Genomic DNA, 72,089 nt, shown 5'->3' with positions numbered 1-72,089 from the left:
TGGGTAGGATGCAAAGAAGGACCGCATCCCATCCCAATCTGCTGACCTGTAGTGCCACACTCGGCGGCAGCCCACGAAACGAGGTCGTGAGTAACGCGCAACCGGCACTGTACTTCGGACGAGACAGTGGTCCGACGAGCCCAGAGGGGGTTCGACGATAACCTGGTAGCCATCCGGATGGGAAGTCAGCAGAAGGTCCAACAGGGAAGGTGTATGATCCTCCACGTCTGGTATTCGCGTTGGCGAGGGGACTAGTTGTGTCAAATCATATGCTAAAGCGAAGTCGAGAACAGATCTACCCGCATGATCGGTAGTGCGCGATCCAAGCCATTCGGCATGGTGGGCATTAAAATCGCCAAGAATAACGATCTCTGCGGATGGGATCTGCTGCAGTACGGAATCTGTAGCCATTTGGACGTGCTCAACCAGTCGGTCGGTTTCGGCATTACCGCTATGGGACCTATAAAGGCAAGCGTAGATTCGCGGATGGTCGTCACAATCTACACGCAGCCAGATAATTGATAGGTCCTGTCCTTCAAGGCTGCCGAGGCGTCGAGAGCAGATATCATCTCTGACGTAAACGCACACCCCAGCTCGTGGTACAAAGGAATGTTCCAATTTATACCCGGGGTAGGAAAGAAAAGTCGTATCGGCAGGAGAAGATATCTGAGTCTCGGTAAGAAAGAGCAAGGCCGGCTTCGCCGTCTCAAGGTGAAAGTGGACGGCGTTCAAGTTCGAGTTGAGTCCCCTTATGTTGCAGAAGTCCACAGTGAGGGTGGTAGGGGTTGCCTTATGATGCCTGCTCCGCTTGCCCCGAACAGTGGCGAGCGCAAAATTGCCCCCCCCAGAATTCGGAGGGCAGCCTGGGCATCCCTGCTCAGGTGGTGTATGTCCTGAGCATGGATGCCCAGAGAGGGATTCTCCACCGCAGTCGCTGATGGTACCCTCCTGGGGTAATGTAACCAAATTCTGCACAACCATCATGTTTAAGGGGGGGGGGGGTATCGGGCCTCCGGGACTCTCACATACCAGACGAAACGCGGTAACATAGCTACCACTTCACGCCGATTTTAAGTGAGAGAGTGGTACTTCCCCGGGCGTGCCGGCCCATTCGGCTGCAACCCGAAGGTATGCAGTGTGGCACTACCACTTATAAAATCTGTTAGGAAATAAGGAATTTGGTAATTACGCTTCTATTTATGAGAAAAAGACACTTTATACAGCGATTTTGAGAAACACATCAAAAAGTGTAAAATTTTACATAAAATAATTGTGTAGAAATTCCCCTTTTTTGATTTTACAAAAATAGCAATCGGTGATAAGGAATTTGTTTATGAGTAAAAGACAATATTTTTAAATACATTTATTGATTACTAATAACAATTATACAGCCGAGCATATAATATAGATAACTAAAACTACTTTACCTATTAAGTGCATTTTACTTGCTTCTCGTCTTAATAAAGTTAAAAGCTATTAATATAAATGTACTTACGTTGAATATACAGTTGAGAAAAGCAGGTGACCTATTAAAATGGAAAAAAAAATATTTTCAATGCTTAGAAGGGTTTCAATTGCCAGTTTATTGAGTAAACTACTTCTGTTTTGTAATCAAAAGCTACTGAATATTTAATAGGGACTTGCTAACTGTGCAGGAAATATTATAGTGCATTAATGTGTGTGCAATGTTCATAGTTCAACGGGATAGCAATCCGATACGACCGGAAAAGACTGGAGCGTATCACTATCGATTTTTTATTTCCAACACGGAAACGAATTTGTAGGGAGTTTCTAGGTTTTTTTTATTTTTATTGGAAATCCTCAGTGTCATCACCCCTATGATACGATTAGATTCTTATAAGTATAATTAAACACAGCTTATAAAATTGTCAATTTACAAAATAAATAAATTAATAAAGAAGATTAGAAAACTTCCATCTGTGTATAAGATATTCATGCAATTTGTTACTGAGCCGAGATTGCCCGGTGGTAAGAACGGCGAATGGTGAATGCGTTCACACGCAGACGAGCAACACTGGATTTCCATGTCGTTGATTCCTGTTTATAATTGATCTCGTGCTTGGCGGTGAAGGAAAACATCATGCAGGTTGCATGTACATATATAATTTCAATGACACTCTGTCGTGTGTATCCACTGGAGCAGCGTAGTGGAATAAGCTCCAAACGATTTCTTTAAATGAGAAGAGATCTTCGCCAAGTAGTGGGACATATTATACTTATAAATTACTATAAGTTTTTTTTTATCTAAATGATATAAGTGGGCGGACGAGAAAATGGATCATTTAATGGCAAGTAGTCACCACCGGGTATAGATGGTAACTTTTGGCACTGATGGCACTTTAAGAAATATAAACCACTCCTTACATGGCCGATGTGCCACCAACCTTGGGATCTAATATGTTAAACACCTTGTACCTGTAGTTTCACTGGCTCACTCACTCTTCAAATTTAAACTCCACAATAATGAGTACTGCTATTTGACGGTAGAATATATGATGAGTGGGCGGTACCTATCCAGACGGTCTTGCACAAAGTTTGTGTTTTTAATGCAATATCTAAGATAATAATTCACTAAAATGTATGGCTGCGACCTCTTCTGGAAGCTGCAATCTTATAAACTACGCTGTCTTTATTTTTTCAGAAAAAAAAAACTTAAGAAATAAGTGTCTGTAAATCTCATCAAGGTTTTATTTTATTGTTTTCATTTCCGATTTAGTTAGCAAAAGGCGCTAATGATTATATACAAGAAGAATATCACCATAGCACTATACTCGCTTGAATAAATATTTTAAAATGTATGTTACAGTATGTCGATATTTGGTTTTTATATTTACAAGTCTGTCTACAACTTTATCTTTTGTACTTTATTTAAATAGGTTCTTTTAAGGAATTTTTAAATTGTAAAATTTTCAATAGTTCAATTTATTTTTTACGTTCGTCCTCTCTCACACTAAGATATTTTGTAAATAAAAGCGTCTCTCATATTAGTACGGTGATAATTTAGCGTGGAGGCGCGTGCCTTCGTGAGTGATCAGATCTATAAATACTTTACATTTCTGACACGTGTAGCGTATACTTACGCGCTTTGTTTATATATGTTACAAGCACGTTTCAAAATATTTTCATCTTCAGATTTGAATACATAAAAAATCTATTATATTATGTAGGTGGTACACAAGTGAAAACTAGTGATTTTCATTGGCTTACAAGACCTATATATAATACTCATTTAGAGGGTTAAATTTAATGTAAATTTACTGGATGGTATGACTTTGAACAAGGTCGTTTGAGTAAGTACCACCCACTCATCACACATTCTCCTGCCAAAAAGCAGTTATTAGTAGAATTGTGATTCTATTTGACTGGCTGTCAAAGTAAGGGACGTAACATAATCATTAGTTCCCAAATGTCGCTACGTAAAGAATGATTTCTTACGGCGTCCAATTTTTATGTGCGATGGTGAAACCACTTACTATCAGATTGCCCATTATCACGTATGACAATCTATATAATACTATTTAAAAAAAAAAAAAACAAATAAAAATCATATTTACACGTACCGTGGTAAATATATTTAGAAAACTCAGCTTATATTGATTTTAATGCCATTTTTATAGGTCAGGATTACATAATTCATATATTATATCTCTGGTCTCCCTGGTCTCCCTTGGGATATGCCGCCGTGGCCAAAATCGATCAGGACGACATTATTGGGAAACATGATATAATTATTGGGAGACCTAACTACGCAAACAAACACAGTTGCAATTCATATTCCCTTATTCTCATAATCCGATGGGACAGAAAATCCAACACGATCGCAAAGAGTTCAGAACTAAAATCGTTGTTCCTGCGTGCTTTTCGAGGCATTGGAGTGTACACACTCCCAATTTTCAGACTCCGGATTGTTACTAAGAGTTTAACAACCGCAAAACCCAATAACTTTTTTTGAGCTCGAGTTGAGGTCTGTAGCTTTATATATAATTAGACCAATGAGGCAGTCAAATTATTGTATAATCGTATAGTAGTAAGAAGATATTGTCTTAATATTATATACGCATACATAAAGGTCTTTCAAAATGTATTGAATAACATCCATTTTAATATACAAGATTGTCCTCGTCATCTTTTTTAAAAGTTTTAATTAAATATTTGACGATATTTCTTAGCTTTTAAATTGTTTTATAATTAAAATAAATATACTGTGATGATACCCATTTCCTTAAAAAATGCGAGGACGTCTTTATATAATAATTCATAGAAGTGATTCCATTGAAACTACATTATCAAATCAGTAACTTTGCCGAAAAAAAACGATGTTGAATAAGGATAATGTATGTATATAAAGTAAGAATTACAGGTTGTCAACAATATATTTCCTTGAAAAGTCGACATTATAAACTATAAAAATTACTACTAACAGTAGGAAATTGCCTGTTAAATATTCTTATGTACATACACTTTGTAGAGTCTCGCAAATATAGGTCCCTTTATTGATTCAGATCATTATCAAAGTTAATTTTAACTTGAACTTAATCTTAACGTAATCGATGGAACATTCCTTTCAGCCTTTTATTAGTAGAAATCATAAAAGAGGTACGTAGATCTGAAAATAACAGCTAAAACGCTATAAAAGCCTTTCGGAAGAAAAGAACATTATCGTGATAAAGGTTTGAATCTTATTCAAAGATATTATGGCAGAATAAAGGTAGAGATGTTATATAATTTTTTTAATATTAAATAATATAGTATTTAAAATTTATATACAGAAGTTTTTTTTTGATATTTATATTTATTATAATTATAAAATTACACACTAATAAAATTGCACGATAAGTGCATTTTAATAATAATTTTATTGCAGTTATTGTTCATAATAATATTAATAAGGAGTGATATTTAGCGCAAAAATAATTTAGCAATTTTGTTCAGTGCCCTTTAAGCTAAAGGTGAGCTGAAATTTTGTTTGTGATATTGTCTGTAAATAAAATATACAGGCACGTAATCTCGGGGGAAAATCTAAATCTATGACAAAATACACGAAAGACTCCTAACATCATATCACATATTTAGACTGTCAAATAGATATTAAATTACTCAAATGCTACTTTCTTTCTATTTTATTACTGAGAAAATAATACTAATGTTTTAAAAATTAAAAAAAATATATATATTATTTTTTGGATTATTGGAAACATGAAGAGATGCAAAATTGATTTAATTTGGACTTTTGGTTTTGAGTACCTATTAAGTAAATCTTTTGGTGTTCAAGCTTGAGAGCTACTGAGAATTCTCAGTTTGGATTAAGGAAGTTGGTAGGTGTTATGCTCGCGTTTCTCGGAAAACAAGTAAATCCATGAGTCCTGCGTCTGATCTCGACTCGGCGCGTTGGATTACCGTTTGGTTCGACAGCAAAACTTGGAGAGAATATTAGAACTGTTGTTGCCCAAGCTTGTACGCTACATCAATTCCTTATTTGATATTTCATATGTAGCGGAACAGTCTCGTTATGATAGCTTTTTCATTTTCTTTTAATCTTACAATTGTAAATCTTTTTTCTTCTAAATAAAATTGCACAATATTTTTTTCCATATTGCGTAATTAAGCCTCGTACGTGTCATGAGCGCTGATGTCAACATTTGCTGAAGTTTGTAGAAATAAAGTCCTTGAATTAAGTTTTGTTCTTCATAGTTGAACAATAAATAATTCGTATTGTTGTTATACAAGAAAGTGTTGTTGTTTTCGTCTTATCTTTTTATACTATTGCATCACCAACCGTGGGAACTAAGTTATTATGTCCCTTCTGCCTCTCGTTATTACCATACCTATTGCCATTGCCTCACTCACCCTTTAAACAAGAAAAAAAGAGTACTTAGTACTGCTTTTTGGTAGTAGAATATATGATGAGTGGTTGAGTGTATGAATAAAGTAATCAAACACTACTTTGTAACTCCTGGCTGTCAATAAGAATTTCTTGAAAGAAGACCCAACCACTATTTAAGCCTCTATATGGTATTTGAACTCAGGAACACCTCTTAAGACAAACCAAGGAGGGAGGAAATCTCGCATATTTATTTTAATATTTATAATATATAATACTTTTCTGACTGCTTTTATTTTTTTTTTAAGCATTACCATAAAATATAATAAGATTATAAATTTATTATTACAAAAAATAATATTCCAGTATATTCCATAAGAGACAAACAAATGTTTTTTTTTGCTACAATTTTTTTATGTTAAATTTTCGTTAATATTTTGATATATTTATGAAGTTATAAAATAAAGATACTAAAGTTTTCATAGCACGTATAAACTAAGCCTACAAAATTGCTTACAAGAGAAATATTTTTACTAAAGTGAGATATTACTTCTGGTGGAAAATTACGAAGAATTGCGAATAGAAGCATGTTTGAGTAAAAAAAGGTTTTCTTAATAAAATTCTCAGAGTTATAGAGTGTCAGTGCGTTGTTGAGTTAAAGGCATCTTGGATAAATATATACTACAATAACTATCAAATTGATTCACGATTAGTAAAAATATTAAAAATACAAACCTAAAAAAATATAGAGCCGAAATGATAAATCCTTCTTTCTGTCTCTTAAAAAACCTAACATAGGTTTTATAATATAATAGCGAGACTTTTAAAAGTCTATTTATAGTTTTATTCAGAATTCTTTGTAGACCTACATATATATTAATAATAATGTGTTTATGTAACTTTTGTGTCGACAATAAAACGTCATTATTCTATTTAAAGACCTTTATAAAAAGTGAAATGTAAAACCTTATACACCTTATAAATAAACGTTATTAAAAAAAAATCTAATAGACAAATACTGGATAGCTAACTGGCGCTGACGTGTTGACGCAGATGACATTTCTATTTGTTTTTAAACAAAATCAAAATGGTTGCCTCGCTACCATAAACGCGATGCCCCGTTATAGTGCCAGTTACAGACCACTCTTTACATAGACACGCCGTCATATTCAATAAATATGCAAAGTCACGACTCTGTTAAAGTTTTATTTGTATAGATTACAGCAAAATTATACACCAATCATGTTACAATTATAATTAGGTAAATTTCGTTTGTTTGATTTCCGCGACCACGCTAAACTACTAATCTAAATGTTGTGGAACTATAATATTATAGTACAGAATATTTTAAGAACTATAGTATTTTATATCAGCTTAGTCCCGAAACTTTTATGAGATATTTGTTGATGTAGGAGCCCATGATGTCTTTGCAAATGGAATAGCATAACGTAACAGCTGGGCCACTTATATAGCTCAGCTACATTTTAGTTATGCTATATTTTCATGTTTAGTTACGATTTAGCTTGAAAAGCTATTTAAAAATATTAAAATGGTAAGCCGTCGTTATAAACCAAAGAATATTATGAAATATCTATTCAATGCTAAGCCATTAATCGATTTGCTATAACAGAAAATGATTAGTAATATACCGTGTGAATTCCATAGTATAAAATATGATTTCGTAACGGAATTGGCTCGTTCCGTACATTTCAGACACGTTCTGATCTAAATACGTTCTAGCGTTTATGAAGATGATTTGTGTCGCAATGCTGTACAGTTAGAAACGCATCGATTTTATGTGATATCACAAAATTTTGTATAAAATTCAACATGCATTTATATGCATTGACCGTATAAGTCAACCCACGAGAGAAGCCAAAAATCGTATAGTCAGTTGCAAAAGAGCTACAATCAAATTCCTTGTACTATTTATCCCGTTAATTTTAAGTAAGGATTGATATAGTTTATTGGACTAAACATTGTTCTTAACCGAACGTTTACTGTTCAGGTACAATTAATTTGGTGGAATCGATCGACAGTTTTTCAAGTACATCATTTGTACATCATTTGTAATTAAAAAGTTGAGATGTTTGCTCGGGTCTTAAGAGGATTCACTTCTGATTTCAGAGACTCTTACACCCTACTTAATTTGGGTTTACACTTAATTGCAAACTCATAGATTACATGTCTACTAAAAAAAATATCAAACATTCTAATACATTACAATACTTCAAAAAAAGTAAAATAAAATTTAGTTTTTTTGAACGTATATCTTTTAACCCTTTTTATTGTTAATATCTTCCGTTGTGAGTTTCTTAAGGGCGTTTTTGTACTAAGCGCATCCGTCAATACCATCAGCACTTAGCCCCCTAATACTACATGTGGTGGGGGAATGTATGTTCTTATATAATCAGCACTGATACTAAATGTGTAGGTTATTAGATATTGTTGTATCCGTAAATAATGTTCTTCTTCTTTAACAATCTTAAGGAAGCAAAGTTTAAATTTCAAAGGATATTACAAGATGTGTTTACTTACCGTTGCGAAACACAATGTTGGCTTAACACCAAGACTAAAGATGATTTATCATATAGTTTGACACTAAAGTTTCGTTTACGCGTATCTTTTAATACTAATATGTTATGTTAAATTTTAAAGAAGATAAATTGTTGCTCAGAAACATTTTAATTTTTTTTTTTCATTTTAAACAGACTATAATTGTAGATGTTTTAATTTTTGAAAGTTATTTTAATTAATAAGAAGTGAATCGGTACGTCTTTAAGACCTTGTAGAGCGGAGGCCAATTAGGGTATAGAGTAAATTGTTTTTTGAGAGGATTGCTTCTCCTCAGGGATACTTTCTATTGGTAAAACAATTTTAATTGCCAACCCTAAGCGTGGATTAACAGTTAAGAATACGGAGATATTTATTTAACAGTGCGGAATTTAAGCCTGTTTCACAAAGACTTTAGAGATTAGTAATTTAAATTACAAATCAATTATTATCAAGAAAACAATTGTAAAATTTGAAAAATAAACAAACAATATAAAATATAAATTAAATAATTTAATGTAAGAATATATTTAAATTAAAAAATTAATAACCAGCAATTAAACAGCGTAATAGAATAATCTTTTCCTCATAAGTAAAGGACGTTTTAGCCATAGAAATTTACAGGCTTTTACAACTTTTATAATTCTAGTATTAATTCAATGCTGTTAATTTTAGTGATATTGTATAAGACACGAAATTATAAGACATTTTATATGATAAAGTTACGTCAAAAATACAGTCGCTTTTCAAAATAATGGGTAACATTTTTCCTAACTCAAATAACGAAGGGTGATATGAAAATGATTGCATGTGACATATCAGAAAGAACCCTTGAAATAAAGGACTGTTACATTTTTCATTTGCAAATTTAGGTAAAGATAAGAGGCGGGAACGACCCAAAAAGGCACACACAAAGGACGACATAATGAAGGAAACTTTTAGCAGATTTTAATTAAAGGCTAATTTTTAAAGTCGCATGTTTATAAAATCCTTTGTAAGAGCAGTAACGAGTTTTTTTTTAATATTTTTCTTTCCAAAAGTTCGCATACATTTTGTTCATTGATCTTATTTGATGCTTGTAGTATTTAAAAAGAACTTTAATTACATGACGTTTCGCATCAAATAGTTTCATTTGTCACGTGATATTTGTTCAGCCTGAGCTTATCATTAAGCATCGGCTTATAAACAAGTAGTTTAATTATTTATTTAGTTTGACGAAATATATGAAAATTCACCCAATTATTATTTAAAATTGGAGTAAAAAGTTATAGCTTTTAAAATTACTACATAATATAGTCGATTACAACGTATAAAAATATTTATTTGTTAGGTAATCCCATATTAGGCAAATAAAAATATTCTATATATGAGAAGGCTCTTATATACACTTTTGTATCTTATTAGATATAATCTCGAATTAAGGAATATGCCTTGTTTATTTTTTTATTTTTTTTTAAATACACTGGAATCGTGGTCCGATAAACTTATTTATACGTTTTATTAAACATAATTTTTATGTTCTTTAAGTTACAGGATATTAACTGTTGCTTCACAATACGTAATGTTGTAAATGCACGGAATAATATTTTGAGACAAAATGTGTGCATAATATTAGTACGAGGAATAAACACAAACTAATTATTCCTATTACTCGACTGCATCTATACAGGTCAGTAACTCTTTTGTGGGGCAATGCATTACAACAGGCACCCAGAAAGCGTGAAAAATGTCTATGAAGCCAAATAAAAAAACGGTACATATATAGGAACTTTTGCGTGCAAGTTTATTTACAATCGGTGAGTTCGTGATTGATAGCACATCTTGGGATCGAAACGATCGCCTCCTTATTCGTCCTGTTTTTTTTTTGTTAAATTGAATATATATTTAAACAATTCCGAAACGGTAGTAGCTTTTAATTTTACAATCAATAAGAAAGTGTCTATTTTTATTTTATTCGATCTGTTTCGTACTATATTTTAAGGCATCTAAAAATATTTTCTCTTTTTCTTTATATGCTTACTTTTAAAAAACGCCAAAACTAGGTCAGAGATGTGATTTCAAATATATTTACTTATAATTTAGAAAAATGTTTCGTCCAATAGACTTATTAACACAATATGATAATATCTCAGTTTACTTAAAATCAGGTGTAGCAACTTGTATCACTAAGGATGGCTCGTGCGACATTAGGACGGATGCAACCTCGAATGAGAGATATTCTTCATAGTAGAGCTTTGTTGAAATCCGTCAGGCTGAATACCACCCACTTATCACATGTTTTGCCGACGAACAGCAATACTAATTACTTTTAATACCCGTTGTGTGTAAAATGGAAAAAAATACTTATGGCGCCAATAAATGTGTGGTGGTTAACACTGTCCATAAGATGGCACATTTACCCGTTTAACCTATCTATTTTATATATAAAATGTGTCCAAATTATTTATGCAACAACAAAAATTGCAACTATTCTCGATATCCATTAGCAGCCAGTCTGGACCGCCAAAAAATCACCATTCGTCGTATGTCCACGATTTGAGAACATTCCGATAGCCGCCACAGCTAGTATCGGAATACTTGGCGTTGATATTTCGAGCCTCGTTCAGTTCCGCGGTCAATTGGAAGGCAAAGCCAAATTGGCATCAAAAAAGCTCGGTGTGCTCAGCAAGGCAAGACAATATTTCACGTCGGCCCATCGCCTAAGACTGTACAAGGCGCAAATTCGGCCTCACATGGAGTACTCTCACCTCTGTGCTCCCCAGTACCAGCTCCTTCCATTTGATCGTATCCAACGTAGAGCAGCTCGAATTATCCACGATCAAGCTCTCTCTGATCTGCTCGATCCTTTGGATCTGCGTAGTGATGTTGGATCACTCTGCATCTTTTAACGAATTATCCACGGGGAACGTTCCGAGGAATTGTTTGGATTAATCCCGGCAGTTGAATTTCATCTCGGACATCTCGTTAATATTCTAAATTTCACCCGCACCACCGAGATGTCCGAAAATCCACAACAGCGCGATTTTTAAGGCATTTTCTGCCTCGCACATTTTTCGCCAGCGGTTTTTCCGAACCGATACGACTTGGGAATCTTCAAGAAAAGAGCGTACTTATTCCTTAAAGGCCGGCAATGCACCTGCAACCCCCCTGGTGTTGCAAATGTCCATGGGCGGTGGTAATCACTTTCCATCAGGTGAGCCTCCTGCTCGTTTGCCCCCTATAATATAAAAAAAATATATATTCTTCACCATTGTTCACAGGCGTTCCACAATTATGGCAGGAGGATGACATTCACCTGGCTACCATGCAGGTACTTACCAAAACAGCCGTGTTCTTTGAGCACCTCAGCTTAAATGTCAGAGTGACGCTACTCGTATTTGGGCCAGCGATTCAGATGGGGCTCGATCGCCTCCGCTATCGTCAGGTCTGCTAAAGGAGACCTCATATGCTTCTCCCATCCATCTCAATCTCCCATTTTTCATGTTTCCTATTGAAATTCAATTCCTTTTTCGTTTTTTTTTATTGTGTCGTGTACTTTGTTATTTTTTATTAGTAAAAAATATTATAATAAATTATTTTATCACTATTAAATAATAATTATTATTAATGCGTGATAATTTTTAAACGCATTGTTTATATATTTTGATATCGTTTAATGGTAATGAAGTTTTAAAAGTTATAAAATATATTATTACAAAAACAAAATGACCTCAATTTGTAGAAACCCGATGAGAATCCGAGAACTCGATTTTCGAAAATAACAATAACTATAATATAAATAATGTGAAGTTAAAATTGTCTTAAAGTAATCCAAAAAACCTCTTTATATAAATCTACGGCTTAATTCACATATATTGCCTGTTTGCTGCTCCACTAAATACGCATCGGCTACCTATTAACTCTGTAAGTTAGAGTTAGACTCCGTAATAATTTAATTCTCAAGTTGATTTTAATAAATACCTTTGTTAATAATTGTTGTAGTGCAAAATTTTACTGAAATTATTAAAGCGCATTTGATAATGAATATGTTTATGTTGTATTTTTGTCATCAGTTCTTTGACGCATTCAAACATCACAACCAACATGTACCTACTCCGTCCTGGGTGTGTAGATCCAGGGTCCTGGATTCAAACCTCGGGTGAAGTCATTAGTTAGTACTAAGTTATTAGAGTTTCGTAAAATGCGCACTATCAGGCCGAAAATTGACAGCCGTTACAGATGTTATTTAGACTTATGTGTTTCGGAAATAATAAGTTATATTTATTAAGGATATAAATATATATATAATTATAAATGAATAACATAATTATGTTCATCATTAAATATAAAAAGCTACTACTTAAAATTGAATTAAAACTTAATAATGTTTATGCTGTCGTTGTATAAAACTGGTTTGGAGTCGCTATCATAATATTACGTACTCAAAACATGCGTCTGAAAACATTTATATATTTATTAACATTAACGTGTGAAAATATAATACATAAACACGTCAAAACAAAACAGCATCGAACTCTAGGGACGACAATGTGTCAAAGTCTTGGCTCCAAATGATCACAATAACTTTGAAACGGGAAGATATAAAAACGAGGATCTTGTATTATATTTTGTTACGTGCTTCTCCATCTATCTATGTAACCTAAGATCTTTGCTGAAATATATGAACAAGCAATTTGAAAGAAATTACTCCAGATTTAAGAAACAAGAAGAACTATATTGTGCCTTGAAAAGTATGACAAGTATCTTATCGGTGAATTGTTATCCTATTAGAATGAGCAATTATAGAGTTCATCTATTCTAAAACACAGTAATATCTGCGTTGATCGGGTCTTATTATGATCAACTGCATTTGCCAATATTACCTCTGACTGAACTTGCGTCTTCACCCACATAGCAAGTGACGAAAATCCACCTAAATCTCCACCATACCGTCTGAAAGAAGTTATTATTATTTTTTTAATAATAATAAGGCATATTTAAATATAAAAGTTAACCCAGATCCGTTTATATATTCTGACGAGATTGAGTAACGAAGTTATAAATATACAAAGTTTTGCATTTTATAATATAAACAGGTTTTATCATATGAATCGAAGAAAAGTTAAAAAAATCGCCTATAAATAATTGTTCACATTTAAATAGTACCAAATGAGCAAAGGTAATAAATAAAACCCGTTGACGTAACACGTAAAACATTTTTATTTACAAAATTTATACACAGTGTTTCGAGCTAAATAATACATATTACACTTACTTTATTATAATCGTTTTAATGGAACTGTTACGCATTTGAAATGTAATATAGATATTTTAAAATGTTAATAAGTTTAGTATTAATCTACAATTATTTCATATAATTTACAATGGCTTATTTACAATTTAATATCATATACACTTAGTAATGTAATGTTTTCAGCAGCTGAGTAGTTATCCCATTACAAGATATTAAACAAACAAAGTTTCACTCGTTACTACGACATTTATTTCAAAGGTCATTCATACCATAATTATCGATATATTTTTTCTTTGAAAACGTAATTCCGTATAATAATATAATGTAAGATATAAAAGATCGGTAGGTCAGTATAACATAACCACATAATGAAATGCCGTACATACATAAGTTGATTAAATGAAAACCATTTTTGATTGAAACTGTTTGAATGTATTAACAATTAATCGTTCATCGAACAAACACTATCTATAATCTAAACAAATGTCTAAACTTGATACAAAATTTCTAGTAAATGGAGAGTTCATTATACACTGTCAACATAGTAATTAATAGCACTGCGTCATAAACGAGTTATGCAATATTGATGACGTTATCAATTACTGTTCTGATTTAATTTCCTCAGTTATTATGTATGCATGTTTCATATTTACATCGTTAATGTAATATATTTCGACAATGTTGCAGGAGAACCACGTTGACAGTTACGTGACTGTCATGCCGTGTACAGTCAGCCGAAAAATGTATACATCATTTTTCGTTGATAATTCAAGTGTCGCATGTTACGTAAATTGTGTATTTGATGATACACGATGATAGATTCAACTAAAATATTAATGTGCTTTTTGAGATAATATTTATAGCGCTTTTGGCTTAGATAAACAATCGTTTGTTTGATAAACATATTCATCAGTTATTTAAAGTAATACTTGATATATTTGAATAGAATATGAGCCAATGTATCAACATTTTTTGATCATTGACAATGATTAAACATTTTTGAAATAAAGCTTTACAGATTATTATATAACTTTTGATGCTGACTGTACAGCAGTGCCTGTGATGAGATTAGTGTCATATATGTCAAAAGTGTAACTACTCTTATACATTTCGTACTATTTCCTTTGCTTAATAGAATTGAAACAATAAAAAAGAATACCTCGGTATATTGGAAATGCTTAAAACATATATTAAATATATTAAACAAAAGTGACTTAGACCGTTTACATTGATTTATATAACTATTTAATAAACCATGTAACTCATAGAAGTTAATCGACATTTAAACAATCTAACATAACATTTCAACAAGATTATGAAGAGAAAAAAGTATAATCATAGAAAAACAAAATATATATAATGCCACAAACATCAACATATAAACGGCTGCTTATGTATATTATTATATACTATTGCTTATATTAAATATACTTTTCTACGTTTATTTTAATGTTATTTTAATCCATACACTCGTCCACAAAGGAGTCAAAAGACATTTAATGCTATTCAAGCAGCACTTTCGACAAAAAACATTTTCAGGATAATAACGAAGCAGGTAAAGGAACATCAAAAATAAAGCTTTTGATCTTCTCCGCTCCCACATTTGACATCCTCTTTGATAATACACTCGAATATTGAAATTGTCGTTTATTCAAATTTGTTCAAAATAAATGGCAATTACGAATACTAGGTAAGTAAAGCGTATTTCCCCTATATTTACATATGATATGAAATATCATTCGCCCATATCTGAATGTTTCTGACAAAAGCGGAGCTTAATTTAGTTTATGTAGACAGATGTATGTATTTTATGTATGTATTCTACTAAAAAATTGACAGTTAAAAATTAATCGTTGCCGATCAGCTGAGTACCTATCCTAGAAACGAAACGATTCAGTTGCCGTCAAGTTGGATCGGAATAATAACGGTTTCATATTCGTAGTATTATAAGGATTAAGATGAAGTTATTTTTTCTGAGGAATAGTCGAGTATAGGTCAGAATATAATCGGGAACGTATTATCACCAATATAATTATGTCAGTAGAATAGGCCGCCTGATGGAATGAAATAAACCGACTTACAAAAAGAATTCACTGAGACTATTCTGATATTTATTCTAATATTAATTTCTTTTCTTGACGATGCATCGTGATTTTTTTTCGTATGGTTAAAATGAATTAAATTATAATATATATACATAAGAATTAAAGTTGATAAATTACCTTAGAAAAAAATATCACTTTTTAAATATTAATACATACACGAAATTATTTACGATTTAATAAACATAAAAACTAAAAGTAGGTTCATGGTTCAATTATTTATTAGTTACATTATAATTAATTTTAAATTACAACATCAATCAGTATTTTAATTCATTCTAAGTTAATCAGACGGTAAATATTATAGTAATTCGTTTTTTTTCATAACTAAGTTAATTTTAAAACTTATAATGCATTTTATGCCTTTACAATTAGGTTTAAATTTGCACGTCATCTAGATATAAGTCGAACAGAATTATCACTAATAGATCGATGTTTGAAAATTTGAAAATTTACGATGGACGTGTACACTAAAACAAAAGTGTCCATGATATTGTCAAGTTTTTGAATTCTTAGAATAAGTATAATTAAAAATATAAGAGTATTGGTTGGCTTGGTTTGGTAAGCGTCGCTTTGCATGGCGGCCGGTCTTTCGCCGTTCAGGACGTGTACAACCACAGACGCAGAATCTGTCAAAATAATTTGTCTTATTATTTCGTTTACATCTAAAATTAATTTACATATTTTAAGGATGAGCTTTTGGATGATCTCTTTGAATGGATACTACCCACTTACCTTTTATTCTGTAGTCAAATAGTTGTAATTTTTATTTTATGTAATTATAAGGACAAGTGGAAAATTTAATTATTACTGTATTAAGTAGTACGGTTGTACCAATGTTTATGTTTGTAAAGGTAGCCACTAACTCACACTATCAAGTGGTCTATAGCACTACCGTTCTAAAATAAATAATACTCGGAGGATAATAATGGTGGTCTACCCACTCATTACATACATCACCAAATATCAATACTGTTAGCGTTGCTGTGTTTCGGTTAGAAGGGCGCGTAAGTGTTAATTACAGACACAAGGAACATAGCATTTTAGTTCCACAGGAACCATTTCTCACAGATTATTGACAGTGGTGACCATTTATCATCAAGTGGCCCATTTGCAAGACTGTCTTCAACAAATAAAATTAGTCCTTAATAGTATGGTGACTGGAACATAAAATAAAATATCATTTAATTCAAAAAAACCGTGGCCGTAGGTACGTTAAAATATATGATGATCTCTATTTAATGTAACGGAGTATAAGATTACATTCCTTCATTTTACTTTATAAAACCTTAATTAAAATATCTGTCTCATCCTTTAAGTGGAGTGATTTCGGAGTGGTTTAACCTCGAAATCTCGATGCAAATTTAAGTACTGAATTGTAATTTACGAGTATTTTGTCTTGCGGCGAAGAGATATTGGGGACGAATTTAAAGTGGAATGAAATATTTAGGTTTAGAATTCAAATGTTATGATTATTGCTAACGTGTGTAATTTATTTTAATTAAATTTTCATTTTTCGTAATTTTATTGAAAAAAAAATAATCTTACCGGAACTGCTTGGGGCGCAAGTATAATTTCCCGAGTCTCTTGGCGACGCTCGCGCGATCAGAAGACGGCTTGTGCGAGTACGCTGCTCAGTTTCCACGCTTATGCCGCCGCGTTGAGCGTAGTTCACGACATTTGCACCGCGATACCAGTATATAAAGCTGTTGATAGAACTGTTTATAAAGTAAAACTTTTTTAATCAAACTGAGAGTAAAACATACATGACAATTTCGTTTTCCGTTGCACAGAATAAAAACTATTAAAATATATTTTTGTTTGTATCCAATTTTAGCCCACTATGTGCATAATTATTCAATTTAAAGTTATAATGTATTAAAGTGTTCAAAATATTTTACCTTGGTGGATCGGGTGCGTGCCTCGCAACGCATGTTAAATTAATATCAGATCCGGCGCGCACAAACAGCTCTGGACCCGACAAGATCTCGGCCTTTGAAACTGCAACCAAAATCCAACATAATGAAAATACCAACTAACATACAAATTAAATATCATCTGGATTCCTATTCGTGTCGCAGAATAAAATCTATGGGAACCACGAGATCAACTATGTTATACATTTATAATAATCATTTGGCATCACCATTGATTAAATTACTTAAAATTTTGTTTCATTACTATTTAATTATGATGACTTGATTGATAAGCTACAAACTTTATCTTAAATACAAGTTGTACAATACTTTGAAATAATAGAATAAAATATAAACATTACTAAAATAACCTAAAAGAAACTAGAACAAACTAACTACAATAATTAAACCTTATCTACTGAACATGAAAATAAATTTTACAATTATTCGTAATGCTATTTAACTCAAATACAAATATTCTATATTGATATTTAAAATGACTACACGTTACGGACTTTGTTTAACAATTAGAAAGGTCGATTAAATAAAACTTTTTTTTTTATGGTAACATTAATATCAAAAAATGATTATTGTCGAAACATACGTTAACAGATCTACGGTTATATTGCCATACTGTGATCTCTGGTTTACTATTCAATGTTGGAAACTTTGCGGCTTATTCTCGGCGCCGATTGTGTGTCTGTGGTTCGGCTGCAACGCAGTTTTAATGTGTACACAGTATTGCAGTTCGGTGACAATGCGGCTGCATCGCCATGTACACGAAGCTTAGCTTAAGTTCGTCTCCATGTTTCAAACTTTACGATGGATAAAGCTTTGAATCGAGAAACAAGATGGAGGAACGACCTTATTTCGAACCTTATATTCAATTCCTAATGTATAATTACTTCATTCATAAAGTTTTGTTATTTGTTTATTTGATTTAGTTTATGATCTAGTATAATTGTAATATAATTTTTAACAAATACAGCGAGCAAAGCATAAGCTTTGTTAAGCTTATAATAACCTAATTTAGTACTTACCTACAACAGTAAGCCAGAAGGACAAACTGATTTTAGGCTCCGTCGATACTTGGCACTCATAGGCACCAGAATCTCTGGGCTGCGCATGCGCCACTCTCAGCGTCCATTCATCGGAACCGTCGGTGTGCAGCGCTGCGAATCGCGCGTCGCTACTATATGTGTGAACACCTACTGTGAGGATGTGAAGATCACGTTTTCGTATCCAGGATACCTGTAAATTTGAATACTATATTATTTATATGAATAAACGAACTTATAGTTTAATATAATAATAGACTTAGTCCAGCGTCTGAAAAACGAACCCTCATGATGTTCATCTAAGTTGACAAACTATTAAACCAACAAGGCAGTTAGAATATTTGCATACAAATTGATTATATAAGCTATATATAGTCGATATTTATGGTTAGAAATCAATAATAATTTCGTAAAAAAATCTTAAATCTTTGAAATTACTTTAAACATTTTGATTTGATCTGAAATCGTGATTTAATAAAGAAAATGTTGCTAGCTCTGTTGCCACTATTTCTGTGATCGCGATCGTTATTTACAGAGTAGCTATTCTCACATATGTTATTAATTTAAATAATTTGTATATTAATAAATCAACATATTACGTTATTTCACTGCCTCATTGGTCTAGTGGCTAAATATCGTATGCTCGCAGTGGTCTTAGATCCCGAGGTTCGGGGTTCAAATGTCAGTGTGGACTGATAAAAAGTTTTTAGATTTTTCTTTTAAATTATTTCAAATGGAAAGCACGTAAAAATCATCGATTCTGTTCAGAAATGTATGGCAGACAACGCACAATCTTATATAACAGTATGTTCTTCTTTGGTGGCCTGCCCCCTTCGGATTGGTCGCTTGGTCAAAATCAGCCAGGAAAATACTCATCATGAGATTATTGCAATCGGTTAAAATTGAATTGAATACCATATTACCAAGTAAACATACTTGTAAACAAAAATGTTTTCAACAACAACTTCGATAGTTTAACGACGGTCGTTATTGATAGAAAAAGTAAGTGTTGCTAAATAAAAAATGAAAAATTGTGTCTTGTCCGCAAAAGGTTATATATAGGTCGATATGATAAGTGAATTTATTATATTAGATAGCAACATCCCGAGGGTATGAAACGATCGCCTCCGGTCCATATATTATGTTGAAAATTATAAATTGCTATGAAATTTACCAAAAAAACTGTTGTCTTTCTTTTTCCGGATCTTCTAAGATCTATTTGTTTAGTTTAACTATCAATGAGTACTATATATCAATGTTTAATAAAGAAAACTCATGTGCATTAAGAATAAAATATATTAAGAAGCGAATTCGTTCAGAGTTATATGGACATGGTTCGTATCTGTTATTATTATCAATAACTAGTTGATGAGGTATGAAAATAATTATATCCAGCTATTAGTTATAATTTGATATAAAATTACCAAACACATAAGTCGTTCTAAATATGTGGTAGTGTCCTATCTAAATAAGAAAAATATGTTTTTCTTGTTTTAATTTGACTTTATAATAAATAAAAATAAAAAAGCCTTTTTATTCCACGCGTAAATCTACAGTTATAATTTTTTTGAATATTTAAGTAAAAAAAAAAATGAAAATGTTTAAATATATAAAAATAAATTTTATTTTATAGGTAAGGTGTTTCTTCTTTGAATTTTTTGTGTTTGCATGGACCTCTCTCAGGGGAACGCATCTTCAAATTTGACTTTATTCTTTATTAATTATTTCAAGCATGATACGGCAATCCCAACGCATCTACAACATTTTTTAAGAAAACCTCAGTTTCGGCAATTATTTATTCATTTGACTAATTTTCATTTTCCTAGAGCATTAAGTCTTTAATTCGATTTTTAAATTTAAATCAATATAACGTAATGACCTAACCGACAATTACATTACAGTATAAGCTAAAAAAATAAATTAAAGATTAACAGTGTATGTATGTCATCATTCATTTTATCGATAAATTTATAATCTTGATATTGAAACAAATAATGTACAATGAAAATTATGAAAACAAACATTCGAAGGAATTCGTTACAGTATAATAAAAATAAATCTTAACCCATTCGGATTACAGCATGTTTTGCCAAACGGGTGTTTTAATTGCATTGTAGCATTTTATTGTTTACCCAATTACAATGAACATTCGTAATTTATACCGTTTTATCGCTTATTTACTGTTTGTTTGAACATTCGGAATACGTTGATGTGTTATTTTCGTAATTTTAGGTGGATATAAATATAATGAAACCACTTTAAATAAATAATTAATTAAATGTGTTTTAATAAGCTTTGATTAATTTGATACTATATATACTTTTTTTTAATAAAAAAGCTTAGAGTTATAATTTATTTATGTAATTAAAATGCTAGGATACAGTGACTGGCAAGAGATCCCAAATCTGATATAACTTCAAAAGTAGTCAAACTTAAGACAGAAACTTGTTATCGAAGGCTGCACTAAACAAACGAACAAACAAACTAGTCAACGTATTCTCCATGACATACGTTTAAGTCCCTACTTGTACAAGTGACGTAACTTTATACCGCATTTACTGGGATCTTTGGATTTCCTCGCTTCCTTCAAGTGGATCTCTCCTCTTATGTGTACTTAGCTTAAACATTGTAGACTTATCTTGGAAAAAGTTTATTTTAGATGTATTTTAAATTATTCCTTTTTAAAATAAATAAATAAATAAATATTGGACAACATCACATACATTACTCTGATCCCAATGTAAGTAGCTAAAGCACTTGTGTTATGGATATCAGAAGTAACGACGGTACCACAAACATCCAGACCCAAGACAACATAGAAAGTTAATGAACTTTTTCTACATCGACTCGGCCGGGAATCGAACCCGGGACCTCGGAGTAGGCGTACTCATGAAAACCGGTGTACACACTACTCGACCACGGAGGTCGACAAATCTAATAATTATATGTTAATTCAAGGGTACACCTAATTTATAAGTGATATACATGTCAAAAACAAATTGAATTAAGAAATTTAAAATGCTAAAGCAATGCTACGGGTTACATAAATTACATAATGTAGCCATGCTACGAAGGTCTACGTTCGTAGCCTTGTAACATCAATTCATACATCATATACGAGAAATAAATCTGTAACTAATATCAGCAAAATGTATAGACTTTAATACAGCACTTTCCAGTCTGACGGTTCTAAATGTAATTTCCAAATAAAAGACTGCCACCCTCCGACACGGGAAATTTTCCTCGGTGTAGCAGTTTCCTTTCAGCGGGCTTGAGAGCAGGCGTCAGAGCGAAACAATGTGGGGGCAGGCCCTCAATTAAATGCAGTGCTAGCCAAGCGCGCCAGACTGCAATGCCTGTGAGCGTTACATAAGGTGGATATAATTATCATAATACCCTAATAGACACGTATATTGCATACTTCTGTACATATGGTTAAGCATGTTTGTTTTAATATAGGGTGTATGTACCCTAGTTTAGCGCGCATTATATTTTGTTCAAAATCCCGATATACCTACGAATTAATATATAATCTAATAACATTACGTTTGCATAATGTTTATTTTAAAGAGACATGAAATGCTTTTTAAATGTCATTCGAAAATAATATTTTAAAATGAATGAAATATTTTAGTAGGTACTATAAAAATCCACACTGTGGCGTAGGTATTTAGTAAAATGAATAAAAAATATATTAGAAAAAGTCAAATAAACCATATTCGAAGGCATATTGATTTACTATAATTGTAAATATCGTTTTAACTAAATATTTAAATAGGTATAAAATCATTGGCGATCACGAATATTAAGATTTTCAGAATTATATACGAAATGTGAATATAACTATTTATACTATTTTGATGCCTGAACAGAATATGTTTACGTCCATTGTGTTTTTTAACGTGTGAATATTTTGGTGTTTGTTTAGATTTTTTTACGAGTGAGTTGTTCGATTAAATTTCGAAAGAGGTCAACAGTCAAATGTTTTTTTATTGACTATGTCTAAGTGATTTTTATTGCACGAACAAAACAAGCATTACATAGTGTTTATATTTAAATATGGTCTTGTGATTTGTGGTTGCCGAGCCGAGATGGCCCAGTGGTTAGAACGCGTGCATCTTAACCGATGATTTCGGGTTCAAACCCAGGCAGGCACCACCGAATTTTCATGTGCTTAATTTGTGTTTATAATTCATCTCGTGCTCGGCGGTGAAGGAAAACATCTCGAGGAAACCTGCATGTGTCTAAATTCAACGAAATTCTGCCACATGTGTGGAATACGGCAGGTTGACGAAATGTGTATTTCGTCAACCTGCATTGGAGCAGCGTGATGGAATATGCCTCAAACCTTCTCCTCAAAAGGAGGGGAGGCCTTAGCCCAGCAGTGGGAAATTTACAAGTTACGGCAAAATAGAAAAGATTACATTTCTATTTATAACCTGTTAATACATTAAAATAAAGATTCGTTGTGCTTACGAATTGTACAATTGACTATGAGGCGTGATTTAAATTAATATAAAGGTCTTCCTGTAAATGTAAAATATTATTTCAGTTTAAATTTTCATATATGACGTATATTTTGTTCGAGTTCGAGTTCAATGGTTCTTTACTCGCAGCTAAAGAAGTATCTGATGCAGAATAATAATTAGCCAAATATAAGAATCCAAAATAAAGGGTTTTGGTGTTAAATCAATTGAGTGTGAACTGCCTAAACGACCCGTATGATTGCGGGGAGAACCAATCCACGAGCAAAATTATTTCCAAGGTTGGCGTTAGCAGCGATCTCAAAAGTCTGCCAAATTCTTTTCATGCTATTTATATATATTTCATCCGTTGATAAATGTAGCAAAGATTAAAATCGTTATTCGTAAATATTTTAATTTAAACAAATGATTTCATAAATGAGATCATTACTCAAAGAGACTAGGAAATAAATGGTTAGAGGTTACGAAGAAAAATCACTTATTTTTAAGCGAATTTTGCTGAGAAACAACAAAGATTTCAAAAGATTCTAATTACTGGGCTCAAAATGCTCTTGATAAATTTTAATAAAAATACTAAAATAATGAAACAATTAAATTGAAACTAGTCAGAACGTTGGATTGACTATGACAGTAATGACGATACTAAAATAACAATAATATAAAATAAAGTTCAACCTCCATTGGAGTAGTGCGGTGGAATAAGCTCCACAACTTTTCTTTAATAACACTGCTGCATTGCTTCAGCAGCAGAAGTTAATGACCTATTTACCTATATAGTCTGTTGTCTTTCAACTTAGTAATATGAGTATATCGTTTACGTTTAATTTTATTTTAATACTTTTACCGCTCAAGTTTTGTCAGCGACTTTTTGTATCAAGAATTTTTCTGTAGATGGCCAGAGTTAAGAAGTTGGCAGACTCAGGCTCCTCTTTGGAAAATACTTCAAGCCGTTGGTCCTGCGCCAGATCTTTTCAGTCGTGTCGGATTACCGTTCCATCGCACTAAAACCCATACATAACATATCTATATAATAATGAAATAATGAACATATTGTCTTACTAAGCGTTTAAATTAATGGAATATAGATTTTCTCTTTTCTTTACTTTTATAATAGATACCATCGCACCACCCTTTAGAAGTTTATTTTTGCTGACAACATTATATAGACACACAAAACATATTATATCAAATTTATCTTAGGTATTACTTAAACCGAAAATAGCCGATATTTATATTCTTGTGCCCAAGCAATTTTCTCCGGAGATAGAATTGACGTTAGCCAAATTATTGTTGATAATTACAAGCTATAACAAATATACTTAATTTATAGATGAAGCTTAGAGTAACTTTATCATTTTTAATCTCGTAAAAGTTCATTTTTTAAACTTATACCACGTGGAAAATGTATATTTCGATAAATTTTATCACAATTATAAAAGCCATTTTGGAGTGAAGAATTGCAGTCGAATTATGAAATAAATAATTATACCATTGAAACCGTGCTTTTCTGTTTTATAACAGGTGGCTATTAGTATGAGATCGCAATTTGAGAATATAGCTATGGGTCTATCCAGAAACTTCTATATTTTTTAATGCTGTTGTTATAAAAATATAATAAAACTAGCTAAACCTGCGGCTTTACTTGCGCGAAATTTATAAAACACAAACTTCCATCCACTGTTTTACCCCCTTAGGGATAAAGTTTCGTAAAATCCGTTCTTAGCGGATGTGTACACCCTATAGGGAATGTCCTACCCAATTTCAAGTTTGTAGGTATTATAGCTTCTGAGATTTCGTTATTAATCAGTAGGGGTTATTTCGCTTTTTTATATATAGATACATATATCCTAATACAATATTATTTATAAAAATGAAGAGTTTTTTTGTTTAAGCGCGCTAACTCTGGATTAATGTGGTATTTGAAAAAAAAATCTATTCGATTTTGCAAATCTATTTATTAATAAAGGTAACTATGAGTAGGGCCGAAACAGTAACGTTTAATGAAAGGAAAATCACAAGAACATACTTGTATGAACAACACAAGTATAAACAGAAAAATAACTTTCAATCAGGAATACGCTAGATTAATATGAATATACTAAAATGTAATAGACTAAATGTGATTTTAAGTGGAAATTCCAGTATTTAATATTATAGTATAGAATAATTAATGTCTTATATAACTTAATTAAAGATTATGTAACTGAAACTTGAATATAACAAGTAATAACAATTGATAGATAAAAAATATAAGTAGTTCAATGTAAAACGTATGTATTGACATTAATATAGTCAGTATGAAAGATTATGTAATTACAGCTACTTTTGCGAGCTTCCCTCGCAAAACTATGTATAATTTTGCCCATTGATATACGTTATCAACTGGAAGAGATCTGCTGTTTTAAATTTCTTCTATTAAAAACATGTAATATTATTGCAATTGAATTGTTTATCATTTGAGAATGCGACTATTGTATATAATTTAAGTTTTTAAATAACAGAATTATTTCAAGACTCTTATTTTGCATTTAGTTTAACTAGTTGTTGTTTAATGTATAAAATAATGGAAAAAAGTATTCAAATATTCATACACGTTATGTTTAACGATTGGTGTAATTGTAACACGCGGAGTTTCGTGTTAAAACGGCGCGCCTTATTTATATTAAAAACGATAAAATAATACAAGTTGACACGGAAATTAAAACATTAAGAGAAATTGTTTTCATATTTCTTGTTTATGTTTAAAAATGGAGTTATTATTAAATTGTTTAGACGCTCCTATAATATTATTTACTGTAGATAATAAAATGCTTTTAGAAAATAAACTAAGAATATTATAATAGTTTAATTATATTATTAGATAATGTTAGACCTTGTGCGAACTTATCTGATAGAATTTTATAGGGATTGCACTGTCGTCTCGGTAGTAATCGTCATACATTCTTCCGCCAAACAGCAATATTTAGTATTATGGTTCCGGTTTGAAGCGTTTGGCAGCCACGGTAACTACGCACAAGGAACATAATATCTTTGTTCCCAAAACTCGTAGCGCGTTGGAAACGTAAAGAATGATTATTATTTCTTGAAGCACCAATTGGACGGTGACCACTTCACACCAGCCTGTCTATTCTGTATAAATACACCTTCGATTACGTGGATAGCACTATTGAGTATGTGTAACGTATGTGGTTTATATATCTCACAATGACAAAAATTGTTCGTGTACAGGATATGATAACCAATCACCGTCAAGTGCTTAAGTTGCTCGTGCGTGTTACCGAAATAAATTAAGAATAATAATATTTATTCGTATTAAAAAATAATGGATAAAGTTACACTGACATAAATTGTGACTTCAAAACGAATAAAAAATATATCGATAGATATGAAATTCATAAGTGAGGATGTTTGTTGAAAATAGACGGGCGATAAATCTTTTCATTATTATATGTATAAATGTAACAAAAAATACCTATGCAAATTCCACCGCATAAATATAACTATACCAAATTTCAAATCCGTTTCAATAATTGCTTTATTTCATTCTTTATAACCCATCAATTATTCGGAACTGACACAAAAACTTTGAAACAATTGTGTATTTTTAATTTTAGTAATAATCTAAAAAATAATAATCGGCCGTATTTCAGATGTCAATATTAAATGCACTTCAATTCACATTCAATTTAAACTCGAAAATCAATTAACACGCGGTTTTCTCTCAGAGCTTGTATGTAATATACTCAACGGTATAGGGACAGTAGAATGGAGCTTTGTTGAAACTAGGTCTGCAGTTTCCAACGTAGCAGTATTCATCTGCCCGGTAGATAGAAACCAGACATCCACTAACATACTTTTGTTACTTATAAAACTTTAGCTAAGTGGTTTTGAACAACGCTTATGAGGTAAACATTTTTATTATTATATTTTTAAATTTAAACACTTTCTTACTGATAATAACAAGTTGAATTGAACTACCGCATTTGATTGTGTACTAAATTTTTAAAAATATGTTTACACTTTAATATAATAAAAGGAAATAAATAGAAATGAGCTGTTGAATCAAATTGTACGAATAATGTATTAAGTTCTAATTTTAGGTCGTTCTATTTCATTCGAGTTGTTCTATTGTGTTACAATAGAATACCATTTACATAAAATTTGATAGTTTAGGTATCGAATTTATGTGTATGAAGTAATCATATGTACTTTTTTCCCTTTCTCTTATTAATGGCTGCCTTCAAAGAAGTGTAGCTATCGAGTGTATCAAATAAAGTAAATTAAATTAGCCTGCATAATTTCAGTACTTCTATGCGGAATTTTGGATACGCCTATGGTCAAATTTCATCCAAAACTTGCAGTTTGCCGTTATCTGACTTTTGCGACGTCATCTTAACCGAAGATTTTATCTTTAAATTCGCGCACACCTGAGTATTCATGTGTGCATGATACATAGCGTGATACATATCAAAGAGACATATTCTACGAACTAGCATGTATGGTCTGCATCGAATAGAAATGTGCAATATACAGTATGCGCTAACTCGCATAAGCCAGCGGCTGGCCTATAAACTCACAACTTGATTACCTAAAGATGAAAGATTGTTTTAGACCATTGTAGGACATTTAATCTCCTCTATTTTATTGTATTGTACAGTATATGCATGAAAACTTTATAATTAAAGTTTGTAAATAATTAATTTTATGCGATATATTTCTATTTGATGTGTTTTAGTTTGAAGGATGAAGGGTAACTGTGTCAAGGTAATTACAGGCTCAAAGCATCGCATAGTTGGTGGCAAACTGATAGTAACACAAACCATTACTATACTATCTAATTTACGCCGGACGGACGATATTTGGGCGTCGCGTCTGTGTTTGTGTGCGTGAGCACTCACTTTAACTGATGTTACAACCACACATGCACGTTAATTAAATGGCTAAGTTATAAGATCTTTTTTTTCTTTAAAGCGACACTTTAGTTTGGTAGAGTGAGAAACATTTTATTACGGGTTATATACGAACGTGTGAGTTTGGACATTTATATCAACAGTATTGCCAATCTCCATCTAAAATAAGAAAGTTAACTCAGTAATGAAATACAACATCGATAGTCTTTTTTGGAAGATATTTGTTTAATTGAATTAGCTTTACGATAAATAATATTTGGGTTTTATGCAAATTTTGAGGCATTGACATACATACTTTTGTATTAATCGTGTCACGCACACTAAAACATCTCGTAAACAGAAGCGTTACTAATGCACGCCGATTATAATGGTATTCGATTTGTCTTTCCTTATAGAAGCTTGTTAAGATGTGACATATCTGTTTAATGAAAACGATTACATTTTTCCAGTGAACATCTTGTTTGTGTACGTCTTTTCGTGTAAAGTTAAGAGAAAATGTTTTTTATACCAATGGCATTAAGAATACTTTTATAAATAAAGTTAAATTAACAGACAATTAATAACCTCCATACCTGCAAATAGTTATTTAGTATTAAAAATAATACAGTTGTGACCTGAACAGTATTGATTTGATAGAAATATTTAATTTGAGACAAGACTCATTTAAGTTTAGTATATCTTACATCTAGCTTATATGTATTATGTCTCCGATATTCAGAATACTGAATACTTAAGCAACCAATAATATAATATATTTTATTAACGGTTCCCGCTTATCCGGCTTCAGTTTCTAGCAATATAATCCAAAATTTTATGTCGTCACGTCTTTTTTCTCGTGCAATTAAGCAAATGTGTGACTAACTGACAATGCTCAACCTAAACTATAATTCAAAAGCGTACCTATCAAAAACAATTGAAATTAAACTTCAAGGAAGGGAGGTCAACATATGTATTATAATATGTACACCATTTCCATATCTTCTTAATACAGTTGACTTGACTAACTTTTTTTTTTACTTCGTGAATATGTACAATTGTATGTTTGTATAATTTGATACGATTTGATGAAATAAATATAAATAAATATTGGACAACATCACATACATTACTCTGATCCCAATGTAAGTAGCTAAAGCACTTGTGTTATGGAAATCAGAAGTAACGACGGTACCACAAACACCCGGACCCAAGACAACATAGAAAACTAATGAATTTTTTCTATATCGACTCGGCCGGGAATCGAACCCGGGACCTCGGAGTGGCATACCCATGAAAACCGGTGTACACACTACTCGACCACGGAGGTCGTCAAAATGAAATGAGTTTGATGTATAATTAATAGTTTGTATGATTTAAGACTAATAATTAAACAGATTTAAGAAATGTTTTTGTTCAATATTACAATGTTCTCTTGGATAAAGAAGATGGAAAAAAACGTTTAATGTAATTCACAGAAGACGGAGAACCTAAAAGTACGCTGCGATCAAATCAAAAAAGTTACTCCAGGTACGATAACTTTCGATGACATAATTTATCTCAGGGGAAATTCGCTACGACTTCCTTACATATTACCGTTTTTTTTGGCAATTTACTATCTGAATTATTTACAACATAATCATTACGGCAACACATCTACTTTATCATTGTCGAAATTATTTTACAGTCGGAATATTTATGTACATTTAGTAATCAGAAATTTCGATTATTGTACTATAAAGTAGTCCGGTAGAATTGCATAGCTCGTTAGGTAATTCTATCAAACCTACATAACAATATTCTTTTGCCGATCAAGCGGTTTCAAAACTAGCGACGGCAAGAAGACCAAAGCTTTGTTCTCAATAACTGTCGATTCTCATCTCTTGGAACAACACATTATTGACTAGAAGAAATGGTCATGCAATATTTTTATAAAATAAAATAAACAAATCGCCACAGCTTTGGTTGGCTTTGTTCCAAATGTACTATTCTGCAAGCCTCGACCCAATTCTCTATACTTTATTCCAGCCAGGCGAACGCTCACGCGACATTTCCTATAGCACTTACTGAAAATCAAATCCCACACACCGACTGTAACAAACGGTCGAAAAGTCACGTTCTATAAATTGACGGTGGCTAATAGAATTTTCCTGTTTCATTACGCGCATGTGTATGATATTACTATTCTAATTTGTATGAATCAAGCCAAGTGAAAATATAAAAATCTCCGCGAGTTATCTTAAATATTAGAGATTTATCGTAACATGCAATACCTATACATCAATTTCCATATTTGGATTTTCAAAAATGACAGACTTCTGCTGTTCATCATTTCAATCCTAGTCTAATCCTCTTGAGGTCATAAACAGGAGGATAATGACCAATACCCATATTCCAAACATCAAATATAAAGAACTTCCATACAAACTTTCATCCGCAATTTCACCATTTTAGGCTATGTACCTATGTATTCAAAACACCGGTAAAACAGTCATATGCAAAGAAACAGAAGACTGTTTTGCATATTTATAACTTGAAAAAAGAGACGAACTTTCATGCAAACATCCAGATCCTATTTAATGGGATTAGTAGATAAACTTCGAATAAATAAAGCATTGAAAGACCCGCACAGCACTCAAAGTACTTTGTTGACATAAGTAACGACTTTAATAAGAACATTTTTGCCTAACGCGATATCAGGCAAACCTTTCTTATTCTTTTAAGTTTTTGTGTAAGTATTTCTTTTCACGCGATATTTGACTACGATAAGATATCTCGACGAGAAAGTAAGGTTAACGCTATTGGAGGTGGGAACAAAAATGGATCTGTGAATTTGTTGAAATAATAATTCCTCGGGACAATTTGAGGAGTTCGCAAAAGAAACTTTTGTTATATTCACGGGCATTCGATCTAAAGTTCGGGAATAACTAAAGTTTATTCATTTTAAAAATATGATTTGCGATTTAATTGTTCTTTTTTATTTAGAGAGTTGTTTAATGGTTCAAATCAAACGAATGCCGATGTAAAATGCTAATGGTTCTTGGAAAGAAAACCTTCCGTTAGAATATACGAACTATTGTATTATTTTAGATTATATTGTTATGTGTAAAAAAAAAATCAAATAGACTTTACATTTACATATTATAAATGGAGAGTTACCATTTTTAAAGGCTTAGGATTTCACTGATAATTAGCATTATTTCACAAAAAAAAAAAAACAAAAACATATTTATGGATGACTAATGTTTTATAAGAAATAAAGGTAGGCGAGACGGATCGCAACGTAAGATAGGTAGAATATATTGATAGGTCGTTGATATCATAATTTCAAACGATATTTAAATATACTTTTCTATACCTTTGATACGACTGTAACTAATTTTATTTTTTATTGGTTAATGGTTAAGGCCTTATTGCTAATAATTCTTATGTAAATATTTAAATAAAGTATATATCAAAATTAAATATTTTTAGGTTACTCATAAAATAATATAATAAGGACCTATATATATATATTTGAAATTGATATTTTTAATGAATGTATAAGTATAAATATTTGTTATTGGTTTGCGCCAAATAACAAGATTCAGAGTTGCGATTTTTTAATTCTATCAGATTGAAATGTCTGGAAGCGAAAGCTAATTAGCCGCTCATTGTAAAATACAATTATTTATTGCTCTTAAGCAATTTTCTGTACTGTAATTTTATATATAATAACATATATTTACCAGAATTTTCTTTCAGTAATTGTTTCGTTACAATGTAACATAATCTCGAAAACCTAACCCAGTATATTGGTTTAAAATGTTATTTTATATATATTAAGTAAATATATGTCGTATATTTAATATAAATATATTTAAATACGAATTTTATTTAATAAACATAATTGTAATCAATTAACACCTCTCTTGATTTGTTATTAATCAATAATAATGATATTTTTTTATAATAATTGGAACAAAGTAGAAATAATTATAGGTTATAGACTGTAGTATGCTTTTTTTTTAAATTCTATATGATTCGTAAGTGAGTGGTTAATTGAATCACAGGATACCGCTACATACTTATAGATCCTCTAAACAAAAAGGTGTTAACAAATGTCAACATTGTAAAGATCTAACAAGAGTTTATGAAACTGGTATTATTTATTGCTACATTTCTATCAATTTTTTTAAATTTGTGTGAAAAAATATTATCTCGTTAACTATTATAGAATAATAGTAGAAATTCGTTTTATTTATATTTGTGAGCAATGCATTTTAATAATGAATGTATAGATATTTCTAGGGGAATGTTTATATAAAATAATAATCTTTTAACACACGTAAACTATTATATATAATTAATAATACAATTGAGCAAATATATGACGATTAAATTTAAGAACGATTGCCATTGTTGTGAACGAGTCTTTATGACAACAATGTATAAGGTCGTATGATAAGCAACAAATAGAGACTTTGCCGCCTTTACCCGATTTTTACGGTGGCTGTGTATGAAAGTTATGACTGTGTTTGCGGCCAACTTTTATACTGAATTGTTTTTAGTGTCATTGTTTTTATTTCCTGTACATTCAGCATTTGAAATTCATTTTTATTTGTCTTAGTTTTATAATGGTGAAGTTAATTTCAACATTTTGCTAATAAAACGTAAAAATATGTGTTATAGACGAAGTTTATTTATTTCGACTTTCAGTCGATTGTTTGCCAAATATATATGCAGTTTCTTTTGTTTTAGATGAATGTTGTTTCTCTATATTGGCGCTATAAGAAAATATATTATTTTTCAGATTTTTTTTTAATTTAGTTTTCGATTTTACATAAATTGATGCGATGGATGAATGATGATGATGAATAGAACTCCAATTTAAATTTGACTTTTTTATTGCTTAAAATGGACCACTTAATAATAAAAGAGTGAACTTGTTTCAGTACATATTGCCAGGTCTTTTATTGCGAATGTGTCATCCGTGAGATTAAAGTTGCTTAAATGTTTGCTGTCTGTCTGTTAATAATAATTATCTCACTCACGCTATTCTCTTTCTAACACTCAAGGCTAATCAAAGGAATATAAACTGATACCATAAGTATAATGTATGTATGGACAGTTTAAAATTAATATCTTTTGACAAAAATCAGAATTATTTTTTTTGCCGATGAGTGGCTGTGAGGCCCAGTGGTTAGAACGCGTGCATCTTAACCGATGATTTCGGGTTCAAACCCAGGCAGGCACCACTGAAATTTCATGTGCTTAATTTGTGTTTATAATTCATCTCGTGCTCGGCGGTGAAGGAAAACATCGTGAGGAAACCTGCATGTGTCTAATTTCAACGAAATTCTGCCACATGCGTATTCCGCCAACCCGCATTGGAGCAGCGTGGTGGAAAATGCTCCAAACCTCAAAGGGAGAGGAGGCCTTTATCCCAGCAGTGGGACATTTACGGGCTGCTAATAATTTTTTTCAAATAAGATATAAAATATGTTTAAATGTGCGTACATATAATAAAATATATATGCCATCCTGTACAAAAAGTATTTGAAGTTTAAAACCTTTAAAAAATGTTACAAATTGCTGCAGACAATGTCAATCATCAATCAAAATTTCATCAAAAACAAAACAACATCGTTTGTTTTTTATCTCGTAGGTTGATCTGCTAAAAATCAGGTAATTAAATAATATCGCTTTATTTTGTTTAGCTTAGTTGTAGTATTTTTCTCACGCATAGTTTCATCCCTTTGTAAAGTTATTTCATCAATCATCAGTTAATTTTAGTTATAAGTAGACATTTCTATATACTCAACTACGTCAATCAAAAGAAAAAAAATATTATTGAGAAACAAAAAAAAATTAAGCCATTTCAATCATGATAATAACTAACTTTAAAAACTTAAACTAACAGCGAATACGGTGACGAAACTTTACTTATGAATTGAAACTTAAAGGAACTTGTGGCTTACATGTGTGCGTTGCTAACTATTTGTTTGAATTTGTCAGATAACTTTCTAGAACTTACTATCTACTAATTAACCGTAAGTTGTTTCTTCCTCTTTGAACTTTATAACCTTATATATTTAGAATAAAGTTCGCTAGATTTTGCCGCTGCGAATGATTAGATATCGGATCCTATGCCAATAAAAGTTATTGCAGCAAATCCAAGTTATACCGTATATCTTGGAAAACATATACAGTATTTTTCTTGGTTAAAATACATAACCTAGTTAGTACAGAGCCTGGTCTGTTTCTATTAACCATATGAAGCATTATATATATTGCGCAGTATTGAACTTATTAATATCGTCCGAGACAAATCGCAGATACCTACGTATTGCCTTGAATAATATTAGTTCTCATTGGGAAAAAAAATAAAATGGACAAGAGTTCATAAAACACGCATATCTTATAGTATCAAACAAAGTCACTTCTCGCTGTCTGCCTGTCACAATGTATGCTTAGATCTTTAAATCTACGCAACGGATTTTGATGCGGTTTTAATAGAGTGATTCAAGAGGAAGGTTCATATGTATAATACATGCATAATATAGTAGATAGTTAGAGAGATAGATAGTACTGATAATCTTAGAGGTTACTAATGTGATATCGTAAATAAATATATTTTCAATGCAAGGTAATAGCGGCTTATATTGTCTAATAATAAAAAATCTGTGAACGTTGTATTTAAGGACATTCTGTTGTATATTTCTGTTGTATATTGTGGCAAATAACCTGTATATGTTGGATGCTATTCTGCCTATTCATTGATCCTTAATGGAGAAGTTTTATTCGCACAGGATCCAAATCTTCTTCATGAGAAACTTTTGGCCGTCTGGGATATTCTATATATATTATCAAATCTTGAATATTAATAACCACAGCATTTAATAATAGTTAGCGAAAGCAATAATTATAAATGAATTGAGATTATACATCAAAATTATTCATCAAAATTCTGAGTTTTTCAATATAGGAGTAAGGGATATAAACATATGTTTTTATTAAAAAAAATACACTTTTACATAGCTAAACGATCTTGAGGGAATTTTTATACCCAATATCTATTATCAAGGCGGATTTGTTTGTCCAAATAATAAAATCTATCAAATCAATTTACGTGGAATTACGTATTATGATATTCGTTTATAGTTTCAGTATACAGATGAACAGGGATTGTAATTAGGTTTAATATTACAAAAATTTTATATCAACATTTATAAGTGAAATAAATCTGTTATTCAATGGGTATTTTTAAGTTGACCGCTGGTAGAATTATAACAGCTACACTAAGCATTATAAATGTATTTTAAATCTTTATATAACAGCCATCAGCAAAATATTTATAAATTTTTAAAATGGGTAAAAACTAAAGTTTTGTAACTCTTTTCAATTTTGAGTATTTATTATAAATAATACTTATCAAAAAGTAATTTGTAAATTTTTTGGTAGCTAAAAATGTAATAACCTTTATTAGCCCGATCAAGGATTAGAACCCGGAACCACATGGTCAGCATCCATTACCTAGCGCCCAGACTAACGAGACTGAGTATATAAATATGCTTTGTTTTATAATGTTGCAACCAAGATGACGTGACTTCGCATACGTTTTCTATTACTGTGTTTTATTTACTGAACTCGTCGTAAGTAAGAAATTTTAGTAAATTACAGTTTGAAATTTAATTTTTAGGCATCGTGTTGTTTTTAGAATCATGTTCATTTGATATTCATTAATGCTTTATAGCAAAATATTCAAATTTATTAATTGGCAAAGTTAAAATATTCGTCTTCAGTTATCTTTCGACTTCAAAGATTTATTTCTGAATATAAAATTACTGGAATTACTGAATAGAGTTAGAGATTCTTTTTAATTTTTTAATTTATAGTGAATTTCTGTACGAACTCTCTTCGTAACTGTAACGGAATATAACGCTTCCGCTTATCGTATACATATATTTAAATTCAAATATAATTTTAACGATGAACTTGAATGTAGTTACGTTTGTACAATGTATGCATATTGTACACGTGTTGTTTTAAATCAACAGAATTAAGAACTTCCGTTTCGATATTTAAAATTTTACACGGTTGCCTGTTGTAATTAGGCACCAGGGATATAACTTATTAGTACCATAGGTTGAACGGTATTGGAAATGTAAGAATTGTGCTTACATCGCTAATACACGTTTTACTAAGTCATATTAAGCAGTTAATATTACTTACAACACCAATGTATATGGACGTGGTGACATACCATCGGCTGGCTTATTTGCCAATCCGCCTTCCCATTAGAAATAAAACAAAAACGACTTCATCCCTTATAAAGTCCATCATTTCTTTCTTGATCCTTGTGCTGTATTACTGTTATTTTAATAGTATATATCAACAACATTCTTAAAATATTTTTAAATCTAAAAACAAAATGGTGAAAGTAAATATTATAACAGAGTCTATAAACATATGGTTGCGAGGCCCTTGTTACTGAGAAAGATGTGGAGCTCAATCTACCGTATTTTTGAGTAAGGGTTGGCAGATACTTGTATTAATGTACATATGAATTTAAAGATATACAGGTTTTGCACGAAGTTTAAACAAATAGAATATTTTGAGTTGTTTGTGCAAAATTTAACTCGCGATGTTTGGAATGTAGAACTAAATTTAAAACATAAGAAAAAATTTAAAGTAAAATTTGTATTCATTGATAAATGCTATATAAAGAAAATTGTGTTGGATATTTTGCCAACAAAAAATGATTTACTATTGTGAAACAGAAACCAGAAATTATTTCTTTCAAAGTTAAATGCTCCGTATTTGCAATAGTAATCAATTGAAAAGGGTAAATTTACTATAAAAAGTAATTAAACGAACGAATAACTGCTTGAAAATATCCGACTGATGGGTACACCTGTGCTCTCCGAGGAGATGATTTGAAGATTATTTCGTCACACACACATACATAATTATAGATGTAATTGCCTCGTTAGTCTATTGGCTAGATATAAGATTACGAGGTCCTTGGTTCAAAAAGCAGGTTGAGCCGAGAATAAGTTTTTTTTTGTTTAATTTAAGGTTTTTCTCTCAAAAAATGACAATAGTAGATTGATGTCTCGAAGTTAGAAGTGTAAACTGTCATGCTTTGGAAAAAAAGTAAAGCCTGGTCCTGCGACTAAACTTTAACCTTTCGTAATAGATTTGCCACCCTATCGTATAGTAAAAGGGAAGATACAGAGTGCTATTATATGTCTATCTTATTTCGCTAGCCTCTTTTAATGTGGATGACGTAGCCGATATCAGTCAATTAAATTCCGTACCCAGGTTTCCCCACAATATACATATTCCTTCACCGCAGGGTACATTCCATCTTGGAATTATGATAACAAATGATTTAGTTAAAATATTGATTTGTAACCGCTGGACACATTTCGTTTAAATTATTATCTAGATATAAAATGTTCATCAATCATCAATATTCAATAGGTAGTCAACAACAAAAGACCGTGGATCCAAGAGTAGGTCGTAATACGAAATCAGTGACACATTAAATCAACTGTTATCCATGCAAAAGTATTCATATCAACTAATGCCAATAATAATAAAGTTACATATGGTATAAATTCAAATTAAAACTATAACTATATGCACGTTGGCCCCGTCTCATATCCGAGAAACAATGTTAAGAACTGGTGCCGCTGCGGAAAAAGCTGAAGCAAAAAAAAAAGATCTAAATATTCGTGTCTTATGTCAAATTACTTTTTGTCCCATTTGCTGTCGAAACACTTGGCCCTTGGAGTAGTGGTGCAAAAAGCTCCACTGGTGATAGGAGGGTTGGTTCGTTTTTAGCCCAGAGGATCGGAATTGCGATTCAACGGGGAAATGCTGCTAGCATGCTTGCCACCATTCCACGCGGTCAAGATTTATACAGTAACGATTTTTAATTTTTATTTGTATATATTTAAGCATTTAATGTCATCAATTATTATGGTAATAAATCTTTAAAGTGAGTTTAAATACCTTGGAAATAAAAAAAACTATAATATATTTTATAATTACTTATGAATTCATAATTTATGTAATCGTAAACTTGTTATTCCATTACTGAAACTTTTCTCGTGATAACGCAAATTTTCCTTTTGTAGTGATCCATTTTACAATGTTGTCCTACTGTAGAAATTCTTGTCGTTTCTTCTCGGTAGAATCTACATTCCGAACCGCTAGCTTTACATTAAATTTAACTTCGTGAAATTTCGATTTTAAAGTGCTTGTAGGAACCTACTTAAACATATTACATTTTGATTTTGAATCGCAATCAATTATTACTTAACAACTATTTCAATGCGATAGAATTTAACAGTTTATCAAATTTTAAACATTAACGCCATTTAATAGTATTATTATGCTACTGGCGTTTAATTCCTTATTAATTTTGTAGATTATAGCGTCACATTTGTAAACAAACAATGCAATAATAGGATGCAATAATAAATATATAATGTAATCGATATTATTGGCTGTGTAACAGCGGGGAATGCATAACGTGCAATATTTAATGAACTAGTAATTACAACCACAGGTTCTGCGACGATATTGCAAATGTCAAATGTAGGTCAAATCGAAACTCAATTAAGACGAGAATCGGAGATTTAGGTGGAATCATAAACTGGATATGTTTAAATCAATATTTGAATTTGTTTTGTGATTGGTTAAAAAAAATTATGAATGAATCATAAAATTCAGTTTTAGTGTTGTTGTAGAGCTTGTTATATAATTGTCATACTAAATTTATTTTGGTAATGATAATATTTATTAATATTGTGTTTTTTATCAAAAACATCTGTCTCTTACCATCATCACGACACGTTTCACGGGACGGAGTAGGAACGTCAATTATGGTAAGCTTCCTTTTTAATTTAAAACTTCAATACAAATACAATATTTCCATTGAAAAATTATTTAGAATTGGATCATTTCTTTCTGAGATTAACTCTTATATACAAACAAAAAAATCACCTACTTATATTATAAGTTTATATTGTATTTTTTATACTAAGACTGGGTAGAGTCCAAGGGACTCTACCCAGTCCAAGGGACTCTACCCAATCGCTATTTCTCATTCAAGGTTTATATTACACAGTGAAATTAAACCTCTTTAATTTGTATAACATCGACAAGTAAATTGAAAGATTGATAGGTACTATTTGAAAATAACTAAATTTATGAATGAAAAGAAACTATTTCGTACGAGTATTATTTGTTTTCAAATAAAATTTTATTTGAAATTGAATCTCTGTGAAAGAAAAAGTTTTATAAAGATTTCGATTGCAGTAATTAATACAAATTAATTTTTGTTTATAAGAAAAGAGCATAATTGACTATTATTAATGTTACTTGAATCAAAGGACATCAAAGAAACGTTTGAGTGAAAAAGGATTGACAGATACCGGTAGTAAAGTAATGGAGTTACAGTTCAATTTCGATATTGGAACGCAGATTAAAGATCGATCTTTTAGTTGACATACACTCGAACGTAAAATCGATTTAACCTCAGATTGCAGATATCATATTAATTTCAATCGCTTAAACTTATAAATAGTTTATGATGAAACAAAACCATGCATTAATATAAATAATGCATTCGTTTTGTTATTAAAATAATATATTGAAACGTAATATTGAATTGGATTTGTAAGAAATCACTGCGTATCTCACTTGTTAAATATTGATAATCACCTTACGTTGATACGCAATTTAGATAGGTGTATCCTATGAATTGTATAATAATTATAGTCAAAGTTTCATAATATTACATTTCACGATCCTATTATGCGGGGATTTTTGAGTCACCACCACGCTGTAGAGGTATTCTGAAACAAAACTCGGCAGTGGATAGGGACATGACCGAGCGTCACAACTTCCTATTTAGTTTTAACCCCAAGGCGGTCTTAAAGATGTTTTATACCTATTGTAACAAATTAATGTAATAAAAAAAAATATTGTTCCTAATTGTCCCTAGAAACGTTTAAGGACTAATGACCTTTTATGTGATTATATTTAATCTCGTGCTCAGTAAAATAAAACTTTGTGACGAAACCTGTATGTATTGTGCCGTAAAAAATTCTATTCGCAATGAAATAATCTCTAAACCTTCTCCTCAAGAATAGTTGTTTTCTGTGCCAAATGTTCAGTTAAATTCTTGATATGGTTGAGGTTATCTTGAATACTGTAAAGCTTGAGTTCGTTGAGTCCAAATTTTAGAAATTCTTGTTTCCAAACGTTGTCGGTCCTAGCAAGAAAGCTAAGTAGTGCAATTTTTGTGGTTAAAACAATTTATTAACTAACAGACTATGTAGGCACTACTAAGTGTAAAAAAAATAGAAATATATAATTTATTTGACATTTAACGAATTAAAAAAAAGACACAATAAATCATACTAATTATTAAAATAATACTTTTTGGGTAAATATCAAGAAAAATAATTGTTGCTATAATATAATATTGTAAATCTGGTTTGTTTTAAATGACTGCAACTGAACTGAAATGCAACTATGCGAGTTACTTGTTTCTTTTTTCCGCTGGAATTGCAACTGGAAGCTACTCCTTGAAACTGATTTATTGTAAGGTTTACTTGAATATAATATATTTGATTTGATTTGAAGAAGAAGCTTTAGCCCGACGATGAGACGTTAACAGACTTTTACTGAAAATAATTCATAAATAATAATAAAAGATACAACAAAATAAATATCGATTGCAATTGTTTAAAAAATAACAAGGAGATTCTCAAGAGTTTTTTAATTATTTCTCCGAGGCTTTTTCCATTTTCAACACTCGAACCAAACAAACTAAGGCTTCGAACTTTCGACTGTTTAACAATTACGGAAAGAGTTCGAGCGTCGAATGAAGTTCTTTTATATAAAACTTGAACATCGGTTGTTGGGATTTTCTATTTTTTTTTTTCATATATTTAAAGATTTTCTTTCCCGCAAATTACTTTTTCATATTGAAAAGGTAGGATTAAAAAGGTTTAGAAACTAAGTTTCATAATGACTTTCTTGTACTTTAATTTCGACTTTCTTCGATTTGGTGAAATAATTGTTACTAAAATAAATAATTTATTATGAGTGACTTTAAAATCATTAGTAATGTGATGATGTCGGCCTGGCCACGGTGGTCAATCTAAAGAGTGATTATCTAACTATGCAGGTCATTATTATAGTGCTGTGTCCACAACTGACATAAGTCAACAAGTCCTCTGAATTTGCGACTTTATATCTGGTCTCTAGACCAACGAGGCAGTTCATTAGTATTATCCTTATAAAGCAAGTGCCTTCTTATGATAATAGTTAAATTAGGATTCAAATAAAGGATTCATAATTTCGCAATTAATTGAAACTTAAAAATCCTTTAATACATATTTTTATGGTTTACTATAAATAAAAAATACTATTTTCAAAAATAAATACCTTAAAACAAGGTTTTAAATTTCTATGGTCAGCTCAAATTTCTTTCGATTAACCAAAGTATGCCTCCGAAGGACGAAGAACATCAAAGGAATGCCACCTTCCACACTATGTGTTATGCCCTCGATTGCGTGACACGAGAAGCACGCTTCAAAAAAGAGATTAGAGAATAGAACAGTGCGAATCCTACCTCAATAATATTGTGGAATATATTTTCCTTTTAAGTTAATCAATCATTGTTTTAATGCTTTGTTCATTGGAACATAATCATTTTATAAAGCGACTTCCTTTTGTACGCCGACAAATTAATAATGAGAAAGAAAATGAAATTAGAAAATTTGTTAATTATCAACTATTTTTAGTGCAAACACGGGCCACGGAGATCACTCGCGTCGACGCATTTGTCCCTTCGAGCGTTTATTAGAAATTGCGACACAATTACTCGATATTAATTTATTGATTAATAATACGGATTTTTTAATGGAATTATAATTAAAATTATATAAGAAATGAGATTGATTTTATTTATCCTCCTTAAAAACAAACTTTGATCACTTTTAAATAGTCATCTTACAAGATTAGAAAAAATTTAAAGCTACCGGTTCTGATTGAAGATTCTAACGAGAAAAATAGCAAGAAATATACAACATGTTGTATACATAACTCTATGAAAATCAATGTTTTTAAGTTTATATCTCCTAGCGATTTTAAGTAAACTACCAGTAAGTAGCCATTAATATAATATTATTTACAAAAATATTACAGTGATATCTTTTTATATAAAATTTAAATATATAAAAAAAAGATTGAAATGTGGCATTGTAAATTTGTACGTTTATTTATTTTTTCAAACAACTATGAAAAAGTGAAGGCTTTGACCGATGCCCATTCGATTTAACACGTTTGCTTTACCGTTGACGTGACGAGTTCGTGTGGTAACACTATTTACACTCCGCTATGCTTTGACTTACAGATTCGAAATTTCGAATGTCAACGAACTGACATTTGGAATTGCATATCAGTTGATTCCATTTGAAAGGTCTTTTAACAATTTGTGACTATAATTAAATATTTTTTGAACACAAATATACTTTGAAATCACGTTCGAGTTTTGTAGTGTAAATGTCAAATTTATTTACGAACTCTTTATTTTGAAACGGATTGCCACCCCAAAGAATTACTACATAGTATAAAACAAAGTCTCTACCCGCTGTCTGTCTGTCACTGTGTATGCTTACATCTTTAAAACTACGCAACAGACTTTTTTGCATTTTTTTTAATAGAGAGATTAATCTCTCTATTTGAATTACTTCAAGAGGAAGGTTTATATGTATTATAAATGCATTTAAATGCTGATAATATTTGAGGTTTATAATGTAATTTCGTAAAAAAATACAATTTTTACGAATGCTAGCTGAACACTACGATAGATCTAAATAATTTATTACAGTATTGTACACCTTAAAAAGTCTACAAAAAAAGTCTATTTCTCAGGGATAACCCACAATAATCATTTTTTAGCCTTTGCTTTTTACAAAAAATAATGGCTTATTTACAAAGCGATTTTAAGAAATATAGCATTAATCCTTATCCAATTAAATAAATAAACTGTGTATTTAATTAAGATCAACATGACCCTTAATACCAAGTAATTTAAATGAATATTTACGAAGATATTACGGATTTAAAACGCAGGAACATAGCGGTTTGTATTGTGTAATGAAAAAAAGCTGTGAACGTTGTATATAAAGACATTTTGTTGTATATTTAGTATCAACATTGCACCTGTGCGAAGTCGGAACGGTTCGCTAGTTATGAATAAAATATTTTAACTTAATGTATTTTATGAAAGGTTTTATCAATAAATAAACTATATGAAAACGTCTGAGCAGAATTTGCTCGTCCAAATAATAAAGATTATGTTCTTAGCGCGTCGTTTATAAAATTCAAGTTCCCAATGAAAAGACCACTGAACTTTTAAATCGTACCTTAAACGAATAAATAATGAAGTAGAGATATTAAAGCATTCATAGAATATCTCGCAGGTCTATATTATGTTGGTATTTCTCTGGTAGCTATTAGATGCACGAATTAGTTCATTTATTTTGCATTTTATTGACAAATAACGTTCATATTTAGATATTTGTTTTGGTAAATTTTGCATTGCATTAAACGCTACTGCATGTGAACACAGTATGATAAGTTTTACAGAAATGCGAAGAAAAATTACGACGTTTTTATTTCCGTACGGACTAGTCCTTATTTAATTCACATAACATCGACCATCATTTATTACCTCACAAAATATTTTAGTAAATAATAACCCTATTTTGTATTATAATATACTCTTTGATATTTATTTGTTGCATGGAATAATTAAAATTTATTCAATATGTTTTTCTTTTGTTTTACTGGAATATCATTCAGCGTGTAATATTAATCAAATAATTTATGTTTTAAAATTTCAATATATATAGTATTTATATATATATATATATATATAACTACTATACTATAATCATGGATCAAGTATATATATTTACTTTCAAAATCAGAACACATGTCATTTAAATATTAATGTTAGTGCATGAGCCGTACAATATATTATTTTTTCAGAAACAGCGAGGTGTAAGCCGTAAAATAATGCTTATCGCTCAAGTGAAGTACTTGTGCTTGTAACAATGTCGTGATTTTAATTTTAGATTAAAAATAAATTATCCACTATAGAACCTATATGTTTCACAAACTATTCCTGAATCAGCGGCGCATTTTGCCCTTTATTATTACTTCGTAGCGGCTTCTATGTTTAACACCTATGTGGAACACCGAGCAAGACGGCTGATCAGATTTTCTAACTACCTAACCCAATTATCTGTGATACCTTAATTCACTCTGTGTTACAAACTTACCTCCCTTATTTTACATGTGTAAGTCAGACTTTATTTAAGAAATTAACGTTAGTGAATCAAGTACCTATGATTAGAATAAATAAAATATTTTATATGACTTACCGATCTATCTCCAAGATTTTTAACTCTGCAGTGTAAGTATGCAGGCTGACCGACTGCAGCTGTATATTCGCGTTTCGTTGAATTGTCGAAGTGAGGCTGTATCATGGTGTCAGTGGCTGCGGTACCGTTGTTCACCGCGAAGATTGCATCGGGATCTGTTGTATCGCTCCCGCCCGCTGACAGGTCTGTCAACAATAATATAGATTTGCATAATTATATTATGTTCTGGTAAAATCTATACACAATCACCTATTGAAATCATTTGTATATACATAATAAATCAATCTCTGTAAAGTGGCAAAAGTTGTCGAGCAATCCTTTAGGCGCGTTCCTTGGGCAACATGTTAAAATAAATAGCAATGTGTAAATGCACACAGAAATACACGATAAGTGATTATTTTATGATATTTAAATAATTCAATAATATTTATTACAATAATTAGCCACGATTGTAATTTTAAATTGCTTCTGGAAACATAATCTATATATATAGTATTTTAGCTGCATGTATCTAAATGTTTTTTTGCGTAGATATTTTATTAAAACCAACATTTAAATTTCTACGTACTAAGTCTATTCAACGGACAACATTTTATATTTAGGTTTTCAGAAAACATTATCAATTATATCCAATGTAGACCTGATCTTTTCATCTTAATTGAGGATTTCGTCGTTAATAAATTTATAAAGTTAATGGTTTTAACCTTTTCTATAAAGGTCGTCTCCTGATACTGTATTTGTCTCGCACTACTACTCAATATACATATGTAGATATAATCGATTTCCTCCATCAGTAGCCACGTCACATAACTTTAGTTTTAGATATATATAATATCTCTCAAATTTATTTTAAAATTAGTTTATTCTAATTATTAATCTATTTTATCCATTTTGCACCACGCATATTTAAAACAAATTACTATTTTAACAGGTTTTGGGGTTTATGTATATATATTTTTTGTAAATAATTCTTTAAGATGTTAATAGGCTTCGATGATGTGTTTAGTCCCATCCAACATACAGTACGTAGGACGGGACTAAACACAAAAAACCCTAAATATAATCATATCAAGTAATAGCAAACAAAGCTTCAGCGGAAAAAAATTGGCCACAATATTCCGACGTTAGAATTTTTATTATTTATATTTCACATTGACAAAAGATAATACATGAAAAGTCTGGCAGATTTTATAGATCAGCTAATAATACTGATTTCATATATTAATAGTTTTAAGCAAGGTAACCTTATACTTAAATTCATTTGTTTTTACAATTTTTAATAAAATAGGCACACATTATTATTTTACCAATATATATATATAGAACATTCTCCTTCGTCTCAGTTCTGTAAATATATACTATAGGTAAGTTAGGTAGGTAGAAACTCTATAAAAGATAGATCAACAATAAGTAAAATCAAGTTACAGCGTATTATACATTTATAAAGTCCCAACACAGCCTGGTAGAAATAGTCATGTATTGCTATAATTCTTCAACATAAATAAATAATTCTACGAATTATCATGGCAATCAAACGAAAAATTTGGCGACAACAAAGTGAATAGTATGAACTCTACGATGGCTATATTATGTCCAAACTTTTCTTGGTCATCGATCAAACGGTGATGAAGTTTATTAATCTCAAAAATATACCGATGTGAGATGATATAACTATTATGTACATATGATACTCGTATCAATCGGCTACTTACTAATATAAATGAGTTTTTCATCGACTATTACGGATGTACTTAATAAGATACAATTTTGAATGTTGAATAATTCGAATCTGTAATAAATTTATATGATTTTCATCATGGAGTAGTTAGGTAGACAGGCAAATATGCCACCTGAAGTGATCACCATAGCGCCACCAATCTTGGGAATTGAATTATTGTCTCCCTTGCGTTGCCTGTAAATGCCTATTCCACCACGTTGCTCCAATGCGATTTGATGAATACACATGTGGCTGAATTTAATTTAAATTAGACATATGCAGGTTTCCTCGCCATTTTCTATCACCGCCGAGCACGAGATAAATTAATAAACATATATTAAGCACATGAAAATTCAGTGGTGCTTGCTTGGGAACCTGTATTCATCGGTTAAGATGCACGCGTTCTAACCACTGGGCCGTCTCGGAACTTTAGTTTAGCTGGTTCACTCACTCTTCAAACCGGAAGACTCAATACTAAGTATTGCTGCTTGGAGGTAGAATATAAGATAAACAGTTGATACCTACTCAAACAGGCTTACACGAAGGTATACCATCAAATAAAATCTGTCTTTGTGCATATATTACATGTAATACATATCAAATAGTTTATTTATTTATTTTCTATAATACTATTCTATTAATAAAAATTTATCAAACACATAAATCTCAGAAAGTTTTTGCATAGGATTGACCTAATCAAAGTAATGGAACAAGATATAAATATATTAATATTATCATACCGAAGATTGATCTATATGAAAATAATATTATGCGAGGGTTTGTTGTAGCAAAAAAAAAATCCGCAAACTCATCCATGTTGAAATATTTTACGCATGTTAGTCCCCGGGAGACCGTCAGGATACGCCAATGTTTATTTTTAATATATTTTAATTTAAATGCGATGTGAGCGACGATGTATATAAATCTTTACACTGAGCACAAGGCTTAGGGGAGATTGAATGACAATATAAAAGATACATGACAAGGTATTTTTTTCAAAAGTACACGTTTGATGATAAAATAATCACACTGTTCGTTATTTATTCTGACACAGAAATTGACACAATTTTTTCATCCTCTCGAGAAACACTACATTTAGCTACAAACGAAAATATAAGTACCGTTTAAAGATTCATAGCGTAGAACACTTCGAATAGTGTCAACATGCTGCAAAAGAAATTTTAAATTGCATTTGTGAAAAATCGCAGCCTTCAGGAGTAGAGGAGACAACAATAGATTTTCATCCCATCTACAATATTTGCGACAGAGGAAACAAGCCTCTTTATACGGGCGTTCGTTTGTGGATGTAGAGTTCCTCTTTGTTAAGAAATCAGGTTTATATCGTCAGCCTGGTTATTCAGTTTGCTAGAGCTTGCTAGGCTGCACTAGTGCTTGTGATCAAGTTCTATACTGACGAAGCAGTTTTCATTTTCTATTTTACGCTTGTGATTCGCAAATGCAGTGAGTATGGAGAAGCAGTTTCTTGATTATACTGTTTGGAAGCTAGTACATTACCTAGAGTATAAACTTTCAACAATGTCAAGTGTTATCGTAATGAATCCTTAGATAGGTAGATTATATTTTAATTTAATGATTTTTTGACTACTTAAACAGTGCCCGTGTAGTAGAAATATGGTATACAAAAAAATAAATAATTAAAAAAAAAAAACTTTTCGAATACTCACACACTGTTATATAGATAAATTTCAAAATTGTTTTGAATGTAATATAGTATGTTTTTTCTGCAGTATTTTTTTTATATAAATTTTAATGAAATAAATAATAATGGTTGCTGGATTATTAACTTCGTTTTATAAAAGTACAAACCATTGCTCCATGAATATCCAGACGAGTAATATATTTCGTAACACCATACACATATTATTAAATTTCTAGCATTCTTCATCATGGTCTTTTTATTCATCGTTAGGTACTGTTGTAAAATTTTGTTTATAAGCAAATATCGCAGGGCTTTGTGTCGTGAAGCTAAGGGGATAAAATAAGCGCTGCAAGTAAGTGCATTGCCCGATTTTTATGCTCAATTCGTCAAAAGGATATAGTAAGTTTGTTTTCTTATTTGAAAAATTATAGTTTCTATAACATGTACAAATAGCATAATGTTAAAAAGCATATAGTAGTCTTTATATATAAAGAATATAAAAATGAGTAAGAAGAAAATAATATTATATTTCAACGGTAAAACATTAACTAAAGTTTATTAAATAATATACTATAAATATACACTACCTTTGGTATTCCAAAATGCGACGCGTGCGTTATTTAGAAACGTGCCTTCAACCGGTTTTCTGAAAAACCTGCTTATTAAACGTCAAAGAATCAAAAGGTTATGGGATCGATTTGAGACTTCTCTTCTCAGTAGAATAAAGTTTAAATCATGAAAATCCGTCAAGCCGTTTTCGAGTAAACAATGAATAAACATAAAAAAAATTTAGAACATTTAACACGGAAGCATTAAGTACAACTAAATACAGATATTGTTCGTTTTATACACCAATCATTACCAACATTTTTTTGTCAATTAACCACAATTTATATATTTTATTAATGTATTTTTATAATGAATTAGTGCCATTTTGTATAATAAACGAACATGACACTACAAATGGGAAAGTAGCTCTTTCCGTCTGCTATTCTTTCCCGACCAAATCACGTAGCCTTGCACGAAATTTGAAAGGAAAAAGCAAGTTTAAGCCACAAGGAAGGGTGTAGGATACTTTTTATACCTAAAAACTGACGACCAACCCGTAAAAGTGAGCGAAGTTGCGAGCGACACCTAGTACATGATATGTTTTAATTAGTTCAGTCATTATTTTTAATTACGTGATTTATTTGTCGAATAGAATGTGTACCCGATTTAAACACCAAGATTATAAGTGGGACGCAAATAAATTGAAATTGGTTGTATCTTATTCGGAGAAGGCGGCATATAATCCGAGGTATTATGAAATTCCGCGGTACGAGATACCATTGAAATATTCTTATTTATTAAATGGATCTTTAAGAATGTCTTGCGTATAACTGAAATTCATTTTTATATTATTGTATGAATTCACAGCAAGCAGCGAAATATTAAAAAAAAAATTTAGAATTTTAATTAAACATTCCTTTCATAAATATTGTGCAACGTTTTATAACTATTTATCAATTACTTAATATTGATAATACTAGCTACCTATCCTGACTTTACGCGAGTAAAAATGGCTCTACATGTGTCTTATAATAAAGCATTAGCATTAGCAGCCCGTAAATTTCCCACTGCTGGGATAAAGGCCTCCTCTCCCTTTGAGGAGAAGGTTTGGAGCATATTCCACCACGCTGCTCCAATGCGGGTTGGCGGAATACATATGTGGCAGAATTTCGTTGAAATTAGACACATGCAGGTTTCCTCACGATGTTTTCCTTCACCGCCGAGCACGAGATGAATTATAAACACAAATTAAGCACATTAAATTTCAGTGGTGCCTGCCTGGGTTTGAACCCGAAATCATCGGTTAAGATGCACGCGTACTAGCCACTGGGCCATCTCGGCTCTCAAATAGAGGGCAAATATATTTATAAAATAGCCTACATGAAGAGCTGAACAAAGTTTCATCACAATCGGGACAAACATTAATGTCTATTTATATGAGTATATGAGTCACTTCTTAATGTATTATTTCTCAGGCTCTTTAATAGTAATAAAAAATTCTAACAAACGCTAATACTAAAATCCAATTAGATGGATAGTCAGTCAACCAAAAAGTAAATTTTGATTGGATTTTGTTTTTTATTTGTAAGCTGTTTTATGTGAGAGATATTTTAAAAAGTTTCGAAGCATTATAACATACATAACATTTCATACGTGATGATGTCGTTGTTACTATTTGGGACATGGCGACCAATGTCATGGTAGACAATGAACTCTCTATTCTAAAACTCTTATGATACGATAGGACGGCAAATTTGACACGACCGGCAAGAATTCAGAAGTAGGATCAACGGCTTTACGTGTTTTCCGAGGCATAGGAGTACAGACTTCCAACTTCCTTTTAAAAAAAAAACTTTTTATCAGCCCGACCTGGGGTTTGAACACAATACCTAATACTCCTCTTTGCATAAATGGGGACATTTTTTTTTTTTATAATACGCCATCAATAATAATTGCAATCACGATTTTAATCACTTATACTAAAACAGATCAATTTATTACACTAGGTAGCGATCAGATTGTATCAGACATTATCAGCGTCAGTTAAATAGTTCAGTTCAGTTGGTTCAGAAACCGAAAAACTCATTAAATGCCTCGGCAACCATGTTTATTATATACCCTTAATAATAAATCTTGTTGGTTATTTAATATAATATAGCTATATATTATTCAATTTATACGCAAGTTAATCACTTATTCATCTCTTTAAAAGCAATCCTTTTAATTTTCGTAAAGCAATTTGCCGTATGAAAAGCCTTTTATAAGTTCCTGACATTGACCGTTCCAATAAGTTTTCGATCGGTCCAAGGGTGAGTTCGCCGATCCGGGCTCGAGGGTATGTCATTCATTATCTATACGTCTGTCAATAACACTAACTTTTTTAGATATAAATTACGAAACGATGACTCGAATTTAATTTATTTTATATTAAAGGAGCTTGGATATATTCGTGAGAGCAAAAGTTAATTTTGAAATAACTGCCTTTAAATGCGAATCAAATGGACGGCGTGAATTAAAAAATATCTTTTTATTTGATTTTTTTTCCTGAATATCGGTTTATCTTAATGTATAGTATAGTTTTTGAAATATATGTGTAAAATTCATAATTTAAATTTAAGTAAATAGAATAAATGAATAAGAATAGAATTCATGAATAAGCTACTATTAATTTTAAGTTACTAATTTACGTTTGTTTTTTACTGCTATGTATATTTTTTTCACTTTTTATCTTAATCGCATTTAATATATTTCTTTGCTTAAGCTTAGTACATGCTGTGGTCTCCTATAATTGAAGGAGCACACAACTTGTAACCCTTAAATTGTCTAATTTTTAAGAATATTTATTTAGTGTGTATCTTTTGTTGGAGACTCGTGAACTAAATAAATATATAATTTTTTACGAATATTGCTATTCAATACTAAAACACAACCAAGTTTACATGAGGTCAATTTGTGTTAATAATTCATATTCTCCTCGAAAACACATTACAATTTCATCTGATACAGATTAAATTTTGATATATGTATGTCCGCCATGGAGCTGCGTGATGAAATAAGCCCCACCAATTATCTTTAAGAGGAAAGGAGATTTTAAGGTAGCCCTTGGAAATTTGCTTTATTTGGGTTCAACATCATATACAACGTTATAATAATAAGTAAACGTCTTACAAGGTTTTATAGTGTTTTCCCATAAGTTTTTGAAAAGTATTAAAAATTATATGAGAATAATTTTTCACAAGAATAGTTTGTTATGAGATATTTTTTTTATCTTTATAACGTTTAAGTCTTATTTAATTAAAATTTTATTAGGTTGCTATTATAATAAATATTATAAGCTTAGTTATATTAAAATTTCATTAAAAGTGATATCGAAAATTATAAGTCCCTTTTGATTATGGAAAAAAAAAACTATATAAGTGTACGATAATTTTCTTTGTTCATTTATTAATATAAACTATAAATATATTTTGATGATAACATGCAATAAAAAAGCCGAGATGGTCCAGTGGTTTGGTGGTCGAACGCGTGCATTTAACCGATGATTTCGGGTTCAAACCCAGGCAGGCATTTGTGTTTATAATTCATCTCGTGCTCGGAAGAAAAACATCGTCAGGAAACCTGCATGTGTCTAATTTCAACAAAATTCTGCCACATCCACTAACCCGCATTGGAGTAGCATGGTGAAATATGCTCTAAGCCATCTCCTCAAAGGGAGAGGAGGCCTTAGCCCAGCAGTGGGAAGTTTACGGGCTGCTAATGTAATGTTATGTAACATACAATGCTTATTTTCAAAGCATTAACGGTACACTTACATGTACTCAAAACAAATATGTTTCGTACAAGTAAAGACAACGACTTTACGATTGAATTGAGACACGAATTTTGCTCTCATACAGATGAGGAATTGTGTAATTCATAATATTATGTATAAACTATGACTGACATAACATGTCTATATCAATCAGTATTACCTTAGGTTATTATTATTAGCTTAACGCATAATCCAATTGTGGTTTAGCAATGAATTGGAATATATTACAATTAGTAACATAACTAGAAATGTTCTGTAGGACATCATTGAAAGTTTTAAACTAAATTGTATGTTTAAGATTTAATATATGTGTCACGTGTATCCTGATAATTATATGATAAATTTGTATATTACATTATGTAATATTTTAAGCAATTAGGTCCCTACCCTTGAGTTAGTATGCGGTCGGTTTAACCGAGAAATTTCTCTTAAAATAGGTCCCTTCAAAAGCATCTAATTTAACACATTAAAACATCTTATATATATTGTTCTTATTGTTTTTTTATATATATAATGAACAGGTAAGTATATTATTATAATATTTAGAAAGATTATTTAAGAATAATGTGTAAATGTGAAATTTACTGTATTCATTTGTTAGTTCAGTCTTAATATATACGACATACTACCAAAAGCTATGTGCAAATTAAGGTATAAAATATAATCTATTAATAAATTAAATTCTATCATTAAATTGTGAAATCATGTGTTTATTTGTTAATATGAGACTTAAATATATATAAAAAAAAATTAATCTCTTGTACTATACGTGATTATAGTGATTATAAAATATTGGAGAAAGAACAGGGAAGCAGATTCGAGCAAGGTAAAAAATAAAAGATTATCAAATGAAGGCTAATCCGACGTTTCAACCTTTATTGGGTTGACATGTACTTTGCAAATTAAGAATCCAACTAAAAGAGATAACGAGGTTTCACTGCCTTTGTTGTGTCATCTTTATCAAGACTGTTACTTGGTTCAGTGATTCCGTATTAGTTTGTGACTGAGACGATGTCATTAATCCAAAATAATTCGTCTGAAATAGAGTTACGCTAAAGGATGTAGTTCAACTTTCATCAAACCGCTTATAGGCTACTGTGTTGAACTTGAGATATACGTTTCCGAATTTCTCCAACACTTGCAGGTTTCTCACGATTTATAAGGTACAAAATAAATGAAGAAGACAGTAGGGTGTTAAGAGTGAGAATGTTAATGAGAATGAGGGTAAAAAAGGGGTGAACAAGAAATGTAGTGATTAAAAACAAAATTTTCAGTAGAGATTTCAAATATGTAACACAAGATAAGCTTTATTAATAGCTGGAACTGGACTTAAAAGATCGCTGATTAAATTATGGATTCATTTTCCAAGCAATGATTTATAAGCGAAAATGAGCAATTGTAGTATATTCTCATGAACTTAAAATACAAATGAGAAGAAAATTGAAATATGCGTTGTACAGCACAAAATAAATATTGTATTAGTAGCCAATCTTGAAAAATAATTGAATAATCTTCTACTTAAAAACTTTGGACATATGTGTGATAATTTATCTCCACAGATTATGAGAATCAAAATCTATCACCAGCGATTTCGTTCCCATAGTCTATTTAAATAAGCTATTAAAAACTAGGTTATCTAATTGATATTTTGTTATAGAACTTAATAGTAGACACAATCACATAAATATAACAATTGGAGCCCGTATTTATGAAGTTAACAATATTTTGCTCTATTCTTTCGAAATTAATAGTTCTACGCAAAATCCGTTTTTCTGAATCTCTTCTTTCGGCAGTTACATATTGGGCATAAAGGAATGGAATCGGACAGAAAACATGTGCTTGGAAACACATTTTTAACACAGGTTAAAATATTTATCTCATAAGATTGGGCGCCGAGGTTGAAATTCTGTCAGAAGATCACTGTTATTTTTTATATTTAAAATTAATTAAGAAAAGAAAATTACGACAGCTGCGATGCCGTGAAAATTACGACGAAGTATCAATTACTTCTAGCACCACTGATGCGTAGATACAGGATGCTATGTCCATTTTTCCTGTAATTTCCCTGACTTACTTCCTGTACTAACAGAAAACAGCTACAAATAATGCCGTTTTATTGGAAGCGATAGATTAATTGGAAAGAATAAAAATAATTTATTATATTACTTTCCGCCTGTAGCATCACCCGCTTGTGAGGGGTCAGCGTGCTAGATTCCTTGTAGATGTCTTGTATTGAAACCCCGAGAAAGTGTGTGATGATTTTCATGATGATTACTTGAATAGATAATTTTGTAAATAAATAATTTATTGAATACTGAATATTCGTCGATAAACGGCATGATAAGGTTTAAATTTATCATCTTAAAACACTTATTTAGATAAAATTTGAACATCATCAGCTCAAACTTTGGTTTCATCATTTTATTATCCATATTTATGGATATTGACGATGTAATAAAACGGCCGTAATGTATTTTTTGTGTACAAAATTAAATCAGTCGTAAAAGTTTTATCGATTGACATAAATAATGAGGTCGTAGACTTTTCGTGCCTTTTCTTCTACTCTATCTCTAGGTATTATAAAATTGTTTCGCAATGTTTCTGTGCATTCAATAAATGGTTCCATGATGGTTGCTAATATGGTTTTCAGAGCACGATTAGACGGTTGATAGATTTCTTTGATTGACCTACATTCATATCGTTTAACAAATTTTACTTTAGAACACGAAAAAAAGTGTATATGTAAAAGTTCATATAATATACATATTTGATTTAATACACATTGACTGATTGGGTTAATAATAGAAAAATATACCAAAAAAACTACACAACACAAGACAATTCTCCAAATCGGTTCGGAAATGACTGAGTTCTAAGCTAATTAACATAAAAAAATACAACTAAATTGATAATCTACCCTTTTTAAAGTTGGTTAAAAATGTACACTTTTTATTCATTTCGTATATATGTGAACAAATTGTTATTGCTTTTTATATTTGATGTAACTAGACCATGCAGAAACTGTTGTACGAATATCTATCTGTATTTTCAACTGCCTCATTATTCTAATGTATCAGCCAGCTAAGGCTGCAAATTCCAACTTCCTGGGTTAAATTTAGCTAAGATTTATTTGGTTTTTCTAACAAGGAATGCTCAGTAGCTGCACAGAATTTCGTAGTCAATAGTGTTTAATCCTCTCATTACTTAGGATTGAAGAATCCAGTGCAAGAATAGAGAAAGAATACGTCCTGATGTAGTCTTTAAAATTAACTAGAAGATTATTAACATAATCACTATTTATTTAAAATAAATTTACAACGCGGAATCGAAATGTAAGTGATCTTTTATCTTGGAATTGAGGATTTTCTAGGATTTCCCTACTAAATATTCAACGTCCACAGAACAAAGTCTTGGTAATAGCTCATTGAAAAAGGTTTTACTGTGGTATGCAAATAGGATTTAATCGATAATTCTGTTTCAAAAGGCAAAGCAAATCATCGGAGCGTTAGTTGGCCTATTGAGAAACTTCAAGGTAAGGCGGTCCGTGTCGTTAGGCTTAGTTTTGGGTATTGAAGATGATACATACATATCATATTACATAAAATGATGAAATAGTTCACATAACTTTCCCTGTGAATGAGAAACTGTCGAAGTTGCGTTATACCTTGTAACTAAGATAATTAAGTCTTGTCTAAAATGTGCTTATTAAATTTGGTTTCAATAGTTTTTAATTAAATAAAAATTAATAAATACTTTTTTGTATTTATTTTACGACGTATTTTGAATACGACAAAAATCCTACTAATAAGCAAAGTTCCATATACATATATCAGTAATTGTCAAAGTAAGACGTACGTTTACCAATTTTAACAGTTCACAGATAATTAATATTCTGATATAATCTATAAAATCTTATTGATTATCAATTATAGACGTCAGTGGCTAATTTCTAAACAACATATGATAATATGTTTTTTTTATAGTTAAGGCGCTTGAGGTTCGTTCGGATTAATGGATGTTTAAGAAAAAAATCCTAATAATGACACCTACGGCAATTTTGAGTTCTGGAAGCAAATTGCGATTATAATATTATATCGAAAAACACTGTTCTGTGTATATACTAGACCAACCATTGCAGCCAAAGTTTAGTCACTGTCAGCGCTGTGTCAGCGCGTGTCAGATATATAATCTATTTATAAATATAAACAAGTGTAAACAATCATTACATAGTATAAAACAAAGTCCCTTACCGCTGTCTGTCCCTGTGTATGCTTAGATCTTTAAAATTACACAACGGATTTTGATGTGGTTTTTCTGGTATCAAGAGATAGATTGTATCAAGAGGAAGGTTTACATGTATAATATAGTAAAGAAACACTGATAATTTTAGAGTTTTCTTAAGTGATGTCGTAAATAAACACTTTTTAGCGCTTACTTTGAAAACGCTGGCTAGACCCTACGAGATAGATCAAAATAATGTACTATATGTATGTATGTACATTTTATAAAGGTCTTCAAAAAGTCTGCGTTGTTATATTTACTTTTTAAGAGAAATAACGGCTTAAATACATTGCGCATTTAATATAGATCAATATAGTCCTTTTCAACATGTAATTTAAATGAATATTTTCGAAGATATTACGTAGTAAAAGTGTAGGGACATAGTGGTTTGTATTGTCTGACGACTGAAAAACTATGAACGTTGTATGACATTCTGTAGTATATTTAATATCAGCATTGTACCCGCGCGAAGCCGGCGCGTGTCGCTAGTTAAAGATAAATATGTGTAATAATAGTACAAGTAAAGATAAATTATTGTAATATTTATTTGTAAGCGCGATCTAGCATGTGACAGGTGCTATGTCAGCTTTGATAAACCTAATCCTTACAAGGGACATTAGCAGCGCTTATTTACTTACTTTGCTCGATCTAAGATACTTTTCCTTATTAATCTCATTCTGTGATTTATATATTCATGTGGCTAGCTTTCGGTCTATTGTTTTCGCAAGTCTATCCAATTTATAGTCGTTATGTAACTTATCTTATAGTTGTCTGGAAGAAATGGTTATTTAGCGATAAGGCGCCTTATTATGTATCTTAAATAGTTTGATGTTGTTTTGTTTGTTGGCGCTGTACAGTGAATAAAATTGTAATAGCTATAATATTTTTTCAAATTTATATTTAAATATGTTATCCTATATATTTTATGATTTTGGTAAATACGTTGACATAATAGGATATATCATAATTAGATTAGTGATGTTTTCATAAAACAAACAGGCTTTTGTTAAGAAAATAAAAGAAAAGTGAGGGTTCTAGTACAACGTTTTTAATTATTAATAATAATTAATATGCACGTGATAAACAAAGGATATACAAAGTTGAAGTGGAAAGTGACACTGACATTCTAAGCCTATATTTTCACTAGTTGGCACAGTTTGTTACTTTTTCACGTTTCATAAAGACAGGAATACTCGACCTAAAAACAAAAACGAGTAACAATGGTAAGTAGTTTTTGTTTTGTGTCTCCGTGTTCATATTATGCAGTTGTTACTTGATGACGTTTATTTCAGTCGCCATGAAAAATGCGAACGTTTTAATGTGTTTTTAATTGCGATACCTTTGGTGCGCTTGCTCTTTTAACTTTCTCTCGATTTTATACTCACCAAGTTTGGTGATTTTTTTATCGAGTTTAAATTACCTTTTTCCAGTATAGCAGCGATTACTTTAAGTATTTTGACATTTCAGATGCCAATATTTTGTAAGTTTCCATATCTATTAATTCCGAACCTTTATTATCAAATGCCTATTCAAAAGTGCTTTTAGCATTAGCAGCCTGTGAATACACATGTGGCAGAATTTCGTTGAAATTAGACACATGCAGGTTTCCTCAAGATGTTTTCCTTCACCGCCGAGCACGAGACGAATTATAAACACAAATTAAGCACATGAAAATTCAGTGGTGCCTGCCTGGGTTTGAACGCGAAATCATCGGTTAAGATGCACGCGTTCTAACCACTGGGCCATCTCGGCTCAAAAGTGCTTACCTTATTGAAAAAGTTTTTTTTTATCGATTGATATTGATTTACACAATATATATTAGTTGGACTCGCTCTGATGACCTTATTGGTCAAACTTCATCACTTTCATAAAAAAAAAAAATGTTTTCTAGTTAATTATGCTAGTTGGCTATTACAACCGCATTATTTCTCATTTTTATAGATATTATATCAGAGTAAAATAACATTTATTATATAACATAATCCACACATAACTATATATAAGGACTAATAATATCTGAGACTATTGGTTCCTTTAGTGTTGGCTTAGTAGTTACGTGAGTGGCTAAATCAAAGTTTGTTGGAAACGACGTAAACCTAAGACATATTTTGTTGAAGAAAATCAATATTCTATCTATGAACTAAGCTGCTAAAACTTAATACATTTCGTCTTGTAGGGTCTAACCTTGGAAAATCTTTCGGCAATAATTATGTAGATTAAACGTTTTGACGTAAACACGAAGCATACTAACAAGTGTTATTAATTAACTTTGCGGATAAAATTAATATCGGAAACATATTAAATTAAAAATATATACCTACTGCATATTTAATAAAAAACTATTTGATTTAATTTCAAATTGGTTGATTAAACCTATACTTATAATCGTAACTAGTATTACATAACATTAACAGCCTGTAAATTTCCCACTGCTGGGCTAAGGCTTCCTCTCCCTTTGAGGAGAAGGTTAGGAGTATATTCCACATACATGATATCATTAATCTTGAATAATATATAACATTGAAATATAATACATCTAACTAGGGCAACTGGAAATAGGGACACTAAGCCAACAGATATAAATATCCTGTTAAAGTGATCGATTGACTCTCCATATTCCTTCAGGGATATAACCTTTATCCCGCCGTTACATTCTCTGTTACGAAACATTCAACTAATAATAATATACTAAAATTATTAATGCAAAAGTAACTCTGTCTGTTACCACTTCTCGTTTAAGCTGCTGAACCGATTAAGATGAAATTTAGTATTAAAATAGTTTACGGGTAAGAATATAGGTTAGTTTTTATCCTGGAAATACCTTCTCTTCCCTCCCTTAATGTTGTGAAAAGGGGATTGGAATGTAGAATGGGAATTCAATAATTTCTTGGTTAAACCTCCCTCACTGCATTAACAATGGCGAAAGTTACAATAATCATTCGCCTATGATCGTCAAAATTATTGTCCCAGAATGAACAGAAAGAAGTTCTCTCATTTTTCGTATTACAAAATGGCTGTTGTCGATTTTTTTTACGATATTCGTGATAATGATATCAAAATACGTTATTATATCAAATATCAGATAGATCGGCGGTATGCGGTTTTAGTGAGTTATGTTCATAAATCTTATTGTAATTTTACTTTCCTCTCTCTTATATAATGTTTATGTATTGTTGACCATTTAGGATAATAAGATATTTTTAAGTAGCTTTGTTTACCGTGTATGCAGTGTATCTATATTAACCACTGAGAGATTAATTTGTAGTAGATATGTTACTGTAAAAGCTCGAACTAAGGTAAATCTTAAGATTTTCCGACGAGTTGGTAAATGTAAGTATTTATTATAAAGGGACGACTTTTTCAGACTTTTACCATTCCAACCTAACCTAACCTGTAAATCCTAAGATTTACCAAGTAAATGATGGTAAAAGTTCAAATCCCAAACTTATATGGACATTTACCAATCATAATCGGTAAATCTTAGGTTTTACTAGAAAATCTTAGTTAGAAAGGAATTGACCACCCTACTATTATACATTATATACTCCAGAAGTTGGTGAGATTCTTTTAAGCAACTATAGTACACTCAATGTAAGCGTTTACAAAACTATATAAATATATTAGTTTCCGTTTTAATCATTTTTTATTTATTTAATTTTTATAATCTTACGAATGTTATTTTGATTTACTCCAAGAAATAAAAAGAACAATATTTCAAACTCCGTCGCTCCATAAATGCTCAAAAGGTCTGTTAGACGCACTAAACTCTTTTGTAGTAAAATCTGAGTGTTGTGCATTCCCTCATTCACATTGCCATTTTTCTTAGGGGAGAGCTAAAATAGGGGTGTGACGAAACACCAGTTTGTTTGTTAACGTTTCTTCTGACGACCCCTTTTAATAATAGAAAACTTTTACTTAGCATAGTATTGATAAATTGCTGTCCACGCACCTACCACGCACTAAGTAGGTATATTTGTGGAAAAGTATTTTTTTATTAATGTAAGGAGGGCAGATGGGTCACTTGATAGTATGTAGTCACCACTGCCCATTGCTTTTAGCGTTGTATGAAATATTTACCTTCTTTAAATCGCAAATTCATCACCAACCTTGAGAACTATGTCCTTCTTCCTATCGTTCGTCATGTCAATGGCTCACTCACCCTTCAAATTGGAACATCAATTATAAGTATTGCTAGAGGTAGAATATCTGATGAGTGGATAGGTTTCTTAAATATGACTTAATTGATACCCAGATGGACTGGCATAAAGACGCACCACCCAGTGAAATATAAAATCAATTATACCATTTAAGTAATTCGAGTAAAAGTTTGGAGTGAATTAAATTTATCAGTCATCCTCACGTGTATAAGCGTATACAAAAACTAGCTTCAATAAATATTAAGAGTTTGAGAGATTTATTAAGCATTTCATTCAAATCTACGAGCTCGTTACTGCGTAGCCGTTACTAATAAGGTGTATAAATAAATGAGTCCGTACCACATAAAAAGGCACGATAAAGGGTAGTCATAAAATTAGTCCACATAAAGTAAAAGTAGGTAAAACCCTCTTGGGTTAGCGCTTGCTTTTATATATGTCAATGAGTGAAGCGCTTCAAAGACTTTTATTATGTTTAATAATGTAAAAATTAGCGTCAATATAATGAAAATTCTAGTTCAAAGAGGCGAGATTGAACGATACAAAGAGACATTTTTTTCAGACTTTTATCATTTTGTATACAACAATGTCGCTGCTCTGTGAAAATGTCATAAATGACCTATCAATTATATTTTATAGTTATTTATTGTGAGCATTTATATAATAACTAAATTTGGATTACTTCTTATTTTATTTAGTTACTTTATTGTATCATATTATGTTTAACTCAACATTACACATTTTAATTAGCAACGTTTCGTCAATTTTTTATATAATATATATTTTTTTAAGTGTTTATAATGTTGATAACTTTTAAGATTTAAGTCAGCGATAAATTAACAACTGAATGTTATAATAACATTAAATAATGTAGATTTTTTGGGATTAAGCGTTGGTTTCTTATTTAATATATGAACTTGTAAGCTATAGTCTCGTAAATCATAGTCATGTTACAGATTTTGAATAAATGTAGGTTAAGTTAGTCAATTTAGTCCAAATGCAGATTTGTTGCAGATGTCCATGGGCATGTTCATCATATGGTGGTAGGCATTTTCCATCAGGTGACCCTCCTGCTCGTTTGACACCTATCATATATAAAAAAATGCTTTTTCAAAAGTTAATATAATATTTTAAATTAAAACACGGTGTAAGTCGTCATCAAGATTAAAATGTAAACGAAATGTTTTTTTTTTTATTTAATGACCGAAAATTATTTCTAGTAATTATTAATTATATCACAATTGGGCTTTTGTTTGAAAAGTTTTTATGTACAATAAAAGTCTAATTCGGTAGCAAACCTGTTAAGAATTATAAACTTATTTTTTATTTATTTACCTACTTTCATTCTTTATGTTTTTTAGATTTTATGAATAAAAATAGTCTTGTAATAAATGTTAAACGTTTTTATAACAAACCTCATTTAAGTTTTTAAAATAAACTTGATTTAAGCATGAAGTATTTTAGACGAACCGAGGTTAACCCAGTAAGGCCATTTCTTTAATTTAAATGCTAAGTTTCACACTCCGTTGCTCCATAAATACTTAGTAGGTCTGTTGGTTGTAAAACTAGGCTACGTTATAATGAAGAATCAACACTGTTATATTTTAACAAACATAAAAAACACCTAGTGGCTAAAAAATTACACGCACGTGCAATTTATACCAAGAATGCTAATGCCTTGATATCACGACGAATTTCCCATTAACTTTAGCCTTACATCGTAAAATGTTATTTATTTATTTTTTATTTTAAAATAGCTTAATGTAATATATTTATAATATATGGTATAATTAAAAATATTTATTAACATTACAAATTAATAAAAAGAGTATTTTGTAAATTTTTTTCTAATGTAAATAATAAAAGTCGACTGTGTATGTGACGTTATGGATCTATTCACTCACGAAGGCACGCCCCTCCACGTTAAATTTTATCGGCGTGTATGTATTTGAGTGATGTTCGTGCTTACAAGATGTCTTAGCGTGTGTTAAAATCGAAGAGCGAGCATGTCATAATAAAGGAATTTTTAATAAAAGAAAATTTTAAAAAATGTTAACTAATTTGTATTCAATTGCAGCCTTACTTCTCGTGCGTACCTTAGACATTTTCTAGGCACGACTGACACTCACTCACACTGCACTGCACTGCACGCTGATGATAATTTAACATAGAGGGGTGCGCCTTCATGAATAGATCTATAAATTTTGGAAGCACACCTTAAATATTTATTTTATTTTGTTTTTAGTATTTGTTTGTTATAACGGCAACAGAAATATTATTTATTCATTATTTGTGAAAATTTCAATTGTCTAGCTGTCGCGGTTCTTGAGGTACAGCCTGGTGACAGACAGACGAACGGACAGACGGACGGATAGAGAAGTCTTAGTAATAGAGTCTCGTTTTTTTCCCTTTGTAATATGAATAATAAAATGGTTGTGACGTATGATGTTAAAATTATATCACAGTTTTTTTTTTACCTGATATTTTTAATAAAGACTTATATTACAGTGCATTAATGCTATATTTTTTTTAAATTATGAATAATACACTATTTTTTATAAGCGGCCTGTTTTTGATACAAATCAATCTTTGATGTTTACGAAATATAAGGAACAAAAAGAGAAAAAAAAAATCATTTGATCTGAAAAGGTGCTTGATGAGTGAGAAGGTTTTGTATAACGTTTGTAAGCTTACTTTTGAAGTTTTATTTAATAAAGTCAGTTCCCGTTTTGTAAGGCATTAATTTTTTTCTTTTAATATTAAGTTCTTTAATATTTATATTTTTTTCAATATTATAACGACTTATTTGGCTTTTAGATACATTGAAATATTTTTTTTAATTTATAGGCAGGCTGTCATATAGACCTGATGGTAAGTGGTCACATCCGCCCATATATATATGCACTGTAAAAGATATTTAATACCCTTACAACGACTCACCAAATTATATCTATATTTTATATCCCTAGTCTCTGTAGTTACACTGACTGATTCGCCTTTAAGCATGGTACACAATTCTAAGTATTGATGATTGGAGTGGAACGCCTTACTATCAAATATAATACGAAATTAACATTATTTAAAAAATATGTCTGATAAAGTTTTAAGTTCCTTAAACTTGTAATATCTATAACAGTTATTCAAATAAATGTTAATAATAAACAAATTTGCGATGTAGCGTTAATGATACTTTAAAAGCTTTTAAATAAATTCATTTGCAATTAAAAAAATATTTTACGTGACTTACATAGAAATACGTGCACGGAAAATGTTATCTTAAATCAGTCTGTATTATTTTGTATGAGCCATTACTGACTGCCTACTGCTTAATAGTGCGGTCGTTTCCTTATTTCACCAATTTCATTAATGTTGCGATTACATTAATAGATACTCCACGCAAAATATATGAACGTGATTCAAAGCGAGTAAAAAGACCGGGGCCCTATCGTGACCAACTATCTTGAACATTTCCGAATCGCGTATCAGAAGGTTACATCTTTTTTCAAGACATAGAAAAATAAACTCTGCTGAAAGATGAAAGGGTACAGTTTTGAAAGAAGCTATTGTGTACGATTCTTTTGTGTGTGTGAGGGCGTTACAGTCGGTCACTAATCCCTTTCAACACGAAACCCAAGTTCCATTTGCTCTTATTACTATTACCGTCACCGGAGCCCGTCACTATTTCTTTGAAGATATGCTGACGAATGGCTTTTAAAAGTAATCTTCACGCTGTACATAAAAAAAAATCATTGGAGTCTATAAAATCTTTGTTACAGTATAGCAATTTTTCAAACATATATAATACACACACGATACAACACAAATAACACAAGCAAACACATATATACATAAATTTGTAGCCAGATATGAACTATTTTTCTTATTGTTTCTGCTTTGGCTTTCACACCTAAATAATATTTTGATTAATGGTTTCGTAATTTGACATATGAATACAAAGACGAGTGAAGCAGTAAAGTGAGCAGAAATCAACTTAATATTTACTATAAAAACAAATTTAGACGATGATTCTGTTTGAAAGGAGATAAAGATTTATGAATCTGAATAGAAAAGGGCGAATTTAACGCCTGATTTCATATGCAGGTTTCGATCCCAATATTTTCACCAGAATAATTGTTATCCGATGACGAAAATTTTCAAGTATACTAATAATACATTATTTAAAATGAATAAAACCTTTTTTTAACTTAATATTATTTGAATTCCAACAATTTTTTCAATCTATTTATTAACACTTTTAATACTTCTAAGTAGTTATCAATAGAATATTTTCAATTAGTAAAGTGTTTTTTTATCAATAAATTAGTATTAGTAATTATGTAACTTAATATTCAAGTTTATCATAATATTGTATTAGTGACGTAATAATTTATCTTACATCTATGACAGCGGTGACACTATGATGCATTGATAGTTGCCTCATTTGTCAAAACATGTCCATCGGTTCGACATTTGAGGACGTCCTAATAATTTTATACATATTCATAGGTGTTCACTTAGGTGTTTTATTATGAAATTTTAAAAATTAAACATAAAATGTTAGTCATATTTTTCTAATAGAAATGGATATCTTCGAAGCTATTTCCAGCAGGAAGTCGATCGAGCTCTTTCTGATAAGTGCCCTCTTGCGTCATGCACCGCCGCCGTCGCCCGTCACATTTTCCGGTGAGTGGATAGCGTTGATAACAACATATTCATCGTGAGCTGTTTTGCCCGTGACTCCGTTTACGTAGGCCAAGAATAATCTATACCAAATAGGTCTTTTTTAGGATTCATTTTTTAGCATTCAAATTAAAGGACCTAGTTTGAAATAGTTTTAATCTATCAATGTCAATATTTATACATCGATTCATCTCTTTCTATCGTCAGTATTTTGATATTAGACAGAAAAAGACAGCATTATGTAATTACATAAAACAGTTGCACGGTATAGGGTTTTATTGTAGTAAAATATTGTGTTAACATTTTTTTAATATATAGCTATAAATAATTTGACAGAACCAATTAAAAATAAAAGTATAATACGATGACTTTAATAATAGTTTAATTTTAAATTCATCAAATATTTATCACGTTATACGCTGGAATAAAACAAAATATTATCAACAATTGTGCGTGTGGTCTCGATAGCGATAAAAATGTTCCACGCGCGTGATTTATATACAGCATATATATGTGTATATATTATATACTCTTTATAAATTATTAAGTAACAATGTCATGTTTTTAAACTATTAAACTGAATTATATTTTGTTTCAAATTGTTACTCTAGTTAATAATTTGTATTTACGAAAGTAAGCATGTTATGATAAATGCGTTCCACAGAAATTGTTTACAATATATTTTTTTCAAGCTCAATAACAGAAACGTGTGTCACTAACTTATGTTGACGACATACAAGTTTCCAATTCACCTTTAGGAGATACATAACTTGATACGCATGATATACTAAGCAAAATGATGTCTTCCCGAGTTAGTTTCTTTTCGTTTCCATCAATATACATTAGGTAGATAAATTATTCGATAAAGAAAATAATTTGAAGTTTCTTGACCTTTGATAGGTCTCGTGACATATTACTATAAAGATTAACAATCTTAACGGCTCTCCTTTATTAGTTTACAAGTTGTTATATAACTCATGAGAAAATAGCCTTTTGGTATTATTGATGATTTATCAATAATTGGTAAATTATCTTGTTAGACCATGTAAAAATAAATAAGGATAAATAATATGTTTTTGCTTAGGTTAGTTCGTCGTAGTACAAGACGATGAAATACATTTATTTTATATGATGTTGTAAGTAGAGACTCAAGGTCACCTGGACTCTGGTTCTACTAAAATGTAAACGTTTTTATACACAGTCGATGTTCCGAATACCTAGATTCTCATATGTTATGTATGTACTTTTTGCCTGTTTACACTGGCCCACTCATCGTTATTACATCGTTACACATTGACAATAAAAAAAGCTATTAGGAAATAAAATAAATTTTTAACGTCGTACACGTTAAAATTTTGCTGCTGCGCAAAGAGTTCTTCCTAAGAATAATTTACATATTTATTCTGTTAATTAGCTCGACTATATATAAGTAGATGTACGCATCTTATAATATCTTCTTAAATATGCTGATTTTCACGATGTCTTCATCCTCCGCAGAGCGCGAAATGATTTGTCAATATTGAATCAGCATTTCAAACCTCAGCGATATTTCACCCGGTTTAATTCTGTGACCTTTAAAATTAACATGTTTAAAGAGGCTTTTCGGCTTACGTATATTTATTTCTTTATATTAAAAAATATATATTCCTGTATTATCAATAATGATTACATTAATTTCGATTAAATTATGATGTACTGTATTTATTATCCCTGTAATATATTTTAATGTTACTGGTTAATTTATAATCTATAATAAATAATAATTTGCAGTTAAATTGACTGATTTATGTATCATGTATGTACGAACCTGTGTGGGTAAAAGTGAAAAAAATCTGTAATATAGTTATTCTTCAGAAGACTTATATAATCGAATCAAACAATTCTCAAGACCAAGTCCTTAGCTGTCAAACCACTGTAAAGCTTCTAACCCGTATAATTGTGAACGGTGTAACCGTAAGAGGGTATGTAGCATTAATGACGGAATAAAACATCTACCATATAACCATATAGAACACTGTTTTACTAGGTATATATAACGGCTCGTTTGTTTTAACTTATTCGATAACATTGCCTTAACTTTTTAATTTCGTTAATATATTGGATAATTCTTTAAATATTTTACACTAAGGTATTTTACAAGATTTTAAATCACATATTCTAAAAAAATATTGTATATTTATTAATTATGTAAAATAGAAAATTACATTTGTAAATATAATTGAATATAAGTTAGCAACATGAAATACATCGTTATTTATATTTATTTAAATGCAATTTGTAAGTAATAGATGCGCTCGATTGAATTTATATCGATAACGACTTCATATAACCAGGCTAGTTTCCAAATTACACGGACCGAGGGAGCGTAGCGGTCGCCATTCGAAATGAACTAACCCTTGTGAAAAATAAATCTAAAATAAATGACTACCTACGCCGTTAATTCTTTCTGCTGGATAAAATACTTAAACAAACGATTTTGTTGTTAAGGCGACTTTTCGTGATAACTTTTACTCGCATTTACGAGACAAAATTTTTACGTTGCTTATTTTTTTTGGCATTTTAAAATAACGGGTCTAACATCGTCTGTCTATACAGTCTTACGAACAACTGTGAAATATTTAATTATAATATCAAGGATACAAACTTTCATTATTATATTTTACTTGCTAACTTTCCGAATAATGCATGAACAGACCGATTCTGTTTTAAAATATACTTTCAGTATGACATGACAAATTATACCTATTTTTACGAAGTTTATGAGTTAGTTAGCTAGTTAACGAGTTGGAATTCTGAATAGATATCTTCTTATGGGAGGGTAAACCGCTTCGTTACGTAACGCGTTACGGCGCCAGTCTGTCTGGCTTCCCTTTCTCCTACGCATAAGGCAGCTGTAAGCAGGTTCCTCCTCTCTCACTCTAACCAACAGCACTATTTCGGACAGTTTAAGTTATCACTTCTGTCGGGCGTCCCGACGACGCACACGTATTTGTTTTTTGTTTGTCTCTGCAACGACTTAACCATTCCACCGATCATGATGAAATTTTGTATGTATGTATTGTATAAAGAGGTAAATTTGTTTAATCCCCGAAACGAATCAACCAATTGTAATTTCTTTTCTACTGGTATAAAAATTCATTATTCCTGAGCGATACAGGGTATAAATGATATATCCGTACCATTTTCTTTATTAATAAATTACATCCGTGCTATGGGGTGGGTCGCTAGTAAATGTACATATTGCATACATACTGTTAAAATTTTCAACAATACGTTTATACTTATACAGACAAAGTATTACGGTTTTCTTGTAAGTATAAATAAACTTTAGCTGCAGCAATAACGGATTTAGCAATGGAACATTCGCTTCCTTCCGCTTTCTCTCTCAAATTTGTTTCAAAATATATTTTTGTATAAAAACTTGTTACATAAAATCTTACAAATAAAAATGATAACAAATTTTATGTTTCCACTGAGTTGCTTTCCCCGCTTCTTCTCAGATCTGACCTGTTTCTTTCCGAACTGTTGGTGGAATTTGGTAATCAATTAGAAATTGTAATATGTAGAAGACAACTAACATAGAAGATGTTGTAAAGAGAAAGTTAAATTTTGTACTTTGAATTTGAAGGTGTATTTTTTTATTTATTTAATTAATGCGTTAGTAATACATTTAAAACGATTACCATTTCACTTCCAGACTTTAATATATAGACTTCCATTTTATGCCGGAATATAATTTTGTATATAAGAATATACCCGACACGTATATATTTTAAGATGTCTACGGTGCGAGTGTTAATCTTAAGTGGTTTCACTTTAGAGGCGTGATTTTAATGAAGTAAAGACGAGAGCTCGTCGCGTTAAGGGAGGATAAGACAGCATTTAGTATGGCGGAGTCTTTAGTAGATTATGTCTTAATATGCGGTTGAAATATTCTGTTACAGAAGAGCGCAAATTTTTAACAAACTTAACTAGCATTAATTAGTTGAATTAAATCAAAATATTGTTGATTAATAGAAGCCCTTAAAAGTCAAGACAGTCTAGAGGCAAAAATATGCGATACCTTACCAAAAACCCGAGCCAGTATAACTGTATTCACTTTTGTTCATATTTAAACGTAGGGAAACTTTTGCCACAATATATTTTGTATCCATTATTTAATAATATAGATATAATACAACTTGAATACAATAAAGTATTAAAAGCTGAAAATCAATTTCCTCGAATATTACCAAGAAATTTTTCCGAATTATTAAATTTATATTATAAATGTAAGTACATACCCAGTTGACCAAGCAGGTACAGAAGCGCCGGGAGCCACATCACTGCCAGTTCTTCACATCATTACCCTCTTGTGTAATATATATTTCTTGAACTCACTTTTGTTAACAGGGTTATCACACGCTTATTATATTAAACACATTTTATTATTCACAACTTAGATAATATTTACAACACTCGATGTTAATCACTTATTGTTTAATCCGGTCTTAATTAAATACTTTAATCACTTTTGAGCGATTAATTTAATTATTATATTCACTGATCATGTAATTATGAATTTGAAAATTATTTAATAAATTAATTCAAAATAGCATTAAAGCAGCAACAATATCTCGTTATATAATTCTGATCATTTTGTCCAAGGAACAATTTTAGCCAACTGCGCGATATATATTTTAATACAGAAGTAGGTGCACAGGCACAGGTACACTATATTTTATATGGTCGGAACGGTAAAGTGTCAAATTCCAGCCTCCGAGTTGTTACTGACAATTTTTCGACTTGAAAATTTATTAACATTATAATGGCCCGCCCCAGAGTTTGAACCGGCGACCTTAGTTTCTGCGACCTTATAACTAACAAGTAGACTGATTTTAAGGTTCAACATTGCATTTAATATTTCGTTTATGACATTGTTTAAATAATTTTCAAATCCACAATGCAAGATATAAGAGAGTAACCATTATTAATATTTAATTTCAAATTAAATGATTGTCCACAAACTGTTTCGTGGAATTTTATAATTTTCGTTGCGTCGTACAAAATTTTTGATTTACCTTAAGCAAATGTTGGAAGAGCATAGACATTAATTCTACCCCATAAATTAAGTTTATAAATGACAAATATAGCTCATTGAAAAATTATAAAGATTAATATATATTTTGTTCATACCTGAGATACATCCCACTATAATATCAAACAAATATATTATTTTATTATATTGGTATATCCAATAAAAATGAGCGTATTCTTGTAACAATGATATTGTAATAAAAATATTAGGTATAATTCATTTTGTGCCTAACATACCAGCAAGAGGTCTCAGAATGATTACATAATGTAATAATTGACACATAAAGAATTATTATTACCCACGTGACATACTAAGGCAATTTGTTATCACAAAAAGTAGTCCGCTCTTATATAGCGATTCACGCAGACGATCTCGTTAAATGGCAAGCAGCGGCCGAAGGTGAAGTGAACCTAGAAAATAGCCTATTCACTCTTATCTCCGAAGAGCTATTGTTCAATTTATTTTATTAAATTCTAGCAACAAAACCGCGCAATTTATAAGGAAGTAACTATATAGAAACAATTGAAAAATACATAAACAATAAGGCATAGAACAAACAGCTCTTTAGGAATAAATCAAGTTCAAGCCACTTTTCAAACCAATATATTATAGAGTGAGTAATGGCGATCACATTTGGTTCGATTATGTTATATGGAATTGTTCTTGCCATATTTTGAAATCTTATATATAAAACGTAATGTAATTGATATTTTCGTTGAACTGACTTTCGCTCTTAAAAGATTTTCAGTATATTATTAGTTTAACTAAATAAAAATAAGTTTTATGAAACTAACTAACTCGATGCGATAAGTCATTAACAAACTTAGAAAATAAATAAATCGAGATGATATATTAATTACTTTAGTTTTGAACGTTATTAAAAAAAAAAACATAACATGTTTTAATTGTACACGGTGGATGATAAACTATTTAAAAAAAAGCATACATTCTGAAACGTCTAAAACCAAATAAAAATATTTAAGCGCTGGCCATCGATGTCAATCACACATTGCTCTTTTTCGAATTAAGACTTTTCACTCAACGGAAACGATACGTTATGATAAATAAGTAAGCGGAAATGGTCAATAAAATTGGAACTTATTTACGATCGCTTCTTTTTACTTCGTTTGGTGATTGAAGTCGAGTTTCATGCGTGATTAAAAGCGTTATACGAAGACATTTGTTTTAATCTTTCTCTTCTATATTATACTATTTTAGAATTTATAACAATGAATTACAAAATAAATGAGATGCGGGAAAAGCTGTAAGACAATAAAACTTTGTTTAAGATCCCTAAATAAACGGACCACTCCTAGGCCTCGTTTAAGCTACAAGCAGGATTTGAAGCATATACTTTCATACTAATCCACATATTCAGTGATAAAATTAAGATTTCACACGCTATTTTTTATCTATTCAAAGACTATCCCAAGTGACATACGTAATCTTTGGCTGAGTAGGGTTACCTCTTTCCTCTGGATGATTTCTGTAATCAATTCGTAAATTGTTTATTTTGCGAATCTGTAAATAGATGACTTAACTAAACATTCGTTCTCCTTTTAACCTTCCATTCTTTCTCATACAACGCAACCTAAAGTAAATATTTATACGAGGGTCTATTCGGCC

At 30.9% G+C, this 72,089-nt stretch overlaps 1 protein-coding gene across 1 annotated transcript; it reads right to left on the bottom strand.

Moving 5' to 3' along the window:
- Positions 1 to 16,120: 16,120 nt before the first annotated feature.
- Positions 16,121 to 69,765, bottom strand: LOC125067916 (hemicentin-2-like). Its single transcript, XM_047676812.1, has 6 exons — positions 69,670 to 69,765; positions 44,535 to 44,719; positions 18,687 to 18,897; positions 17,632 to 17,731; positions 17,279 to 17,436; positions 16,121 to 16,359 (listed from the first exon to the last, which is right to left on the bottom strand). Exons 1-6 carry the CDS (start codon positions 69,707 to 69,709, stop codon positions 16,121 to 16,123), a joined length of 933 nt encoding a protein of 310 aa, XP_047532768.1. The 5' UTR covers positions 69,710 to 69,765.
- Positions 69,766 to 72,089: the final 2,324 nt, after the last annotated feature.

Source organism: Vanessa atalanta, chromosome 12 (assembly GCF_905147765.1).
Source record: "Vanessa atalanta chromosome 12, ilVanAtal1.2, whole genome shotgun sequence".
Taxonomy (NCBI): Eukaryota; Metazoa; Arthropoda; class Insecta; order Lepidoptera; family Nymphalidae; genus Vanessa; species Vanessa atalanta.
The sequence above is the reverse complement of the archived record's forward strand: the minus strand, read 5'-3'. Positions and strand labels throughout refer to the sequence as shown.

Coding starts and splice junctions, on each gene's coding strand:
- LOC125067916 (XM_047676812.1), bottom strand. CDS start 69,709: ATGTGGCTCCCGGCGCTTCTGTACCTGCTTGGTCAACTGG. Junction 18,898..44,534: donor AAAATCTTGGAGATAGATCG/GTAAGTCATATA, acceptor TCAAATTTACAG/GTATCCTGGATACGAAAACG. Junction 16,360..17,278: donor TTGCGCCCCAAGCAGTTCCG/GTAAGATTATTT, acceptor TTATTTTGACAG/ATTCTGCGTCTGTGGTTGTA.